At 42.2% G+C, this 72,089-nt stretch overlaps 2 protein-coding genes across 2 annotated transcripts; both read right to left on the reverse strand.

The window, feature by feature from the left end:
* Window positions 1-4,340: 4,340 nt before the first annotated feature.
* On the reverse strand, window positions 4,341-31,671 carry LOC142501638 (transient receptor potential cation channel subfamily V member 6-like). Its single transcript, XM_075611780.1, has 16 exons — window positions 31,498-31,671; window positions 30,949-31,063; window positions 21,531-21,628; window positions 21,157-21,279; window positions 20,796-20,936; window positions 19,564-19,662; window positions 18,603-18,775; window positions 18,101-18,247; window positions 16,811-17,023; window positions 12,599-12,685; window positions 11,597-11,673; window positions 9,413-9,578; window positions 9,068-9,134; window positions 7,444-7,712; window positions 6,897-7,003; window positions 4,341-5,655 (listed from the first exon to the last, which is right to left on the reverse strand). Exons 2-16 carry the CDS (start codon window positions 31,035-31,037, stop codon window positions 5,445-5,447), a joined length of 2,067 nt encoding a protein of 688 aa, XP_075467895.1. The 5' UTR covers window positions 31,038-31,063; window positions 31,498-31,671; the 3' UTR covers window positions 4,341-5,444.
* A 4,304-nt stretch (window positions 31,672-35,975) lies between these two features.
* On the reverse strand, window positions 35,976-58,921 carry LOC142501639 (transient receptor potential cation channel subfamily V member 6-like). Its single transcript, XM_075611782.1, has 15 exons — window positions 58,267-58,921; window positions 50,836-50,933; window positions 50,544-50,666; window positions 50,205-50,345; window positions 49,857-49,955; window positions 49,530-49,702; window positions 49,021-49,167; window positions 46,237-46,449; window positions 46,060-46,146; window positions 45,899-45,975; window positions 42,106-42,271; window positions 41,934-42,000; window positions 40,371-40,639; window positions 39,431-39,537; window positions 35,976-38,046 (listed from the first exon to the last, which is right to left on the reverse strand). The coding sequence occupies exons 1-15, from the start codon at window positions 58,398-58,400 to the stop codon at window positions 37,737-37,739; spliced, it is 2,211 nt and encodes a 736-aa protein (XP_075467897.1). The 5' UTR covers window positions 58,401-58,921; the 3' UTR covers window positions 35,976-37,736.
* Between the last annotated feature and the right edge of the window lie 13,168 nt (window positions 58,922-72,089).

Genomic DNA, 72,089 nt, shown 5'->3' on the forward strand with positions numbered 1-72,089 from the left:
CACATTACCATCTGCAAGTACCCTTTATATTTGTTTTTGACTCCCCCATTAAAGTTGAAGAAAATAAAAGGACTCTGTGTGCTCTCAAAAGGGGATGAGTTAAACCACAGGACACACTCACATCCCACATGTCATCCTGGTTCCAGAAGACACAGTATATACAAATAGATATTTTTCATTTGGTCCCTGCATATAGTTGCTATTGGGTTATGGGGATTCATTTATCTGTGTATATCGATATTGACTGATGTGCTATTTTTCCAGTATCCCCCACCCAATGTGCCAGGTTATATCCTTGTTTGACTTATTTATACCCATCTCTGCATATTTTCATCCCAACTGGTGACTCTCATTTGCAGATTTTCTACCACATTAATGTATTCACAGTAGAGTGAGGGTTAAGACATATCCCACTATTTTCTATTTGAAGGAATAAGGTTTTATTTGATATAATTGTTCTCTCAATATCATGGATGTCTGCCTGCTTTGACTCTGTTCTGTGTTCTCTCCGGTGCATCATACCGATTGCCGAGGGATTACCAAGGCAACGCAGATGCTCTGGTCTCCTTGCATTTCAGGATTGATGCCAATTGGACGAAACACGTTGGTGCGTTCCCTACCTACCCCATTGCGACGCTGATTATTTAATAAATACTTTTTTACTTCATTTGGAGTGCCCCATCTATTTTTTGCCCGCTGGAAGCTGTGCTCCTTCTTTCTCCTGTACACGTTTTGTGAACATTTACTCTGCACTCTGTCATCTTGTCTGCACACAAACTGTGCTGCTTGTTGTAATACCATGTTGCCCTTGGGGCTTATTTGTGTCTTGGCCCATTCCACAGGCCTGATATTGTACAGTGGGATTTATTTCATTGGGACTATATCTATTTTTATATCTCTTTTTTGCTCATGTGGGAGGTTTCATTTGATGGTCTCAAGAGAAGTACTACAGACCTCCTGGTCTGTGGGAATGGGTCAGAAGAAGGGTCTCACCCCGTGAAACATTGTCCTCTTGATTTTCTCTGCACTTGTTTCCTTTTCCTTCCCCCATTTCCTCCCCCTCCCTTCCCCCTTTTATTTGTGTAGCATCCCCTGTTGCGCATGGTGTTTCAGTTTGGACCTTTATTTGCACTCACCCATTGTGATTGTGTGTATATTGTGTATCTCTCAGTGCTTTTTGCTATAACTATATTAGCTAGTATTATATTCTCTGTGTACATATACTGATTATGGATGCTCAATGTGCATTTCTTAGTGTTCTCTGTCATGGCTTTATAACGTAGTAAAAATACTTTTTGGCATAACCAAGTGACATTTACTCATTCATTTCACCTATGAGTGCTGGGAACCCAGATGGAGTTTTCTGTAGATATTTTTGAGGGCTTAGGGTCCCTCTCTTGTTCCCGCTGCACCACTTTCGTCACATTGCATAGACTTGTTTCTCATTAGAGTGCTGCCTATATTTTATACACCTTACAGAACTGCTTCAACTCAGTTACATTTGAGGGCTTCCTTGCATGGACAGCTCAATTGTGGTCCTGCCACAACATTTCCATGGAGTTTAGGTTGGCTAGGCCATTCTAAAACACAGAATTTCTTCTTCTGCAGCTTTAAAAAAAAATAAAAATAAAAATATATATATATATATATATATTTTAGATCTGCTTGTATGTTTAGGATTATTGTCTTGATGGATGACGCACTTCGGTTCAGTTCACGGACGGATGGCCTGACCTGAGCAAGGTCCCACTCTGAGGACCGAAACGTTGGCTGCCCTGTGTTGTTAATACACTATTTATTCTTTAAACTGCAGTGTGCTGTTTCTTTGTTACCTGGATTTCCCTGGTCACCTCGTGTATGCTTCTTTATGGGACGAGCATCTGGCTTCATTTGAGAAACTGTGAGTGCAAACTATTTTTTCATTGATATATATATATATATAAAATATAGAACATTTTTGATTTACTTACCTGCGTGCTGTCCCTTGATGTCGTGTTGCAACCGGTATCGTATGGTATGTATATATATATATATACCATACGATACCGGTTGCAACACGACATCAAGGGACAGCACGCAGGTAAGTAAATCAAAAATGTTCTATATTTGATAGACACAAAAACCGACGTTTCGGTCCCCCAGTGGGACCTTTCTCAAGGTTGTGCATTCCAAGAGACACTCTTAATCTTAAAACACAGAAAGAGAGACGGTTGCATGAATACAAATGTATGCAGTTGTTCGGGACACTTAGCGGTGGCCTAAACAGAGATCGAAATTTTATGAGTCATTACTGACACAAGTGGACTCTCTTCCCATGAGCGCTAAAGGCCATGTCTGTACATACTGTGCTATATGTATGCACACACAGCTGTCTCTTACACATACTAATACTCTTTGTTTTTCCATCCCTATACACCAATAGGGACCACATAGTATCCACACACACTTTTAGTTGTGCTACAATCTCTCACATTTCCACACCTACCCACACCATTTATATCCACGCCCACTCCACACACACCTTTTGTAAAGCACTGTATATACTGTGGGCTCTCCATTCATTTATATTTACACAGATACACACACACACTCTTTCATCACTTGCTTTCAGGAACCTTTTGACACCTCTAGCCATAAAACACATCCACACCGGGGGAAGGACTAGCACAGATAACATTCCAAGAGACACTGTTTTTAAGTATACCTTTTGCTTGCTTCACTCATTGTAACATCGCCGGAAGAAGAAGATCAGTGTATCTCGAAAGCTCGCACAAATAAAAGCATTTTGTTAGCCACAGAACGGTATCATCTATTTATTTTTTGATTATTGAAGCTCGGCTAACACTGTACTGATACCTCTACATGTATATGTATATATATATTTTAGATCTGCTTGTATGTTTAGGATTATTGTCTTGGTGGATGACCCACTTCGGTTCAGCTCACGGAGGGATGGCCTGACATTCTCATCTAGAATGTTGTGATACGATGCAGAATTCTTGGTTGTGTCATTGATGGTAAGCTGTCCAGGTCCTGAGGCAGCAAAGCAGCCCCAAACCATCACACTCCCACCTACATCGTTGACGGTTGGGATGAGGTTCTTCTGTTCGAACGCAATGTTTGGTTTTCACCAAACATAATGTTTCTCATTGAGGCCAAAAAGTTCTACCTTTGACTCGTCTGTCCAAAGAACATTGTTCCAGGAGTCCTGTGGATCCTCTATATGCTCTTTTGCGATCTTCAGACAGGCAGCAATGTTCTTTTTAGAGAGCAGTGGTTTCGTCATGGCTATCCTTCCATGAACACCATTCTTGTTCAGTTTTATTTTGGTAGTTGAGTAATGAACTTTCACATTAGCCAAGGCGAGAGTGGCCTGCCGATCCTTGGATGATACTCTGGGATTCTTTGTGTCTTTCTGGATGATTTGCCAATTTGTTCTTGGTGAGAATTTGGTACGACGACCGCTCCTGGGTAGAGTGACTATGGTCTTGAACGTTCTCCCTTTGTAGACTAATTGTCTGACAGTGGATTGGTGGAGCCTCAAAACCTTAGAAAATGGTTTTGTAACCCTTTCTAGACTGATAAGCAAAATAACTGCTTTTCTGAGGTCCTTAGAGCTTTTTTTGATCGTGGCTTGGCGTGTTTCCACATATCTATATGATGAAGACCAAACTCACAAGGTTTTTGATCTTTACATAGGGTGAGCCCCTGAAGATCTACCTACTTATTTAAACAACTGATTCTAATTATCCCCTTTAATTTAGCTGATACAATCAGGGTTTCACTTACTTTTGCACATATCCTGACTCTTAATTACTCATGGTTTGTCTAATTCATACATCATTTTGTTTCAAAAGACATGGAATTGGTTAATATAAATCCTATTGGATATTTATGAAAAAACTGGTTTTGATTCCAGAAGGTTATCATGGAAACTATGGAATTTCCGTAATTATCATTGGGGTTCACATACTTTTTCCCATCACTGTATATATTGTGTATTGAGTATAGTGTGTGTTTTATCTTTAAGAGTGAGGGCCTCCGGGTTAAGGTTGCCCAGTGGCCATAAAGCGCCAGTTTATATATACACACATCTCATCTGGTTTTATTCAAGGGTCCAATTATTGTGTACTAAAGGAGGACAGACTCAGGCCCCGCCACAGCACATATAGACTGTGGGAATAGAGGGGTTACATAAGTAACTTGTTAATTAAAATTGTTACATTATATATGATACAGGTGGCAAGTTACCAAGAAATTTTCACAACAAAATTCTTTGACACAAACTAAAAAAAAGTCTCAAATATATGGTCACAATTTTTTATTTTTAACTCTTATTTTATTATATTTTTGAGTTGGGTTGTGGGGGTACAGAAAATAAAAATAGGGGGGAGTGGGTGATAGTGGAACAGAACGAAGAAGTAAGTTTAGTTAGTAGCATTCAATTACATCTTGTTTCAATATCGCTATACACATTTGTGTCCTTAAGGTGCCTTGCTGCGTCACTTTGGTGAGCATATTTATATAGTGTCCCTTTGGGTGATCATAACACAGCTGTCCGGTTCTTGGGCCCATCCCAGACCAGTTCCAATTATAGGGGTCAGGCAGAATTGGGCCTCAACCTTGTTTTTTTTCTAAGAGTTTTCTTGGTAAGTGAATGGGAGAGGAATTCCAACCTCTCCAACATTGAAACCATGGCTGCCAGGTCTGAATGAACGTACAGTGTGTGTGTATAATTCACTCGACTCCTTGGCTTTTCTATATGAAATTAGAACCAGATCTTATCCTGTATTTGAATTAATGTCGGGATTGTCGGTTTTATGCTATCTTACATCTAGTGGCTATGTGAGATAAGTTTATTTGCTGCTTTGTTTGTCCTTGGGCTTGCCTGTACCGTTTATTCTGTGCCCATACATGTGCTGAACCCCATAGCTGTTCAATCCTAGGGGACCCCCACCACATATGTTGTTCAGTGGTATAAACTTGGTGCTCACAGTCTATGATCTTCATGTTGGCAACTCCCAAAACAGATACAATGTTGGGCATAGACATATTAAGCTTTATTCATCCTTTATTAAATTATGACAACAAATGTTTTAATTATTTACATGTTTTAAGGCACATGTTCTGGTTAAACAAGTAGAGTCTGAGTATAGAAGCATACAGTATTGGTGTAGTATGACAACCATTTACTACCTACTATGAACAGTGAATATTCTATTGGCTAATTACAAATTCCTTTTGTGTACAGGAAAAAGGTAACATCTACAAAGGCTGAAAAATACTACTGACAGTTAATGTGCGTTTATGTGAAGAGCGATGTTCCACTGTGGGAAGGAAATAGCTATTGAGCAATTGATGGGGGTGGAATACTCTGTTAACACAAAGCAGAGTAATAAATGGAAAGAGGTTAAAATGCTGCATTGGAAGCAATTTGAAGGGTCTCAAAGATGATAGATCTCTTCCGCCTCTATTTCACTTTGCTTCTTTCTAAGCTCCCCTCCATTTGCATTCCCAGTGATGGCGTTTAGTGGTGGAGGAAGCTCCAGCATGGGATCCATCCCTTCTGTTAACTCCTCTGGATCCATGTCTGACTTCTCACTGGATTCATTTCCTTCCAAGGATGGATGAGAATTCCATCTTCTCACTTCCACACTGAGAAAACAGCAGAAGGGAATGCACATCTCACCAGTTCATATTTACCAGATATTGGTGGGTGGGCAGAAAATGTCTGTGCTAAGTGGAAGTGAAAGTCACATATATATTGTTATTTTTTAAATGCTACAAACAAAATAAAAAATGTTTCCACATTATCATATCAACGAAAGAGGTCCTGTCCTATTTGTATATAAAAACAAAAAGTAGCTGAAGCTGCCAGTACAGTTATAATTTATTTTCAAAGATGAGGACTGTCCTATAGTTCAGGTTTGAAACTCCAAACAAAATAAAACAAATGTTGGACTGACTGGGAATGAACTTCAGCCAGGGAGAAATATTTAGTGCAATATAATTGATTATATTGTAAGTGCTGGGTTTTTATGTTCTATGTCTTCATTGTGTATAGAGTCTATGATATATAAAGTATGCAGGGCCTGTATTTTGTCTGTTACATTTTTATACTGAGTCTTAAGAGTGTATCATATAGAGTATAATATAGGTTTTGTTGTGTATGTTACAGTATGTCGGTTAATGATGCTCAGGTGAGAATTTATTATACCCTTACCATTTAAAACCACAAATATTTCTCATTCAATATTTAAAGAAAAAAAAACATATTTGGGTTGTTCATTAATCTGTGAACAGGGCGAGACACTGATGATATTTAATGGGATTTACACATATGTATGGCCAATCTTTTCGCCAGCAGCATGCTCCTTACACAGAGGAGCATGGTGAATATATATATTTTTTGTTTTACATTTTCTGTTGGGCCAAATTAAATCAGCAGCATGCTTCGAGTGGGCACCACTATTGGGGTGTGATTAATGTATTTAGCCAATCCACCTGCAACTGCTTATTGAGCAGCTTGTGGGAGGTTAGTCCCTCCTTTTCAAGGTATATAATCTCCCAGTAAGGTCCCTGTAAATTCACTTTTCACTTTACTTGCATACATCTAAGTATCTTCACTGGTATAAATTGAGACCAAGTAAGTACCGACATCGCCTCTCATCCCAGAATATCTATATTAAAAAAAGTAGTTTCTAAAAATGTAATGTTACAATATCCATTAGAGAAGAATAATAATAATTGCCACCATCCACAGGTTTCCAGTTACTCTAAATACCAGCAACTCCTTGTATGTATTTGGTGTTTTAGTGTATGGGTGGGGTTACTGTTATCAACATGTTGTTGTGTTTAGTTAGAAATGTTTTTGTGCCCTTGTCTTCAAAACATACCCAAGATATCGTCCTTCCTCAAGATTAAGATCATGATCATTAAGACCTGAGGAAAACCAAAGGCACTTTGGAAGTTTGTCCTCCATCATTACTGTGGTACCAGTAACCTAAAAGCAGAGAGAATGCAGGGGCTTCAGAACATCTACAGTAACAGATCATTCAGTACTTACCAAAGAGATCCAAAGACAAAGCAGAAGCCACAAGAACAACAAGCCCTATCAAGCCAGCACTCATGTATTGTAACAGCATACACACGTACTTAAGGGACTCATTGAATCCAGATATCCAATAGAATATAGAAGTTTGCAGAATAAACTGCTGCCTTGGCCACTAATGCTTTGTGCAATCTTGGATAAGTCATTCTCCTCCCTGGGCCTCAGCTTTGGAATCTGTAACTGGGTGATCACTTTAACAAACACATTTCTGACTGATTATGAAACAGGTAAAAAAAAAAGACACACACCAAAGTAAGTATATACATTATCAGAAGGATTTAGCACATGCCACAAATGTTTAACACACTAAGGGTTTCTTCCCGGTGCCATACCTGTGCCCTCCATAACTCCTCTTTCTGCTTGGCCATGGCTGCTTGTGTGTCTCCCATCATAGCAATGAGCAGGTTAAACATGAGAAGAAATGCAATGACACAGAAGGAAGCATAAATGGGGCTGTACATGTCAGGAACATCAACCGTGTAGTTGGCAGGTCCATTGAGGACATTGAGGAATAGCTGGTAGGTGCTGATTAGGGATACAGGGTAGGAAGAGAAAGCACCCAGGGCTTTTGGATCCTTGGTCTGAAAAGCAACATAGAGGGCTGGGAGGAAGGAATAAAAGGAAAGGAAGGAGACGAGAGATGGATACAGTTAGTTATGCTGTATGTTTAGAAGTACTGCACTCATTCACACTTTATGTTGTAAGAAGGAAGCCTTATATGTATTTGAGGCACAGTTACCTGTTATGTATTTGTACTATGCTTCACCCTGGATGTACATGTACAGAACCGTGACGTTTTTGACAGGTATTTATTTATTTTTTCTCATTCTGTATTTGTGAATATGTTATTTATTTGATTGAAGTGATATCAGTGGGAGCCTGTGGTTGAGATAGTTCAGACAGTCCAGGAGTTGCATATATGGGGAAAAAGGAAAGAAAACAGTGCAAATTTAAGTGCAGACGTTGAGATTAAGTGATTGGCTGAATGATGAAATCTTGGCTCTAATGGTCTATCTACTCACAAGATGTTTGTGGTATATGCCCAGTTAGCAGATAGGGCTGCCACCCAAAGTGGATGATGTATATTGTGGGGTTCCTCCAGGCTCGTCTCGTCAGTGTGGCAATGATATATATGGAGGAGAAAAACAGCACTACATAGCGCGATCTGTCTTGTATTAAACTTTATAAAAAAATAGACATATAAAATGTGCACTTACAATGTGCTAAAATCGCATTTATCACATTAAAAGTGAATGAAGTGAGTGTTCCGCCGCTCTCACCGCCTCCTCTCTGGCTCCGGATCTCCTTCGTCTGCAACTTGGGATTCCAATCTCTGTGTGTCCTCCGGTGCGTGTGACGTCACTGCTCAGTGGACGGTGCAGCTACGGATCCCTCACTAGTCCAAAACACCACTCAACGCGTTTCGCCCAGCCCTTGAAAGCCATACACAGCCAGGCATTCAGCCAATCACTTAATCTCAACGTCTGCACTTAAATTTGCACTGTTTTGTTTCCTTTTTCCCCATATATGCTCCTCCTGGACTGTCTGAACTATATCATTCTACTTAGGACCCGGGAAACAGGTTCCACCAGAGGGTTCGAGCAGGGATATAATATTTGAGCACATATTGTATATTGCACTATTAACTCGCACTTACTGTCACTTATATATTTTAAGTTGTTAGCGCCTTTTATTCACTATTATCCACAATAGCCTGTGGTTGAGGTCAATCTATATATACTTCTTTGGGAGAGAAGCGTTTTTATCTGTACAGTACTTTTGAAATGTAGACACAAAAGCTAGAAATTGGTAGTGAATGTATTAAAGGCAGGTAACTGCGTTGCATTTTAGGAGAACCTTGTAATGTTGAGGTCAATGGGCTCTTGTGCTGTATTTAGTAGGGATACGTTCTAGTGCTGAGCTTAGCTGGTAGACTATATTGTGTTTGTCACTTACCCGTGCTGTATCCACATAAAACCACAGCCATGAGCCAACAGAACTTCAGGAGATTACCTGCTGCCATCTGTAATATAGAGAGCAAAAGGCAGCCTGAGAAAGATAAAGGACAATCGGGGACATCCTACAGTAGGTTAAGCTGGAAGGAGACATGGAGAGAGATTTAGAGTAAGAAGCTAACTGACACTGACTGTGAGATAGTGGAGGGCAGAGGGCAACTCACACTAAGCATCAAAGTCATCATTCCCATTCGTGACCACTGATACCTATCCCATATGGAGTGATGGTAAAATAAGCTCCCAGAAAAAAAGAGAAGACAGAACAAGCATTAAGATGATCTAATACCTTTTGAATCATTATGGTGAAGGGTCCGAGCATCTTGAATCCTCGTGCAAAATACATGACATAGCACCAGCCAAGCACTAGAGCCATAGACATGGGGATCACTTCTCCACCTGTGTTACTGACACGCAGAATAAGGGTCACAAGGACTAGGCAGGAGAAGCAGACACTGCAGGGACAGGAAAGGAGGTTCATGAGGAGGAACAGAAAGTGAGTGATAGTTGATAGTGACAGTGGAAGATGTCCACAGACTCACTCTTTTAAAATTCCTAATTTCTGATTATATTCTGTATTCTAGAATTTTAAAAAGAAACTTGGTACCAAATACAAAAAGTAAGTAACATATGTAAGGCAGGACATTTAAAAAGGTACATGGTTTTAATCTAAAATAAATCTAATAGTTTCTTTAAAGGTATCTGGTCAGATAACAGTGACCAGAGACACTGAGCACAGAGCTCTCAGAATGTCATAACATGTCTCTCACATTCATTTTTAATCTAACTGATTGGTATGTGTCGGTATGTTGACTTCAATCAAGAGAGAAATAATTGATAATCTAACTATTTGGTATGTCTGTATGCTGACTGCAATCAATAGAGAGAGAATTGATAATCTAACTATTTGGTATGTTCTGTATGCTGACTCCAATCAATAGAGAATTGATAGTTAATTAAATTATTTGGTATGTCTGAGTTGATTAAGCAAACTCCTCCCTTAAGTGTTAGTCAAATGCATGTGATTAGGGTACTTAAGTCAGTGTAACTTGGCTGTGTGCTATATGGCTGTTTAACATCAAAAGAGTCACATCTTAAGTATCATATCTAAAGTGTCTACAAGAGTTAATTTTGGAGTTGAAATTGGAGGTGAAGATTGGAGGAAGATTTGGACTCTGCATTACAACTTTGCCACTGTGAGGCATTCACTTTTAACATCTGTGATTATTTGTTCAGTTTTATCCTCCATTACCTGTGAAGTCTCTCCTCCTGCATCTTACTATGCCCTCCCTACTGCGTTTTCTGTTTACTGTTTCCTCGCTTCTTTGTGAATGTTTCTGTCTCTGTCTCTCTACAACTTCCCCACTCCAACTGCACCATTATTTCTACACCCTCTCCCAACAACTTCTATACCCCGCAACAAAAAACACCCATACAAATCCTCCATTCACACCCTATATCTACTCCTTCCCACTGCTGGGGATCTCCCCATAGCCTGAAGTCAGTTAATTTTGGAGTTGAAATTGGAGGTGAAGATTGGAGGAAGATTTGGACTCTGCATTACAACTTTGCCACTGTGAGGCATTCACTTTTAACATCTGTGATTATTTGTTCAGTTTTATCCTCCATTACCTGTGAAGTCTCTCCTCCTGCATCTTACTATGCCCTCCCTACTGCGTTTTCTGTTTACTGTTTCCTCGCTTCTTTGTGAATGTTTCTGTCTCTGTCTCTCTACAACTTCCCCACTCCAACTGCACCATTATTTCTACACCCTCTCCCAACAACTTCTATACCCCGCAACAAAAAACACCCATACAAATCCTCCATTCACACCCTATATCTACTCCTTCCCACTGCTGGGGATCTCCCCATAGCCTGAAGTCAGACACAGACACCTGATCTCACTCATGCGTCCCTGCCATCTCTTCCCATGCAAATGGTGTTAACCTTTTCAATTAATACTGACCAGCCTTAAATCTCACCCCACAAATCAAGTATCCCAATAGCCTGCACTCATGGCTATTGTCCCACACTCAGTCACTCCTACCACACATTGTGACCAAGCACTGCCATCTACAGCACTTACTCCCTCACCTACTGTCTCTGTAAGATTCCCATTAAACCTCTTAGATTGTAAGCTCTTCGGGCAGGGATTTCCTTTCCTATTGTCTGATTTTGCTGCACTTATTGTATAATTATAATTCCCTGTACTGTATTCTTTCTGAAGCGCTGAGTACACTTTTGGCGCCATATAAATAAAGACATACAATACAATTTGCTGTATTACTTGTATATGTCTGTAAACCAGGTTTTGAATGTGTTTTCTAGCAAAGAAAGAATTATGGTTCACTTTACAGGTATGTTCACTAAAATGCTATCGTTGTTGACAAGCCATTAAACTTGAATGAAAGTTAACATGAGATTCAGGAGACTAGATGTTATCTAGTGACAAAATATTGTTGTGGTGTCTCACCTGAGAGCATGGAATGGATCCTCACTGACTCTGTGGCTGAGAAAATACTTTAACCCAACACTCCGCATCTGTGAGATCTGAAAGACTGTCACTGTAAGAGCAATTCTAATGGTAACTGGACATCACTTTTATGTTCAAGTGCAGTGGAACGTGCAGAAGATCTGTGCTACGGTACTGTATGTGTTGCATGATCTGAGGGTGGGGAAGTAACACTGGCCCATTCCTCACAAATCTCATCAATTTATATCAAACATAAGCCCCAAACATGATGTCTGTTTTTCTTCTATATGTCCATTTTTGTTAATTGATACTTTTTTTTCACATATTGCAGAACCCAGTTTAAATCCCAGTTCCAGTTACTTGTGATGTCACCTTAAAGCCCTGTTCATCAATCACCAAAAACATATAGATTGTGCATTCATTCAGTAAGGGGTCACGGTCTGTGCAATGTTTTGTACAGTTCTGCTATTACATTGTCTGTAACTGGACAGCTCGAGGTGGGTTGGCACAATGAAGTAGTAACATTTTTAAGGTACGGTTTCCCTAAAATATGACCTAGAAAGTGATCTAAATGCCAGTTAAAGCAGATGAAGTCCACTAGAGTATTCACATGGCAACATCTGTTTGTTCCAAGCTTTTCCACCCCAGCAGGCAGAACAGGGCTATTGCCCATGCAGACTTTAGAGACTTCTCAGAGAAACTGGCTTCTCCTGATCTTCTCTGTTAAGGCTCTATGAAGTCCAAGGATGTCATAAAGTGGGAGGCACTTAGCGGAAATGTTAACTTCATTATTCTGCTTATTCTTCGGTAAAAAAAAAAAAAAGAATCCATGAGCAGTAAAATAATGGGGTAGGTGAAAATTGCATCAATGGCAGGAGCCAGGCACCCTACCCAGCACCCTCTCTCCATTTTCCTGGAGATTGCAAGAATATACTTTTCTCAAAAACTGTCAGCATCTCTCACATACAGTAAACATGGACACAGTGTGACGGATTTGCTTACCTCCAGCCATAAAAGTATGATGGCTCCAATCACTGATATAATCTCCCCAACCAGCCGAAGATGATCCTCACGAGTGAGATAAGATTCCTTAGGGTGCAAGAAGATTTAAGATTTCCTTACTGATTTTTATAGGAATTACACACATCTTCTTTGAGACTTCATAGTTTTCACACATAATACAGATTCCCTATTTTTGTGCAAAGGAATTCTACATTATAACAATCTTGGGGCGAACATGTTAAACTAAAAAAAAAAAAAGATTTTTTGTACTAAATGGGTGCGAAGAGAGGAAATTCGTGAATGCTTAATTTAGCATTAATGTGTCAAAAAATGTTGCCCAGCTTGTGTAAATGATTTGTGAAGTGATTTTAATGGAGTTATAGGATGTGTTTGGAAATAGTTATACAAAGAACATAATATATGGGGATTTACAATACTGATATACATTTAATCCTCAGGGGAATTAAATCAAAATAGTTCATTCAGAAAGGTTTATGCCACTCCAGAACGGCCACTTTTTTTTGGCATAAAGTAGTAGGAAGAATGGTACATATAGGAGTAATTCTTTAAACTGCAATATGTGCTGATTGGGAAACTATCGCAGTTTAATGAATAACTGCTCTAGATGTCAGGAACTCCTCTATAATTATTCCAGCTGATACTCCCCAAACTAAAAACTGGTGCACGGTTAAAATATATGACTGTTTAGAATACCTGTATTGCATCTTATTCTGATCCAAAATAAAAAACAAAGTTTAAAAATTGTCCTGATTCATAGAAATATCTATATTGTTCCCTTGTCTGTATGGGAATTCTAATTAAACATTTGAAAGGGTCTGTATTTTTTACCGACAAATACAACCTATTAAAAAAAAGTAACAACTCTATTCAACTTGTGTTATTTGTTGTGATGTGCAGACTTTTCAAGCGCCAAGTCGAACTTTAGCAAATACCATCTATTTCAAATCGGCGAAGAAGTTTGCTTCGATACAATTTTGTGATAAATTCGATTAACGCTAAAGCATCAATGGCCATTGCATTTTTTTATTACTTTCACAATTCGATCTAACTGGTAATTTCATTGTTTTAAGTTGCAGGGCTTCTATTATGCCACTTTAAATAATGGGGGGAAAAAAACGCCCTTTAACAATTGGGCCATGTCGGTAGAACTATTGGCTACAAAAGTTCGATCTAATTTTTCGCCTGTGAGTTACAACTTTTGAAAAGTTCGATCAAAACAGCAATAATGTGAATATCAGGAGGTTCGTGCAGCTCTAGTTATTTGTATCTAAACCTTATAGAAATTGTTCAGTACATCACAATTTCATTCAGTATATACAGTGTGTGTGTACACACACACACACACACACACACACACACACACACACACACACACACACACACACACACTGCCCAATTTAATTCTATCCCTATATTCCATAGGGACCACATAGTACCTATACACATTAACAGTAATGCAACACCCTCTTACATGTCTCCACCTACCCACACCTTTGGTATACACTCCCACTCCACACACATCTTTTTGTAAAGCGCTGTATACACTGTGGGTGCTTTATACATTTATATTTACACACACATACACATACACACACATACACATACACACACAAACACACACATACTCTTACATCACTAACATTCAGGGACCATTTAACACCTTAAGTCATAAATCACATACTGCACAGGGGAAGGGACAGGCTTCAGTCAGATACATTCCAGGATGCACTGTTTTTAAGTAAAAACCTTTCTTGCTTTATCCATTGTAACACCGCCGGAAGAAGAGATCAATGTATCTTGGAAGCTCGCACAACAGAACGGTATCGTCTATTCGTTTTTGATTATTAAGCTCGGCTAACACGGTACAGATACATATGCCGTGTTAGTCCAGTTCAGATCTTCCATCCCACTCATACAATACAGGGTATCATACACAGCCAGGCTATAAGATACCAACGCATATGCTCTGACACTGAAGACAGAAACCGCCATCTCACAACCCTGACCGAATCGTTCCGACAGAAAGGATACAAGCCAAAGACTATTGCCAGAACTATTACATCTGCACTAAAGCCCCACAGGAACACCTGCTACAATACAGTCAGAAAGAACCTACCACACGCATACACTAGTGGCCACATACAATTCTACCCTAGAGGGAATACGTAAAATAATCAAAGATCTGCATCCCATGCTGGCAGAGGATGTAACATTAAAAGACATCTTTTCCAAACCTCACATTCTGGCAACCACCAAACCTCAAACAGAAATTAGTCAACAGAAAACTTCACAACGAATTTAGACACTGATAATGGCAAAAAACTGTGCAACAACACGTTGCAAACTCTGCAAACATATATGTCAAGATCCCACAGCCAGTCACAACCATGGAACAGTCAATGTTAAAGGATCATACTGCTGCCCATCCAGGAATGTGGTTTATATGATTCAATGCAACAAATGTGACCAAGGATGCTACATTGGGGAAGCCAGACAAACCTTCATGGCAGAATAAATATGCACAGACACACTATACTCCACCATGAAGAAGGAAGATACTGCTCACCAGTGGGACATCATTTCTCACTACCAGATCATTCCATAAATTATTTAAAAATCAAAATCCTCAATGAATGGGTAACAGGGACTTATCCCTGTTGAAGAAAATGCCTCTAAATCCAGCAGAGAGCTGATTAAGTGCAGCCAGGCAACCAACCACACTCCAGCTGCCTAATCAGAGCTATGTGAAATGGTGTCATGTGAGACACAGGAAGAGGATTCCTTAGCTCACAAGTGAGCTGACCAAGGAAAGAAAGACTGCAGATATTCCTTAGCTCACAATTGGGGCTGACACAAGGAAGGACAGAGCAGAGATTCCCCTAGCCCACAACTGGGATGACCTGGGGAACAACAGATGTCTTGAGTTGCAGAGGGACTGCAGGCTGACAGCAAGACAAAGGGGACAAGACCTCTATACCTGGACACATGCATTGCCATAGCACACAAGGGTTTGGACCAAGGAGAGCAGAGATGCCTTCCTCTACAGCTACAAAAAATGGAGATGAGACTTTCTTATGGGACTGTTGTATATCTGTAAATATATATACCTTTGGGGATGGTAATTAGCTTAGCTACCCACCCAGTTAGAGAGGGCTGGACTAAATGTGTAGATATTCTCCAAAGCGGAGTAGGCCTTTCTTTTGTATATTTTCAATGTTTTGCTGTGTTAAAGGAACAGGCGCAATAAAGCCTCATTTTCGTTTCACTTTAAACGGTCTCCATTGCGTACCTCTGCACATGTCTCTTACAGAATGTTTAAATGCACCCAAGAACGGAAAACATTTGAACTCAGAATGATAAGACTCATTGACACCAAAACAAGAGGACTTAATGCGAATATGGGGTTTCTCACACACTATCACAAAAGCCAATGTTCTTATCCACACCTTCAACCACCCCCACAGCATTTCCTTCCACCTACATGCTGTTCCTTGTCACCATTTTATTACCCATCCAATGTCTTCAAACATCACATTCTCACCCTACCTTATCTACAGTACATCTCTGTTGGTTTTTTTCTGCTCTCCTAACACCTGTTTTAGCAATAGATTCCATTGTTTATCAGTATTGCTGACCTGACGAAGAGAGGAGAACTCTCGAAAGCTTGTCCTATGACATAAATTGTTAGTCCAAATAAAAAAAAGATATCACCTAATACTGAAGTACTCATTTATTCTGCAATATATATATATTTATATATATATATATATATATATATATATATATATATATATATATATATATATATATATATATATATATATATAATTTTAGGTTAAGTTTAAGGTTCACTGATTGAATCCACTACTCACCACTGAGTGCAGTCAAGAAGGGATTCTTCTCTCCTCTTTCTTTATATATTTTACCAGTGAGCTGGATAAAAGTCAAAGGATTAAGCTAAATTACATCAATTGTCATAGCTCGTTGTCCCACTATATAGTATTTTCCTCTTTAGTCTGTATATTAATCAGACACAATAATCAATACAGAATGTCACATTGTATAGGCATCCTATGGTCTGTACGAATACCAAACTGAACCGCTTAGCCTGTGGTGTTTGTGGAATTAGAGGAACCCCCAGTTGTTAAGTCACATTGATTCTTGGAACAGCACAGAGTTTCGTTGTCCCACCTGGAGTGTCTTCTGGACATACATAGTGATGTCTCTAGGGTTAGTTGAGTTGTCTTCTCGAGGTTTGAGAGGTCGGTTGGTACAGCAAAGAGACACACAGATCATATACAGCACATAGACAGCAGCCAGGAACCTGAAATATGGGCGTCCAAACCTCTGCCACTTCTTATTCACCAGCTCTTTAACTTGGGGAATGTTCAATATCTGGCGAGCCTTGGGGAAAGACACAGAGGGCAAGAGGGAGGAAAAATGATCACAGGAAGAAAAAGACATAGAATACATAAAAATGGGAGAGAAAAAATCTAGGTGAAGAGAGTACAAAATGAAAGTGAAAACAAAATGTAGTGGAGTTAGAATACTGGCAAAGACGAAATAGAACAACACAATTGGAATGCAGAAAGCAGGAATGCAGAGTACAGTAGAAGACAAATTAAATATTAGGAGTGGGGGAATTTGGATAAGTGCTGTAGTGATGAAGAGAAGCACGGAGACACAAAGTAGAAGACCAGAGGAAGAAAAATACAAGGAAAATAATAAAAGTAAAGAGATAAGAGGAAGCAAGGGATGAGTAACATAGGGTAAGATGGGAATCAAAGCTGAAGCAGAGGGAGAAAATGGTAGAAAGTGGAGAAGAAGATATTTCAGGATGTTTAGAGTACATCACAAAGCTGTATGAGTATCCTTGGTCTTGGTATTTCCACACACAACACATGTAAGCTCAAACATAGACCCAACTAACCATACATATTTATGGGAAAAAGGAGTGCTGGGTATGTGACAATGTATAAACAAAATTCAGAGAACCCCAATGCTACATCTAGCATGACAAATCATATAGTTAAATACTTTTCTGTTCTTCTCTCATAAGTGAGGGTCACTTAGTTCAATTCTTTGGCCAAAGCATTTGTAAGATTGCAGACCATGTCAAGTTGTGCCCTCTTTTTCTGCAAGCTTACAAATGCTTTGGTCAAAGAATTTAACTAAGTGACCCTCACTTATGAGAGAAGAACAGGTATGTATTAAACTATATGATATAGCATTGGGGTTCTCCGTCTTTTGTCTTTGTATCTCACCTGGAGAAATGTGCAGAATTTGTACTGAAGTTTATAAATAAGGCAAAATGTACCTTTTTTGCAGAAAAAAATTGAAACAAAACTTTGACAAACATTAAAAAGTCAATTTTGCTATTGTCACTTTCTCAAAAATGTCATAATAACATGAAATGTTCGAGAAATTTGCAAGAAAAATGCCACTAAGCACACGTAAAGACATTCACACATTTTTACTCACCTGACTTTTCCTTGAAGAGGCCACAAGCTCCAGCACAGACTGTTCTTCCTCCCAAGAGTCAATTTCTGACAAGTCGTACATCCAGCTGGTAACAGGACCAAAGGCACATTGAACTTTTTTCTTCTTCTGTACCAAGTGCTGGAACATCTGTCAGAGGGAGATATAGGAAGACTGAAAAACTTTCCTGTCACCAAGATCCACATGGAACATGTAAGGAAACATCTACAGTATGTGTGCAAGAACTCACACAAGGGACTACACCACCTATATGCACACATCTAAAACGGCGAACACATCAGGAGAAACATTTCAATGAACTCCCTAAACTATACACATCTGGAGGAGTATTCTCAAAGGAGATGCAATATAATCACATATCTTGAATGTGCTACTGCAGGATATGCAGTATACATACAGTATATCTGAAGTTCTGTCTCTCTTTTCAGGACATATATCGTTGTCTTAACATCACCATTGGAGGCCTCTCAGTAGAAGAACTCACAGTCACATTTCCCTCAGTGGCAGCCAGCTTAAATGGTGTGAGTCCCTGTTTATTGCGAATCTGGTCCAGACGGTCCCCTTCCACCCCACCATCGTGGGACAGCAGGAAGTCAAACATTTGGCAGGATAGGCTTTTATTGGGTTGGAGAACAAGGATGTGCAGCACTGTGTTACCTGGAGATGTGAGATAATAGGAGGACTCAGATACAGCAGAGAAGGTGATAGGTTACACATACAGTAAGTCCTATACTCACTGCAATGTCTACTGTACCTCCTATGTAACTCCTCATGAACATTTCAGATTTCTTAAATCTCACAGTACTGTAAACTATGCACTCGGGGACATTTGCTTTAAAAACTATATACACCCATGTAGACATACCTCTATTATACTTCTATTTACAGTAAATGTATATTTCCCTATGGCATCTATCTTTTCATTGTAAGGGCCTCTCATTAATACAGACCAAATGTGTATTAAACAGATATATGTGGTACAAGTGCCTGACAACTGCACATCATATTATTTGGCAGTCAAAAGCAAAGACAGCTCCTAAACCTTAAAATCAGAAGCAGATCAAAGCTCCCCCACCATCAAGATGTTAACCCATTATTTGTCAGAGAGCATAATAACACATTAATGACTGGCAGCAAGGGATTAATATCTACATATATATAGTAATACTAATCATACAAAAGATGCCACCAGAGAAATGATGATGGAGGACTGACCAGCTGAGATATCTCTCACTATCTGAGAGAAGCACATGATATCAGATTTAAGAGCATGGATTCATCCCATTCTCTGGGAGATTTATAAACGATTTAATTTGTTTCCCTATTTAGTTAATGAAATACTGAGCTTTCACATATCTCAGTACACAATAAACGTACATACCCCCTACCTCTCATCTTTTCTCACCCAGGAGTCGAGAGACCAGCATTCTCTTAGTCCTCCTTACCCCAACAGTCACGAGCCCGCAGGTCAGCTCCACGCTCTATAAGTAACTTGGCAATGTCAGCATTCCCCACACATGCAGCGAAGGTTAGGATGTGCTCCCCTGGAAAAGATAAAGGGAAATACAGAATCCCAGGTTGCAATCCCACAAGTGTCGCCAATGCTTCAGATTGAGCTATTGAGTTCAGACAATAGTTAATGGCTTGGGTTTGAGAAAAAAATATTGGAAACAATGTTTTCCTAGACTATAAGCACATAGTGCTCTATTTCTGAAGCCATACATGTGTTATTTTGCTATTGTGTGAGTTGCATGGAGCAAACATGTTTTAGAGTCTATGCATGTGGTTATTAAATTTATTACAGATTCGTAGTTTCTATGTTTATCCTCACACTGATGAGACCCAAAAGATTGAATCGTCTGTCTGTGAGTGGGTTTACTGACCATGCAATTCTTTAACCCAGGCGGTGCTGAAAAGCTGTGTAATGCGGCAGGCATAAGCTTATAGGGCTCCATGTTAAAATGGGTTTGAAGCAAAAGGTGATACACTGTGCTCATTGGCATGTCATTTCCCAGAATCCCTAGCTGCAATGGAAGCACTGCATTTTCTAGGAGATAGTGGTGAAAAGCAGGTGTGCAGACCTGAGACGTGTGATTGTGCTCACACGTGATATTTGCATTTGCTGTATGCTGTGCAGTATAGGGTATTTGTCCCTTTTTTACCCGCCATAACTTATTTAATGTATGTTTAGAGGTACGCACATAATAAATTAATTTAACCTTGATTCTCACAGTAAAATTCCTGTATTATTTAATATAAATAATTAGGTGAAGGGAACTTGTACATTATACACAAAGTTTTACTGGCCCCGTTGGCATTGAATACATTTAAGGTTCTGAGAAAAACCTCCCTGTAGCAAAAAATAGCCTGAGATATCGGAGTTACTGTAAAGTTCCAGTAGAGATAACAAGCCCTATGAATATTTTGAAGTGTGTGTTATGATTAATCTCACAGACCTGATTTACAATGTGTCACACCCCCTATGAATCATATACAGTATATATTGCCCAACACTTTGCTTCTCAGCAAATCGTGAAGGTCGTAAGCAAATTGCATATAAAAGTACTCAGTCTACATCCAAATAAACTAAAGAACCAGTCACCACTAAAGGCCAACAAACTGTCAAACTGACAGTAAATAAGTAATACGCTGTTTAGAAAACCCTGGGTGCACTCACCAAAGTAAAAGAGGTTCTGGGGGCTTAGTGTAAAAAAGGTCCCATTGGCACGAGGTGAAGAGACATCAGATCCTCTTCGTAGCAGCACCTGGACCAGATCAATGTTCTGATTGACAGCTGCAATATGGAGAGCTGTCTGTCCTGTAAAGGAGAGAGATAATAGAGGAGAGATAGAGAGCAGCAGGGTAAAGAAAGAGAGAAAGAAAGTACAACAAGGAGAGAGAGAAGATGCATGCAAGAGAGAATGAGAAATAAGGACAGAGACAGACGGGTAAATTAATAGATTGATTGATAGAAAACAGAGAAAGAGAGTTTGTAAGATAAGAGAGAATGGAGGAGAGTCACATAGAGACTGACTCACCCTGATAGAGGTCAGAGGTCATGGGCTGATTAATGAGGTCAGGTGCTTCCTCTAGCAGTACCTGTGCTGCCTCCAGGTTATCATGCTGTGCGGCCACATGCAGTGCCGTCTCTCCCACGGCTCCTAATAATAGAGTATTGCAAACATATTATGTAAAATGTAACAACACAATAACTAGTACTCATAGAGCCCAGTGGTAACCCTCCCCCCTACTCCCCCCATGCCTCGTCTCCCTCTTTCACAACAGGATGCACATCTGCCGCATTGCTCCTCTTTATAACTATCTCTATTGTGCACTTCTTGCTGTGCAATACACTGCAGGTACATTCAGTTCTTACTCTAGTGGTTAATGGTGTATTGCCTGTAGTACTCGCCTCTCTGGAAGGGGTCACATTTGTCATCCGTTAGAAGTTTCTTTAAGCGTAGAACATCATTTTCTTTGGCAGCGAGAAGCAGTGGCAGTTCCTGAACTCTAAAATAAGAAGCCCCTTAGTGTTTACCCGCCATGAAGATGTAAACAACCTGCCTCAGCGTACAATAACACACTGATAACTGCTCTGCTAGGAAAGGGGTTAATGTCTTGACAAACTATTATTCATATAAATGATGCCACCAGAGAATGGGATACAATTGATGGATTGCTGATCAGCTGAGTGATCTCTCACTATCTGAGAGGGAGAACTGCATGATATTAGATGCATATGAACCAATTTGTTTTGTGATTTAAAGTTTGCTTTATGTCAAAAGCAATTCAGGTGATTTTTTGGTATTTAAGAATTTCTGAGAAATCAGAGTTACAAAGAAATCTCACACTCTCACAGACTTCCATCACTACAAATTTATGCTATCCTGTTTCAATTCTGTCCTCTCTCAGGTGAAACATACCTACTTTTCTTCACTAATCAACATGCACAAGTCTAACCCACGCCGACTCTTCTCTGTCTTTGACTCCCTACTCAGACCACTCTCAGCTTCCTCTTCTTCTTCCTCCATCTCACCTCAGGACTTTGCAGACTATTTTAAGGAAAAGGTGGAATCCATACGTCAGAACATCCCCCCTGTTTCCTCCCGCCACCCTACACCGCTTCCTAACTCTCCTCTGCCTTCTTTGACTCTGTCATCTGTGACAGCGGAAAAAATGTGTCACTGTTGATCTCCTCTTCTCCCTCTACCACTTGCCCTCTTGACCCAATTCCCTCCCATCTCCTAAAACCTCTTGCTCCCTACGGTCACACAGATTTTAAAGCTGCAGTTCAGTCAATATCCTGCATGTGTGTTTTTTTTAATAAATCAGTTCTGTAGTAAGAAAAAATACTTTTAGCATTTTCGGTTTTTAAAAAAACAACTTTGAAAGACCAATTTTCTTGTATTCTATTTTAACAAGCATTTGCTAAGGCACTGCCCCTTCATGTCCTGTCACAATCCCTGGCACTCCCCTTTGTCAGCCCTCCCCTCCCTCTCGCTAAACGTGCACTAGCATCTGGTCACATGATCTTCCTCATAGTACATTCGAGGAAGCTGGAGAAAAGGGATCAGCCATGCATAGCAGCTCGGATAGGTGATTTCAAACTTATTACAGTGTTTATTCCATTCATTGCACGTGTATATAATGTAAAATTGTAATAATTCCATTTATAGCAAATGTGTATATGTGAATATTATTTATATGTATGTACACTTCCACTGCATATATATATATATATATATATATATATATATATATATACATACACAGTGTTCGACAAACCTATACATTTGGTCACCCCGGGCGAGTAAATATTGGCCCAAGCAGCACACGTTTGGTACTAGGTGGCGAGTAGATTTTTTTGTGTGGCGAGTAGATTTTTTGGTGATTTGTCAACCACTATATATATATATATATATATATATGTATAAAGTTATGCGAGTAAAAAAGTGACAAAAACCCTCCATAGCAAGACATATAGCAAATGGATATATTACTGTATGTATAAAGAAGCAAAGGTGATCTCTGAACTGTCTCTTGTAAGACACCATAAGGCCGAGTCCATAGAAGGACAGGCCGCGCTAAGCAGTGCTGACGCTCCGCGCTGAGCCCCTGCATCCTCCATGAGGATGTCTTTAGAGGGGGCTCACGCGAGCATCAGCAGGCATGCTGAGGAGGCAGCATTTTCGTCCGACGGGATTTCTGTTCCAGACCGCGCTGAGCAAGTCACGTGGGCGGCCAACAACCAATCACAGGTAAGTGAAGCAGAAAAATGGATACATGTAAGTAAAACTTTTGTGATTCTTTTTCTGTGTGCCTTGTGCTTTTATTTGTGCTGTGGCTTGTGTGCTTGTGTGCTGTGACTTGTGTGCAGTGACTTGTTTTCTGTGATGGATCCAGCACTTATTGAGGATTTGATCAACGAGGACTCCCTTAGAGATCCATTGTGGAACCAACGTTCCAGAACTTATCATGACAGAAATGTCCACGATAAGCTCTGGAAAGAGATAGCGCAGCTACTGAACACATCACGTAAGTATTTCTCCCCCCTTTTATGCGTATACATGTGTATTTGCCTTCCCCCCCAAAAGCATACCCATACGCCTGTATACATGTATTTTCCCCCCAGGTATGCGTATACATGTGTATTTGTCTTTCCCGCCAAAAGCATACCCATACGCCTGTATACATGTATACATGTATTTTCCCCCAAGGTATGTGTATACATGTGTATTTGCCTTCCCCCCCAAAAGCATACCCATACGCCTGTATACATGTATTTTCCCCCCAGGTATGCGTATACATGTGTATTTGTCTTTCCCGCCAAAAGCATACCCATACGCCTGTATACATGTATTTTCCCCCAAGGTATGCGTATATATGTGTATTTGTATTCACCCCCCAAAAGCATACCCATACGCCTGTATACATGTATTTTCCCCCAAGGTATGCGTATACATGTGTATTTGTATTCACCCCCCAAAAGCAAACCCATACGCCTGTATACATGTATTTTCCCCCCAGGTATGCGTATACATGTGTATTTGACTTTCCCGCCAAAAGCATACCCATACACCTGTATACATGTATTTTCCCCCCAGGTATGCGTATACATGTGTATTTGACTTTCCCGCCAAAAGCATACCCATACGCCTGTATACATGTGTCATCAATCGATAGTATCCATAGAATAAAAAATGCATGTTTAACAATTGTATTTTATATCAAAATTGATGCCATTTTTTTTTTTAGCATCACTTGCAAAGGCGAAGTGGAAGAACCTTCGGTATGGCTACTGGCGGGAGCTGAAGAAGTGCAACCCACCACGTTCAGGGGACCCTGGACCAAGCATCGGTGAAGAACCGTCGACGTGGCCATATTTCGAATTGATGAGCTTTCTAAAGGAGCAAATGCTGCCAGCCAAAACATCTTCAAATTTGGAAGAACCCGGAAGCCAGGAAGAGACCTTCGTGGAGTTGTCCTTCGTTGACGATGACCCGAGCTCAGAGCCTGTTGCTTCAGTTTCAATGCTGGAACCTGCACCTAAAAAGCAGCGTTCCAACACAGACTTGAAGCGCAAAATGGTCCAAATAGAAGAAAATAAATACGGTTTGATGCTAGCCATGATGACTACTAACGAAGAACTGGAGTTCTTTAAAAGCTTGGTTCCATATGTCATGCCTCTGGACAAATTGTCAAAGCTTCGGCTGCGGCAAAAAATTCAAGAACTTGTTTTCGAAGCGGTGGCCGAATTTGAGGCGAATAACTAGAAATGTATTTTCAAACTATAACGTTTTCAGTTAAAATTAAAGTTTATAAAAAAGTTATGTTACCAATGTATTTAAATAAATATTTATACTTGTTCATTTAACTTTTTTTGTCTGTGTTTATTATCCATGTAGGGATTTAGATTAAACAATTGTTAATAAATTTATAAAAAAATAAAAAAGGTTATGATCACCACATATTTACTGACTGTCTCACACGCTCCCTCTCACAGACTCACAGACAGTGGGCGTACGCACAGACAGTGGGCCTACGCACAGACTCACAGACAGTGGGCCTACGCACAGACTCACAGACAGTGGGCCTACGCACAGACTCACAGACAGTGGGCCAAACACACGCACAGACTCACTGACAGTGGGCCAAACACACGCACTGGAACACTGACTCAATGACCCAATGCATTTTGCATGTCGAATGTGTTTATTGATAATTTTTTGGAATACAAAGAACAACAATTAATAACCATATCCAAATAATAAACTTTATTAACGTGACATGTGTTATTACTTATCTGAACAATTTTTTACATATTTTGCCATGGCACAGCTCCCTCCGCATTAAAATAATCTCTGAATGTATCACAAATGCATTTTGCAATTTTTCCTGGCGCACTGTTAGCTTTATTTCTGCGGAATGAAGTAGGAAGTACTGCTGTACTATCATTCATTACACCATCATTTGTTCCTTCCAAATCGATAACCACATTATGTAGTATAGCTACACATTTCACTATACGTTTTGCATTGGGCATCGAAGTTTCTATCGCTTTCAATAGTATGCGCCATTTCGCTGAAATTATACCAAATGCGCACTCTCCTCACCGTCTTGCCCTCGACAGTCTGTAATTAAAGATTTCACCCTCTTTTGTTAATCTTTTCCTACAATTAAGGCTTCATTAAGTATTTCAGCAATGGGTAGGCCTCATCTGCTAGTCGGACATGTGGTAATTTATCTCTGGAACTGGATGGCAAAGCTTTCGCGTCAGGAAGTACCAATTTTTTTTGTTCTATTAACTTATATAGTGATGATGCTCTAAATACTCCGCCATCACTTTGTTTGCCATACGCTCCCACATCAATTGCTAGAAACCAACATTTTGCATCAGCAACTGCTTGTAATACAATCGAGTGAAAATGTTTGTAGTTAAAAAACATTGAACCTGATTTTGTAGAGTTTGATTCTTATATGTTTGCCATCTACACAGCCCACACAATTTCTAATTGTCCTCCCACTGTCCTCCCGACGCCGGCTCGCGCATGCTCCGGGGCGCCATGCGCTGCCCCCCACACCCGGGACCGACCGGGCTGAGCGCCCGGATTGGAGAGAGGCGCCTTCTGGACCGGTGGGAGCTCGGAGAATGGACGGAGGGGACTGGTGTCCCCCGGTGGGGGGGCGAGGCTGCGGCATCCTCACTGCAGTTGTTGGTGCCCGAGGACATGTGTCTCACAGTGTGTCTGTGTGTGTGTCTGTCACTGTGTGTGTCACTGTGTGTGTGTCTATCACTGTGTGTGTATGTGTCTATCACTGTGTGTGTGTGTGTCTATCACTGTGCGTGTGTGTGTCTATCACTGTGCGTGTGTGTGTCTGTCACTGCGTGTGTGTGTCTGTCACTGTGTGCGTGTGTGTGTCTGTCACTGTGTGCGTGTGTGTGTCTGTCACTGTGTGCGTGTGTGTGTCTGTCACTGTGCGTGTGTGTGTCTGTCACTGTGTGCGTGTGTGTGTGTCACTGTGTGTGTGTGTGTCTCACTGTGTGCGTGTCTCACTGTGTGCGTGTGTCTCACTGTGTGCGTGTGTGTCTCACTGTGTGCGTGTGTGTCTCACTGTGTGCGTGTGTGTCTCACTGTGTGCGTGTGTGTCTCACTGTGTGCGTGTGTGTCTCACTGTGTGCGTGTGTGTCTCACTGTGTGCGTGTGTCTCACTGTGTCTCACTGTGTGTGTGTGTGTGCGTGTGTGTGCGTGTGTGTGCGTGTGTCTCACTGTGTGTATGTGCGTGTGTCTCACTGTGTGTGTGTGCGTGTGTCTCACTGTGTGTGTCTCGCTGTGTGTGTGTGTCTCACTGTGTGCTGCGCAGGGGGGGGGGAAACAGCTGCTTGGGGGGTGGGGAACAGCGACCGGAGCGGCGCAGCGGGGGGGGACACGGCCGGAGATATGTAGGGGGACACACACGCCCGGTGCTGCGCGGGGGGGGGGAGAACTGTAGCTGCGCAGGGGGGGGAGGCGGAGAGGGACGTGGAGAGAGGAGGGAGCAGGAGGTTTTGGTCCCGGCCAGCGCCGGGTCTCTCAGCTAGTATATATATATACACACACACACATACACACACGCACACATACACACGCACACACATACATATACATACACACACACACACGCCGGGTATATCAGCTATATAATATATATATTATTATTTTTTATTTTGTACAAATCACACAAAAATCTACTTGCCCCCTTTCCCGCCTTGTATGAAAAAAAGAATTGAATCAATTCCTAGTAAGAACAATAACAAAAACATTTATGAGAACGGTTTATTTATTGTATTACTTTTATACTTCACTACAATCAGTCTTTGTTGTGTGTGTGTGTATATAATTCACTAATTTAGAAAAAAAATAGATGTAAATTAGAGGGAGAGGGGGACACAGAGGGGAGGTGGGGACCACAGAGAGGGAGGGGGGGACCACAGAGAGGGAGGGGGGGACCACAGAGAGGGAGGGGGGGACTACAGAGAAGGAGGGGGGACCACAGAGAGGGAGGGGGACACAGAGAGGGAAGGGGGACCACAGAGAGGGAAGGGGGACCACAGAGAGGGAGGGGGGGACACAGAGAGGGAGGGGGGGACAGAGAGGGAGGGGGGGACAGAGAGGGAGGGGGGGACACTGAGTGTGGGTGGCTGTGACGGTTTGGGAGTGACGGGGTGGGGGGGGGTGGGAGTGACTGGGTGGGGGGGGGGTGATAGTGACTGGGTGGGGGGGGTGGGAGTGACGGGGGGGTGGGGGGAGGGGTGGGAGTGAGGGGGGTGGGGGAGGGGTGGGAGTGACTGGGGAGGGGTGGGAGTGATGGGGGGTGGGGGGGTGGTGGGAGTGACGGGGGGGGGGGGTGGGGTGGTAGTGTTTGTGTGACCTCCGCTGTCCCGCTCCCACCCCCCAAACACACCATTTTGTTAGCCCCCTTTGCCAGCGCAACTCACCCGAGCCCCCCCTCCCCTCCCCTCCAAAATAGCCCCCCTTGCCAGCGCAACTCACCCGAGCCCCCCCTCCCCTCCAAAATAGCCCCCCTTGCCAGCGCAACTCACCCGAGCCCCCCCTCCCTCCAAAATAGCCCCCCTTGCCAGCGCAACTCACTCGAGCCCCCCCTCACCTCAAATAGCCCCTCTTGCCAGCGCAACTCACTTGAGCCCCCCCTCCCCTCCAAAATAGCCCCCCTTGCCGGCGCAACTCACCCGAGCCCCCCCTCCCCTCCAAATAGCCCCCCTTGCCAGCGCAACTCACCCGAGCCCCCCCTCCCCTCCAAAATAGCCCCCCTTGCCGGCGCAACTCACCCGAGCCCCCCCTCCCCTCCAAAATAGCCCCCTTGCCAGCGCAACTCACCCGAGCCCCCCCTCCCCTCCAAAATAGCCCCCCTTGCCAGCGCAACTCACCCGAGCCCCCCACCCCTCCAAAATAGCCCCCCTTGCCAGCGCAACTCACTCGAGCCCCCCCTCACCTCCAAAATAGCCCCTCTTGCCATCACCCGAGCCCCCTTCCCCTCCAAAATAGCCCCCCTTGCCAGCGCAACTCACCCGAGCCCCTCCTCCCCTCCAAAATAGCCCCCCTTGCCAGCGCAACTCACCCGAGCCCCCCCTCCCCTCCAAAATAGCCCCCCTTGCCAGCGCAACTCACCCGAGCCCCCCTCACCTCCAAAATAGCCCCCCTTGCCAGCGCAACTCACTCGAGCCCCCCCTCCCCTCCAAAATAGCCCCCCTTGCCAGCGCAACTCACCCGAGCCCCCCCTCCCCTCCAAAATAGCCCCCCTTGCCAGCACAACTCACCCGAGCCCCCCCTCCCCTCCAAAATAGCCCCCCTTGCCAGCGCAACTCACCCGAGCCCCCCCTCGCCTCCAAACACCTCAGTGAGATCAGGACACTGGTTGCCTTCCTGCTTCTCCTGCTGCACCACGTGACGGGATCGGGAGCGAGCATGAGTCACTGGGAGGCTCATGAATATTCATGATCTTCCACTGACTGCCGGAGGCAAATTATAAACAAATGCCAGCTTTTAATACGTCACAAAAATTTCGCCGATCAATACATGGAGAATGGATTGACTGACAGCTATACAGTTCTTTAGTTAAGTAGAGATTGCACACATTAAACTATTAAAGTAAAAAAAAAAAAAAAGACTGAACTGCAGCTTTAACTCCTCCCTCTACTCGGGCACCTTTCCCTCCTCCTTCAAACATGCAACAGTCATACCATTATTCAAAAACAGCAAGCTTTACCCTACTTGTCTTTCTAACTATCGACCTGTCTCCTTTCCTGCCTTTTGCCTCTAAACTCCTTGAATGTCTTGTATTCTCTCCCTTGCTCCATTTTCTCACCACCTATTCTCTCCTAGACCCTCTACAATCTGGCTTCCGCACTGCTCACTCCACTGAAACAGCCTCACTAAAATAACTAAAGACCTCCATGCTGCCAAAGACAGAGATCATTACACTCTGCTCATACTACTTAATCTCTCCAGCATTTGATACCATGGACCACCCTCTCCTCCTTCACATTTTCCATACTCTTGGTATTCGTAACAAAGCTCTATCCTGGATCTCCTCTTACCTCTCCTATCGTACTTCTGCTGCACCTACTCCTCTATCAATCTCTGTTTGGGGGTACCCCAGGGCTCTGTCCTGGGACCTCTCCTCTTTTCTCTGTACACACTCTCTCTATGTGAGCTAATCACATCTCATGGGTTCAAATATCACTTCTATGCTGACGACACACAAATTTACTTCTCAACCCCTGACCTTACACCTGCTGTACAGACAAAAGTTTCTAAATGTCTCTGTGCGATATCATCCTAGATGGCCCTCCGCCGCCTTAAGCTCAACATGTCAAAAACAGAGCTCCTCATATTTCATCCCAAACCTGGTCCCACTACCTCCTTCCACATTATTGTTGGAAGTTCTGTCATACACCAAGTAGCGCAAGCACGCTGCCTAGGGGTCACACAACTCCTCTCTCACATTCTCCTCTGACATTCAAAATGTATCTAAAACCTGAGACTTTTTCCTGTGCAATATTACAAAGATACGCCCTTTCCTCTGTTGCTCCACTGCTAAAACTCTGACACAGGCCCTCATTCTCTCCAGTCTCGATCACTGGAACCTCCTGCTGTCCGACTTTCCTGCGTCTCACCTGTCTCCCCTACAATCTATCCTAAACATTGCTGCCAGAATCACTCTACTCTTTCCTAAATCTGTCTCAGCGTCTCCCATGCTGAAATCACTCTCCTGGCTTCCTATCCACCTTTAAGACCCCCTTAAAACACACCTGCTTAACAAAGCATATGAGTAGCTCCATGGCTAATACTATACACCTGATACATAAAGCTTGGCCCCTTGCAGACACACTTACCAGAATGCCCTCCTACGGTCTCTGTACGTTCTTCCTACCTACCAATTAGATTGTAAGCTCTTCAGAGCAGGGACTCCTTCTCCTAAATGTTATATTTATGTCTGAAGCACTTATTCCCATGTTCTGTTATTTGTATTATTTGTTAGTTATATGATTGTCACATGTATATCTAATGTGAAGCGCTATGTATATTAATGGTGCTATATAAAGACAAACATACAGTACATACAAGGATTAAGATTCGTATTAAATAAAGCAAGAGTTTGACAGTAGAGCTATCTGTTCAATACAACCCCTCAGGGTGAGGTAAGGAGACCACAGACAAAAGTGACTAAACAGAAAGAAATAATGGAACGAATGTGACAACTTACAGTAGGTATGGAAAAAATTATTAACACGATGCTCTTGCAGGGAATGGGTAAAACAACATGGTACCTTTTCTGTTGTAACATGTCCGTCTCTTCCTCCAAGCACTGAGAGCCAGTGATCCGTAAGCTGATCCTCTGCACAATTTGGGATAACATCTCAGCTCCTCACCCATATCAAACCTCTAGAGATTGCAGGTAGACATCTATGTAATTTGTGTCTTAACCATCTTCTGCTTTCGGTCAAAGAGAAAACCAAAGGCAGAGCAATGACTACCATATATGTATCCTCCCTCTCCTCACATGTTCTTCTCACAGACTCTGTGTCTGCTCCTCCTAATGAAGGCAGTCAGGTCTCACTCTGAATGAGTCTTTTCAGTATTGGCCTTGTGGTAGTATTAAAAAAAAACAGGAACAAAAGTTATTCTTTGCAGAAATATTACATTAAAATGTCCATTTTTGGTAAAGTACTCCAAATACCTTCTCCCATGTGTTAGTATCTCTCACTCTGTGACTCTGTATGTCTCTCTACTTGATGCATCTGCACATTCATACCTTCCTGCTTGCCTTTTCTATCACTGTCACTCTCTCACTCTCTCTGTGTCCTCTTCTTACTCACCTCCTGTCTCTGTCCCTTTCTATGTTTCAATCTCTGTATATTTGGCATTGCGTTTCTCTCCTGCTATGCGTCTGACTCTGTATGTCATTTTCTGACTGTTTAATATCTGTCTCTCTCAGATTCTCTATCCCTCTCCTTTTCTGGAGCAGTCAATTCTCCTTCTATCTCCTGTGGCTTGTGTTTCTCCCTCCCTCCCCTCTCCTCACCATACCTGTTTATCTTCAGTTTGTCTTCTTAACCCCTCCTCTGCTGGAGTAGCTTTCAATGCAGTAAAAGTAAAAAAAATGATGTTTTGTTGTTGTTGATTTTTGTTGCAAATTGATGCTCATATCTGAGGAAATCTGCCATAAACTCCCTGTAGATCTATTTATTATGAGTTGGGAAATAAATATTTTAATTTTGTTTATAAAAGTCCTTTATGTGCAGCATTACTCATAGACATGTTAAGTAAAATAAGAGGAAAGCACTGGGGATAGGTGAATGTTATGATTTGCTGTTTTTTCCACCCAGAATTTTTGGAAAATTATAAAATGTTTGAATATTTGAATATTTGTTTCAATACATTTGTGAATTCTCTCCAATGTTTTATATTCTCTTCATTTCGAACATTCGCCCATTTTCAGAAAAAGAGTTGTATTGTTTTGCAAATTTTTGAATATTCTTCAATTTACTAAATATTTTCCCTTTTTTGTAGCAAATAAAAAAAAAACATTTGTAGTGAGTTTTTCTTCCATGCGCGAATATTAAAAAAAAAATGTGAAAAAATTACATATTCGCAGAGAATAAAACTTGGCCAAATAATTTGCCCACCTTTTTCTTGTTCATATCAGTACCTTTTTAAGACAAAGTCTGTGACTGATACTCCACATAAATGGGTTGTCACCAAATACAGTGTTACTGCTGTTATAATCGCTTTCCTGGAGAATTGGGCTGAATATGCCGACACATAACCTTCAAGGGGCAGCGTACACTTATCTGATTGTACCCTAGCAAACCTGTTTTACAAGTAATTCAGACTCACTGCCTCTGTGTGACAGTAGGTTCAGAGAGTGCACTTCGGTAGTTCTGCCACTCCCCTATGCTTTTGTGTAATGCAGAATCTTAAACTTTTTTTTTTCTAGATTATTCCAAGCAGCCACCACAGAGTATCACTGCTACTCCGCCGCCTCAGGAAGCATTGCACATTTCTGCTAAATGAAAGCAGCACTCCTGATAAAGAGACGAGAAACAGCACGTCGACTTTAGTCAATTCTTACAATGTTTATTTGTGCCGGGTGTTTGAAGTATGGGTCCCAGTTGTTGACCTTTCTCAGCAATCCCCCAGAAGCCTTTATGTGTTTAACTTTATATAATGTTAGTAAATGGGTAGTCCATAAAATATTGCAGGTGGTGTTGCAGTACCTGGATGACCTTTTGTTCATCTGGCCTAGGGGTTCAGAGTTTGTCAATGGCGTGCAAGTTTTGGCATTGCGATTGAGCAGACTGAGGGCTCATCAACGGTCCTGAGTTTTTGGGGGATCAAAATCGATTTGATCACATGGAATACAGGCTCCCGGTAGACAAACACAGGACTTTGAGTTCCTTAGAGGAGTTCATGTCTCTTAGAAAGAGTTTGTTGCAGTATTTTCATTCCATGATGGGTCACTTTTTTTGCGGCCAGGATAATGCCAGTGGGGATAGTATCAGTGCCAGCACCCACTCCTTCCACATAGGGTCCATGACCGAGGTGGCATAGGTGATACAAAGGATCGGGCATTGAGATTCGAACTGGCACCCGAGCTATGGTAGGCCGACGCTAATGTAACGGTTTGGTGTGCTAATTTTTGCCCCTGCTGTTTAGGTCACGCTGCCCTGGACATATGGATTATCAGGGATTTAATCATTCATTGGGCGGAAAAATAGACGACCATGCATCCATACAGGAGAAGTATTAGCTTACATAAGGAACAGTTGGAAGTCTTCTGGGGGGGATGGTGAGGTTTGCATTGGGACCAGCTGTTACCTGATTTGCTGGTCTTGTTTAGGGATAGGAGACCCCCCTCCTCCTCCGGTTTTGATGCTCAATGTCAGGGGCAACAATGTGGGGCTGTAAGATCTCTGGAGTCAATCGGGCAATGAGAAGGGATTTAGCCCAGATCCAGGTGTGCTGGAGGACAGCGCAAGGCAATTGGTCAGATATTGTATACAGGAATGTTGGAAAGGGGCTGGTTTACCCCAGGCGGTGGAGTGAATGTGCAAAAAAGATCAGTATGGCAGAGGTGAGGTTTATATTGCAATCAGGGCTGGGTGGTTAGTCATCCAGAGTGTGACTCTGTAAATAGCGGGTTGTTAAGACTGGATTGGGGTACATTTAATAGGAATAGGGTCAGACTTGTTTAATACAATTCAGGAGGTGCTTGAAAGTGTCTTAGGTCTGGTGGTTCATGGTAGTTTAAGGGGGGGTGGGGGTTTAAATAGCTCCATAGGTGGTGGCTGTTTGGGGGGGGGGGGGGGGTAAGTGTGCTTTAACCTTACCAGATGGAGCTCTATGATTAGCAGTACAACATCCGTGCCTTTACCTAGATTAGGTATGGGCAAAACTGCCAATCCATTTCCCCGAATTCCGTGGAACATATTGACAAAATCCATATGCAGTTTGCATACTTGAAAATCCGAGCAGATTCAATCATATCTGTAATTGAATACAATCCGGGCAGATTTAAAAAAAAAAAAAAATCCAATAGGGAGACATGCCCGTGCTGAAAAAGAAGCACGCCTGAGGTATCTGGCTTCGAGATATACTTTGCATAGCCATTAGCATATTTAAATGAATCCCATCTCACACTTTCTGAAAGTATTTCAATACCAACTATATAGAGTTCATAATAAGCTTAAGGTACCAACCTACAGTAATGACTAGAATGGTGTCAGGCCCAACAGGACTGGAACCCACAGCCACTTCTTTTCTAGGCCACAGCTCTAGTAATGGGAGCTAAACCAGCTGATGATTAACATCACTGTCACAGCTGTGCTTCACTTGGTTTTTAAATCTGTATTACAATATGAAGAGGGGGAAGGAAAAAAAAAAAGGTAATCCTAAATACTCCAAGTGGATAAAATACCCCTTAGAGATGTATAATAACCTGGACCAAGTAACTTTTAAAGACATACAATTACATTTGAATGAGAGAGAGGACCTCCAACATAGATACATTAATTTAATACAATGTATCCATGATGGATTAAGCTAAGTGGAGTTAAAAAGTTATACATTTAAGTGACTAAAAGAAAATGTAATTATAAAAAGCACAAGATCTGAGAGTTACCAAACCACAAAGTGTATTGGTCCCTGATAAAATAGACATAGTAGCGAGACTAGTACTTAGTGGTAATTTAAGCAAACTGACCAGCATTGAACAAAGTCTGTATGTTTATATTTGCAGAACAAACAAAAAAATCCTGATTTAGAGACCCCTCTGCTGTACTGTAGGAGTGTTCTTCATGTGAAGAAATTGCACTTCACTCTGACACAGGCTCCCATCAAAAGCTCGTTTTAACCCAGATAAACATGTGACATACCTTATAAGTTCCATCAACCCTTTCTACTTTTAGTTGAACCCTGGTCGTTAGAACTGTAGAGTAAGCACAGGCACAGCTACATTTTAATGAAAAAAGTGGAATTCTTTATGTTGTAGATGTAACCATGTGAACAGTTTAATAAGACATCTGCAAATTTGTATACCAAATCTATGAAGAACAATTGTTTGGTTCCCTATTCCAGGGTTGCGCAAACTGGGGGGGCGCGATCAAGTGGGGGTGAAAGCAGGCAGAAGAGTTTACGCACCACTGCCCTATTCAATACTTCAGTATAGGAGAATAATTCAGCTCCATTCAAAATGAGTGAAACAAAAAAATGTTACTCAGCAGAAGCTCAGTTTCACAGCGTGTTGAGTGAAATGCTTTCAATTCTTAATCGGTCATCTCCAAAGTGGGATTAAATACAGTATACACTAATCATCCTGCTATCCGAGTTGCGTGTACGCTCCTCAAACCATGATCTGCTCTAACCTCACTTTGCAAAGTTTAGTGCTCCTTTGCTGACATGTTATTCCACAGAAGTAAATCAATTCTAACTCCACTTTAAAGAAAGTCTTGACACCGACATTGCTGGGTTTGCAATGTGGTATGACTCCTCTTCCTTAATGTTACTCTTATGTCTGAAGCACTTATTCCCATGACCTGTTATTTATATTATTTGTTATTCATATGATTACAGCATGTATTACTACTGTGAAGCGCGATGTATATTTATGGCGCTATATAAATAAAGACATACAATACAATGACTCTCAGAAGGCCAATTCACAAATATTTACCATGATTTGTATGTAATTACCAGAGCAGTAACTTTTTGTGCATATAGAAGGCATATTCCCTTTGGATGTTATGGGCAGGTTAAAATAAATCTTATGCACCAGTTTTCAAACGCCAACCCTGTGTTGGTGAATAGTTTTGGGAGATATATATAGAATTAATGGCAGCAGTGACAAAATCTATATCTATAGCTAGTTTTATTGACAAAGTAAAATAACTGTACTTTTCTAGACATTGGACAGCAGCTACCACACATAGCATTGTTTCAATTACAAAGTAAAGCCCCAAATAGCCCTTACATTGGCTAGGCATGAGGGTCCTAAATATGGCACCTTAGATTATAAGAACAACTTTAAGAGGACAAAAGGAACAATTTCCTGACAACACAGTACATATTGAGGGGTTCTCAGAAGGGCAATTTATTGAGGCAGTATAATACATTATAATTCACAGATTAATCCCTATACTAGAGAAAGTACAATGTTGCAGGCTCTTCCAGCATTGATTAACTCTTCAATCAGTAGAACAGTTGTGGGGCAAGTCCTGTGATTCTAAGGTGCATTAGCATGAATCAGAGTTAGTGCATGGTTTTAAAAGTACACAGTTTAAACTGAGTGCAATATAAAAAATGGCTTATTACATGGGGAAGCAAAAAGGAATACATTAGAACACTTCCCTGCTACAAATCAAAAAGTGTCTCAGCAAGCTACACCTGCTCTGTTATCTCCCTTGCTACTAAATTGCAAATCACCACCAACCAATCAATGCTACAAAAAGTAGCAAGCTGTTCCAAATACAGTAAACAAGGAGAACAGAATCATGGTGCATTCCAGATACAATGTGGACATCGTTCTAAAACAGGGGTCATAAATTCCATCCATTGTTAAAATAGCAGTAGAAACACACTGTACCATGGAACAGAAAAAAGGGCCAAAGCGAGAACTCCCACAAAGAAAATCAAAAGGATATTCCCCTAGCCATAGCCAGAGGACCCTGCTTAACATAACATTTTGGCCCACAAACCCAGAGAGAGAAGATCTAAATGTTCCATTTAGGAAAAGGTTACAATGTACAGATGTAGAGGCCATATATTGTACCCAGTAACTCATGTAGCGAAAAATCCATAACTATATTTTGAAGCTGTCCCATTCAAAGATCCATAGAATTTGCAAATCTTACATACTGTAGAACCTACTTATGGGTACAATAATGGCTACTACATAATTGTGTAGGACTCAAAACATTCCACAATGAGGAAGCCAGGAGCTGCAGAGTATAATGCATATAATGGCAGGATATTGAATTTCTGTGGATTGTTCCATTGCAGTTTAATTCCTGAAGGAAGGGCCACCTTAAACGTTGAAATAAGTAAAAGTGCTAACAGGTAACTATGATTGTCTTTGTAGATTGTTTCAGTAATGTTCCATTGGGCATAAGCCCAACTAAAGAATGCACATCCAACTTCTTCCCGTCCCAATGTATGTTGTATGGCATACATGTCTTGGATAGGTTTCTTCACAACTTCTGGGAGTACGGTTGAGTCAATCACTTCTAATATCAATATCACAAAACTCTAAAATGGAGTAGAATATGCTACAAAAAAGTATTCTTAACTGATAACTGTAGCATGGAGGCAACATAAAAATATTTGCAGGAATGAGCAACATCACAAACCCACAAATATCGCCTTATAAATGTTCAGTCTCAACCTGGCTCAGGAGGAACCTACATGTTCCCTCAAACTGAAGATCCCAAATGGATTATGAATGCAAAACTCAACTGGCAGATGTCAGGAACAACAATTTTTCAAGAGACACCCAAGAGGCTCATAATTGGTAAAATGACTGAGGAGAGTTCTCAATTGGCAGCAGATTTGGCCCATCTCTTCACACCTCATAGACCTTTTCATTAATGTCTAAGGCATAGTTAACTTTGCCTGTGAGCTGATTAATTTGGGTTTTCCTCAGGATCTTCCAGCCTCGGCTCGACCGTCTATGGGACATTTTGCGACACAGCATAGGGCTTTTTGGCAATTGTGGCTCCTTACTGTGGCGGTGACATGGCTCCTTTTCTCCATCAAACCCATACTTCAGAGACTGCTTCTCCCCATTGTGATCGCAATCTTCATCAGAGTTCTGAAACACATCCACATAGCGTTGAATCGTCTGCTTGTGTAGGTTCTTGCGCTCCTCCACTCTGCCAAGAGAAGAAATAAATATAATCGTTAGATGGTGTATTTCCAAACTCAAGAAGCGGTGTAGAAAGAAAGCGAAGCACAGCCAATGCAGCAAAAAAATAAATTAAAAATAATGAATCACACAAGGGCAACTCCCATAAAAATGCGATTTGAATTAAACTCACAAGGACAATTGTGACCAAACACCTACGCATTTTGCGCACCCTGCACTTTATCAAGTTGACAACTTGATAAAGAGCAGGGCGCACAAAATGTATAGGTGTTCTTCTTTTGTCCATTGTCCATGTGAGCTTAATTCAAATAAATCACATTTTTATGGGAGTTATCCTTGCGTGATTAATTTTTTTTTGTGCTGCATTTGCTGTGCTTCCTTTTCTTTCTACACCGCTTCTTGATCATCTCAAAAATGGATTGCATGTCTCACAGTATTGCCAGGACTTCAAAGGAGTCTTCAAATAAGGCAACAGGCTGTTTCCTTTATTATTGTTACCTCCTCTTACATTGTTCTCCTATACACTGGCTGGGGGGAGTTTATATATTTGCCACAGGCTGTGGTGGGTACCACTAGGCACCTTATCCTCCCAGACTTAGCATTACTACTCTCATTGAACTGGAGACAAGACCAACAGAAGGCATTCCAGACATTAAGAGAGTTAATAACTAATTGAAAATGGATTTTTCTGTAGACCAAACAGTCACCAAGCACCATTCACTTGGGACTGTATTTCCAAACTCTTCTGCATTATCTCGCTTTATTGGGTCACTCACATTTTCTGAATGTCAGAATTCTACTTTTTTGAATCCTGCATTTTTTTGTCATCCGGCAGTCTCTCTAAGGCTGCGGTCCCAGTACACCCTGTACACACGGCGCGGCGTGCACTGTGCGTGTAAGCACCGCCCCTCAATGGGGCTGGGCCCACTACGCACCGTCACGCAGAAGGTGCATCCGCGCCGCGCGGCAGGGTTTTTCACAACTCAATAAAATTGAGTTTACTCCCAGCGACGGAGGTGTGGCCACGCCCCCACCGGCGGTTCACCCAATGAGGGCGAACCAGCCGCGTGATGTAATGGCCACGCCCCTGCAAATCCGACCACGCCCCCTCCCGTCGCAAGCTCCCCTCTTCCTGTCTGACCGCAGATCGCGGTTAGCGCTTTGACACGCGCCGCCCCCCCCCGCCGGGCGCGCGTGTCACAGACATTACTGGGACCGCAGCCTAATCTGTGTGCACATTACCGTAAGGTGCTACAAATCCCTACAATGTTTCATACTAGAGAGAATTAGGGGGCTAGTTGAAGTCACATCAGGTTAACAGAATGACATTACCACCACTAGGAGAGATTCTGCTCAAAGCACCATAAACAAATGACAGTCTATCCACTTACCGGAGGAACCAGCAGTCCTCCAATCCATAGTCCTTCCCACAGATCCCTAAGCGGGGCCAGAGGCTTTGTGGCATCTTCCTCTCGAGCATTATAGTGGTGGCCACAACCTGTTGAAGAGGCAATATTATAAATTAGGATCAATAGACGATAAATCTTCTTAGACACAAATGTGTTATATGTACACTGTCTGGGACTAGACACGCTCCTTTACTCCTTACACAACCTACAGATGCAGTGGCCATTATTTGAACATATCACACGTTGTATACCTCGGAAAACCCATGTCATGGGGCGTCATTACCGCGTGTTGACTCATGTTTTATCAAGTGCAGAAAATGGCATTTTAGTGTTCTGGTTTTTAAACATCTGCAAATTGACAGAGTACTGTACTGTACACATTACAATTCATTCATTTCTGCCATGGAAACGCGAAGTATTGCACCCAAAGAAATCGGGATCCATGAAATTCAAACAAATCAACCGTGTGATTGGCCGCGTGGAGTACAGCAGCGCACACGAAAACGGCTCCGTGATATGTTCGAATAATGGCCACTGCATCTGTAGAACTCTACTTTATATGTTGCGGAAACAAAACTGTATTAAATGTACAGTATGTTATAGTCTAGAATCACTAGTAGGATTTTAAGACTATGGGATACTTGACACACTATGGCAATGAAAACCAATGAAGAGTCTCCATCATTGCATTGGAATATGCTGTTGAATAGTACATGTGGTATTAAAAATTAGATGCCTGATTGCACATCCATCTTCTGATGTAAAGATACATTTCTTTAAAGCTTTGGTAGAAATGGATTTAGCAAATACGCACAAACGATAATATGCAAAATATATCCCCTGGAAATAGGCCTAGAGAGCAACAGGAAAACCAAAACACAAACGCTCCATTTTGAAAAGCTTACTGTAAAAGCCTTCTCACCTGAGCTCTCCACAGCTCATCCCTCTCATGTGCGACTCTCCAGTGAGTTTCCCCCATCATGGCAATCAGAAGATTGAGCATCAGCAGTGCTGCGATAACTGCAAAAGCAGAGTACATAATGCTGTACATGAACGGCAAGTCCACATCATAATTTGCCGGCCCATCAATGATGGTGAGGAAGAGTTCAAATGTGCTGAATAGGGACATCGGGTATGACCTGAAATGTCCCAGCCTTGCTGGATCTGCAGTCTGAAATATCATGTAGAAGGCTGGGGAGTGAAGGAGAAACAAACAAACAAAAAAAAAGTGGTTGATTAAAAAGGTACAGTATAGAGGAGCACATCAGCATTGCAGATGCGATATGTAGTTTGCCAATACTTCTTATTGTAAATGTACCATGAATCCAGTGAGGGGAAAAAAAAAAACCAAAACAAAAACAAACACCTTATTCTACTCCTATTGCAAGACATCTTTCTTATGCTTTGGTTTCTGGAAGTTGCTTCACTCGTGTTCGTATGCTTGCATGCCTTTATTTATATAGCACCATCTATGTACATAGGACTTCATAGCAGTAAGGCTGTGCTTATAGTGCCGGCACAAAACAAATGCATTGCCGCCCTTGAGTGCGCTTATAGTAAGCGCGATGAGACGGAGCGACATCTTGGTCGCGATCGCTGGAAGTCATCTCAATTTGATTTTTCCAGCGACCGTAGCCGGCACTATAAGCGTAGCCAAATACCCGTGACATAATATTACACAATGGGAATAATTGCTTTAGACGCAAGTCAGAAAAAAGGAGTCCCTGCCCTGAAGAGCTTACAATCTAAGTGGTAAGTAGGGAGACAGTACAGGGAGAGTAGAAGGGTATTCTGGTAAGTGCATCTGCATGGAGTCAATTATATATGAGGTGTATACCATCAGCCACGGAGCAACCCTTATATTTCATTAAAGGAGGAGGTGTGTTTTAAGATGGGTCTTTAAAGGTGGACAGAGAGGGTGCCAGTCGGATATTGAGGAGAAGGGTATTTCAGAGATGCGGGAAAAGATTTTAGGTGAGAGAGGGATTTAGGTACAAAGCAGTAGAGAGAATACATCCTTGAGCAGAACGCAAGAGTCAGGCAGATGTATAGTGAGAAATTAGGGCAGAGATGTAAGGAATGGCAGAAGAGTTTAGCTTCAAAAGAGGAGAATTGTGTTTAATATTGGATTTGATAGGAAGCCATAAGAGGAATTTCAGCAGGAGATGCAGAAGCAGATTTAGGAGTGAGTAAAAAGATTCTAGGAGCAGCATTTAGGAAAGATTGTAGAGGAGACAGGAAAGCCAGAGAGTAGAATGTTATAATAGTTGAAATGTGAGAGAAGGAGGCCTGCGATATCCTATTATATTTAGGATTTTATTTATTGTAAACGAATACATTGTGTTCTTGTGTCAACACTGTCAAATAATGAGCATTACACAAGCAGCTTTTGTTTTGGACCAAGCTGGAGCTCCAATGACAGTTAAAGAAACAACCTATAACTATATTGCATTGGACAGACCATGGAAGATGATGGGAGACTTACCTGCACCAAAACCAAGAATGACTACAGCCATAAGCCAACAAAAGCGCAGGAGATCACCAAATATCATCTGAAACAGAATGGAAAACATGTCGAGAGTTGGGCAAGAACCAAAAAAATCCAAGGAACGAGATAACAGAACAGTAATTTGCAGGTCAGAAAGATGATCCTGTACCTTCTGGATCATGATGGTGAAGGGTCCAAGCATCTGAAAACCCCTTGTGAAATACATGACATAGCACCAGCCAAGGACAAGCGCCAGAGACATGGGGACAACTTCTCCATCACTGCTGGTCATTCTCAGAACCAGAGTGGCCAGAACCATGCAGGCAAAAGCAATACTGCAGAGAGAATCAGAGGGGCGACAGTTACACAACATAAATCAGGCACATTGCAAATGCTTTACAGTGGTAAATTCTAAACAAAATACCCTTCACATGACTAACCTCATACACTGGCTGGGAATTACCAAGCGTCGATGCCGAGGATTGCACCACAATCCAGTCATGAACAGCATTTAACGCTGAATTGGGTGCGATATCCCGTGTGAAGATTGAGATAAGGTGTGTGGCTCAGGCTATATGAAGACGGACTATCATCACCACCATTTTGGCGCAGCAGCCATTTTGAGTGTTTGCTTGTATGAATGTGTATCTGTTTATTTGTGTTTAAAGGTTATGCTGCAGGGCATCGCTCCTGGCTGTGACTAATCCTTGCATAATTCCTAACTAGCCATGGAATTGAAATAATTGTATTTGTAAGAGTTTTTCCAGCAAATTCATTTTTGCTGAGCTCTGCTTCTCTTATCTTGCAGCTACACCCAAAGTGCTGAGCGGTTACTCCTTATGTCAGGAGGTTAAGAGGCCCACATTACGATGAAATATATAGGATAAAAGTATAGCATGCAAAGCATATTTATGCATGAATAAGGATTTTGGTATAAGTCATCATATTGTTTTTTTTTTATCTCTAAGCCAGCACCCTTAAGGGTTGTATTACTCATTTTGAAATGTATAAAAGTGTGATGCCAAGCAATATGTTTTCAGAGGAATGAGTTCATTTTGAATTCTCTCTCTCTCTCTCTCTCTCTCATTTGTACCTTGGTGCAGATAAACTCAAATTGATACTTTGAACCCTTGACTTATTGATATTATTTCTACGCTTTCACACCCGCATCAGTGCTTTGTGAATTCCAGTATTTGGGTTCATGTTAATTGTAGTAGATATAATAATAATAATAATATATATTGTATGTCTATTTATATAGCGCCAAAAGTGTACTCAGCGCGTCACAAAGATTACTGTACAGGGAATTATAATACAATAAGTGCGCACGTCCGTCGCAATTTCTGGTTGTTTGGTGGGAGTTTTCCAACTGAAAACTCCACCGGCGGCAAAGTGCAGCGTTGTCGCTGCGATATTTTGCCACCACAACTAAAATTTCATGCTACTGTCACGTGACGTGATCTGGTTCAGCCAATAAAGGCTAACAAGCTCCATGACGTGCGAGTTATGCCCCCCGCCACGCCCCCAAATGCTGCGACCCAACTCCTGCAGTTTGAGTAGAAATCGTTGGGCTGCAGGAGCGCACCGCAGAGGCGCGAACGCAAGCACGCAGACATCGCGGTCTGTCTGAGTGAGCCCTAAGCGGTTTGATGGGGAACTTACAGAGACAGCAGGTGAGGGAATAAGTGCTGTAGATGGCAGAGCTTTGTTACAATGGGTGGTAGGAGTGACTGTGGGACAGTAACCATGAGTACAGGCTGTTGGGTTGCTTGATTTGTGGGGCAAGTTTTAAGGTTAGTCAGTATTAAAATAAAAGGATTAACACAATTTACAGGGGAAGAGATGGCAGGGTGGCGTGGGTGAAATCAGATGTGATAAAGTTTTCGCAGATATTTGAGATTGTAGTAATTCACCAAACCTTTTTAGCTAGGCCCCGAGAGGGGGTTTTGCTGAGGAGAGGTGGGAGTCCTGTTTAATAGAGCATGCATCAATTTATTTTCCAAAAAAAAAAAACCTTTCATACAAGTGGATAGATACCTGGGAAACTGGCCAATTTGCATATTCAAATTGGCTTTTTCCCAAGGTATCTCTCCACATATTGTATACAAGTGTGTTTTCGAAGGCAAAGTTAAAAGTTAGTGTTAAAATTGACAATTCAGTGGAACTGTGATTTATGGAACAGTTTTGGTCATTTTCAAGCAAGGTGAAATTTCCAGACAGAAAGACAGAATTTTTAAAAAAAAATTAACACGTGCTCATCTCCATTAAAAACTATCCACTCAATGCAGCCAACAGCTACACCAAGGGAGTACAAACTAACGAGGGGCTGTATTATTAAAGTTAACATTGCTTCTAAAAGGCAACAAGGAAAAAAGTAGCCATGGAGATGGAGTATGTTAAATGAAACGTTTCCTGTGTAGAGCGAGTTTTCCTCACGGTCCTGAACCAAACAAAATGTGGCATTATTCAGCCTTGAAAAAAAAATTGTGACTTGTCAGAATAAGCCAGCGATTCATTAAGCATTAAATTAAATGTGCGTTGCAGTTTCACTTACAGTAATATGCAAAATGCACTAGAAATTACTAGAGAGTTCAGGGCCGCCAACAAGGGAGGGGGGGGGCAAAAGGTACTGGTGTCCCGGGCCCCGTGAGTCAGGGGGGCCCGGCCGGCTTGGCCTCCTGTGCCAGTTAATTAAATTTAAGTTAAAAAAAAAAAAAAAAAAAGCAGGGAAACCACCCGCTCCCAACGTGAGATGGAGGGGAAGCCCCAACCTAGTTTCCCCTGCGCACGCCTCCTGCCCCAGCCCGCTAGTCTCATGGCCCCCCCCAGCCGCCAACCTCTTGTGCGCCCCCAAGTCGACATACCGCGGCAGGCATCTGCCGCGGGTATATCGGGGCAGAGTGGGGGGGGGAGGGGAGGGAAGCGTCTGGCGGCAAGGAAGCAGGAAGCAGAAACCAACCCGGTCAATGTAAGTCACCCACCCCACCCTGTCACCGTCTCCCACCCACACAGTCACTAATGAGGTTGAACAAAAAAAAAAAAAAACACGACATGCATCCATCAAGTTCAACGATGCTAAATTTAGACAACAAATACTTTATCCTATACCATGCTTACAGTATATTGATCCAGCAGAAGGCAAACAAAACCCCCCCAGAGACAGATCATCCAATGATATCTCATAAGTGGAAAAATAAATTCCTTCCTGACTCCAAGAATTGGCAATCAGATTACTCCCTAGATCAACATCCTTCCCATGTTTACTTATTTGGTATATTCCTGTATTCCTTTTCTTTCTAAAAAGATGTCAAACCTTTTTTTGAACAAATCTATTGTATCTGCCATCACAGTCTCCATGGGTAATGCATTCCACATTTTAACTACCCTTACTGTAAAAAAACATTTCCTTTGTTGCTGGTGAAATCTCCTTTCCTCCAAATTTAAGGGATGACCCCATGTCCTTTGTACTGCCTTTGAGATGAATAATATTTTTTTTGAAAGCTCCTTGCACTGTCCCCGAATATATTTGTATATAGTTATATCCCTTCTTAGACGCCTCTTTTCTAATATAAATAAATCTAATTTAGCTAGCCTCTCCTCATAAACCAGATTATCCAACCCCTTTATTAATTTGGTGGCTCTTCTCTGCACTCTCTCGTTCCATAATGTATTTTCTAAAGAGTGGTGCTTAGGTTGCTTAATGCAAAAACTATAAAATATGGCACACCACGTTTTTTTTTTTCCTTCACCATCTGGCCATATTTTGATGAAAGATTACGATTTTGGCAGAATTCTGAGCTCTGTGAGGCTTGGCAAAACATTTTGTATGCAATCAAATTTGTGTTGGGGGGGGCGGGAGGTAGGGTGTAGCAACTGCATTTTGTTCAGGAAATCTCTATTTTCCTTTTCTATGCAATAAGGATAAGTATTGAGATGAGCTTATAAAAGGTTAACATTCTCACATGATGATATGGAAGGGACCTCCAAGTACTGTCTGCCCAAAATATCTGGTGGCTCCAACTCTAAGAAGGTCAGGAATCTAATTAAAAAAAAAAAAAGGAGTCAAAACAATGACAGAGTTGGCTACAAATACACAGGCATGTCAGACAGACAAATATCTCACCAATAAGAGTAATATGGCGATTGCACCAATAACACTAATTAGCTCCCCAACCAAACGCAGATCATCTTGAAACGACACATACGCCTCCTAGAGGGACAGAGAGAAACAGGATACATGTGCAAAATGTCCTCTCAGACACGCTCCTTGCTCTCCTCCCCCTATTCTTCTGCCACTTACATTGAGGGGCTTTTGAACAAAGATGGTGATGTCACGGGAGTCATTATATAGAACAGGAACATGTTTGAGAGGTCGGTAGGTACAGCACATGGTCACGCAGATCATATACAGAACATAGAGAGACGCCAATAACCAGAAGTATGGGCGTCCACAACTCCTCCACTTCAGACTGACCAGCTCCTTCACAGGGGTGAGATCTAGGATTCGACGAGCCTGGAAGGACAGACATGGGGAATAGGGATCAGGTTTAACTCCATAATAAATACAATAGAGAAATGAAGGATACATTGTTAGCTCCTGTCATTTGCAGTTTATCAATTCACGCTTAAATCAAAACGCTTGTACAAACCATGAACAGAAACGGTCTAGATCTTTAAGTCCTTTCAATGTACTGTAACAGCTTAAAAAAAGGGCATACGGATCTTATTTTGCAAGTACAGTAAGAGCTGTTCAAATTACCGCGGCTAGAAAAGAAATGCAATTTATTAGTGAAATTTACATTTCGCCAAATTGCCACCAAATGACTCGTTACACGACTTCAGATCAAAAATGTAACATTCCCTAATAAATGACAAGCCAATTTGGAAAGTAGTGCAATATTTTTGCATTTGTTTTCCCTTAATGTATTGCCAATTATTTCCCTAGCAGTGCTCCTAGCGGTAGTAAAAGCTTTATAGAGATTTATGTATGTATGTATGTATGTATGTATGTATGCATGTATATAGCGCCAAAAGCGTACTCTGATTCACAAAGCATACAGGACAGGGAATTATAAAAATACAATACATGCAGAAAAATCAGACAATAGTAAAGGAAATCCCTGTCCCGAAGAGTTTACAATCTGTGGTATGATGGGAGACTTACAGAGATAGCAGGTGAGGGAATACGTGCTTTAGATGGCGGTGCTTAGCCACAATGTCGGTAGGAGCGACTATGGGTGTGGGACAATAGCCATGAGTGCAGGTTATTGGGATGCTTGATTTGTGTGGCGAGTTTTAAGGTTATTTATTATTAAAACAGAAGGTTAACACCATTAGCAGGGGAAGAGGTGGCAGGGAGGCATGGGTGAGAGCAGGTGTGTACATGGCTGGGTCTAGGATTAGGAGAGATATCCCCAGCAGCAGAAAGGAGTAGATAAAGAGAGGGTGTGAAGAAAGGATTTGTGAGGGTGCTTTTTATAGATGGGTAAAGAAGTTGTTGGGAGAGTGGTGCATAAAGAATGGTGCAGTGTATGGGCACAGGCATAGGTGGAGGGCAGGAGAGATGAAGAAATGTGGATAGGAGGGGTGTGGGGAAGTTGGAGAGAACAGATACGTTTCTTCTCTTTTCTCTGTACACACTCTCTCTAGGTGACCTAATAACATCTTTTGGGTTCAAATATCACCTCTATGCTGACGACACACAAATATACTTTTCAACACCCGACCTTACACCTGCTGTACAAACCAAAGTTTCTGAATGTCTCTCTGCTATATCATCCTGGATGGCCGTCCGCCGCCTTAAACTCAACATGGCAAAAACAGTCCTCATACGTCCTCCCAAACCTGGCCCTACTACCTCCTTCCACATTACTGTTGGAACTACGATAATTTACCCAGTAGCCCAAGCATGCTGCCAAGGGGTCACACTCTACTCCTCTCTCACATTCGCCCCTCACATTCAAAACTTGTCGCTTTTTCCTCCGCAATATAACAAAGATACGCCCTTTCCTCTGTTGCTCGACTGCTAAATGCTGACTCAGGCCCTAATTCTCTCCCGTCTTGATTACTGTAACCTCCTGCTGTCCGGCCTTCCTGCCTCTCACCTGTCTCCCCTACAATCTATTCTAAATGCTGCTGCCAGAATCACTCTACTCTTTCCTAGATCTGTTTCAGCATCTCCCCTCATGAAATCCCTCTCCTGGCTTCCGATCAAATCCCGCATCTCACACTCCATTCTTATCCTCACTTTTAAAGCTTTACACTCTTCTGCCCCTCCTTACATCTCAGCCCTAATTTCTCGTTATGCACCATCCAGACTCTTGCGTTCTTCTCAAGGATGTCTTCTTTCTACCCCCTTTGTATCTAAAGCTCTCTCCCGCCTTAAACCTTTTTCACTGACTGCCCCACACCTCTGGAATGCCCTTCCCCTCAATACCCGACTAGCACCCTCTCTATCCACCTTTAAGACCCACCTTAAGACACTTGCTTAAAGAAGCATATGATTAGCACTGTGGATATTCTGAACACATGATACATAAAGCTTGGTCCCCTGCAGACGCACTTACCAGAACTCCCTCCTACTGTCTCTGTACGTTCTCCCTACCTACCAATTAGACTGTAAGCTCCTTGGGGCAGGGACTCCTCTTCCTTAATGTTACTTTTATGTCTGAAGCACTTATTCCCATGATCTGTTATTTATATTATCTGTTATTTATTTGATTACCACATGTATTACTACTGTGAAGCGCTATGTACATTAATGACGCTATATAAATAAAGACATACAATACAAAACAATACAATAGGAGTGAGGAAACTGTAAACAGAAAAAGTAATAGGGGGGACATTGTGAGATGCGAGAGGAGAGGCTTCCCAGGTATTGGAGGATTGGAAGAATACAAATTATCAGAACATTTAAAAAAAGTCAAGTTCTCTCAGTTGCAGAGTTATTGTTGTAGAGCAGAGTCCAGATCTTCTTGTATTTATGCATATTGTGTTATATGGGTAGGTTCGCGCTCACCTAATTCGGATTTGCCAAACAGAAAAAAAACCATGCTCCAGTTAATAAATCTGTGGTTAATACCTCTCTCTTTTTGGAGGATACCACCAACTCTAGTACAGACTGATCCTCTCCCCAGGAATCAATTTCAGACAGGTCATACAAACTGGAACGAATAGGACCAAATGCCCATTGGATCGTTTTCCGCTTCTGTACCAGATGCTGGAACATCTGTCAAATAGGGTCAGAGAGACAAGGAACTTATCATCATCAATGATATTTTGAAGGAGAGGAGATTACATTTGTCAGCTGTATGTATGCTCTTGCGCAGTTGGTGTATTTTGCATTTATTAGATGCTAATATTCTAAAGAAGATTCCCTAATAAGATAAAACATGTACAGTATGGGTATTAGCTCAGTATAATGCTAAGGCATGAAAGTATTGTAGTAAAATGGTAATGAATGGGATTCTGAACAGGGACTTGTGTAGATATCATGGTTTGGGCACAAATAGATTAACATTCTTAAAATTCAGATTCTAGTATCAGGCACAGAAATAATTGTGTGTTGGTAATAAAGACATGAAAACTTACAACAGTGTTACCCTCAAAAGCTGCCAGCTTGAAGGCAGTGAGCCCCTTGTGGTTAGGAATCATTTGAAGGTTCAAACCACTCTTGTCTTGGTCATAAGACAAAATAAGGTCAAACATCTGACAGGAGAATATCTTGTTAGGTTGAAGGGCAAGGATGTGAAGCACTGTGTTACCTGTAAGTGAGACAATTGTCAGAATTCCAGAGGTCTCCCCCCAGGGTAAGAATACTGCACTTGAAAAAATTCCCGCCAACTAACCCTTGTGAAATCTATTTAGAACACTGGTAATCATGTACTATCCTTTCCCACTTCTTACCCCATGACTCACCATAGGAGTCTTGGGCTCGGATGTCAGCACCACTCTCAATAAGGAGACGTACAATGCTTTCGTGTCCCACACAAGCTGCGAAGGTCAGAATGTGTTCTCCTGCAAAGAGGTAGAAAAGATCTTGATTGGTGCAGCCAAGTGCATTTCCTTTCCAGAACACACATAGACTTGCATATTCAGAACTTAAGGCAACACTCCGATAGACTGATAAAATGGCTAAACTACACAGTTTCCTGGTTCATCGGTGGTTGCTGGTCAGTAGACTTTGCCATCAAAACCAACAACCAGCAATGGACCAGAAACAGACACACACACACACACGTTAAATATTAAGCTGTGTGCACTAACCAAAGTAGAAGAGGTTGTTGGGGCTAAGGGCAAAGAAACTTCCAGTGGCACGAGGTGAAGAAACATCCGCTTTTCTCTGTATCAGCATTTTCATCAGATTCATGTTCTGATTGACAGCAGCAATGTGCAGAGCTGTCTGTCCTGTTAGATAAAGGGGAGTTAAGAAGGTATGAAGGGAAGGGCATAGAAGAGAGAGAGGTAGAGTAAGTGATAAAAAGGAGGAGAGGGAAGTTGAATAGGAGATGCAGTGTAATGGGTGGAGGCGCAGAAAAATATTTAAGGGGAAATGCAAAAAGACAACGGAAGCAAGCTTACAAGTTAAATCATTGTGCGTCTCACCTTCATAAAGGTCAGAGGTCATGGGTTGATTAAGGAGGTCAGGAGCTTCATCTAGCAGTATCTGTGCTGCCTCCAGGTTATCATGCAAAGCAGCCACATGCAGTGCAGTCTCTCCCACAGTTCCTAGTAACACAGAAAACAATGATAGATTAATAATGAAATGCCCACAAACATACGCAGAATGACACACATAGGTTGGTAGATGTTGTACAGTCAAGCACTCATTATGTTACCAGTTGGCACCATTACCCTGATTGGAACAGATGCACGAGTCACTTTGAGGACATCCTACCTCTTATATATAGGTCAGTGGATGGACAGTCCAGCAGCTTCTTTATGGATCCCACATCATTCTCTTTGGCAGCAAGCAGTAGGGGGCATTCCCAGATCCTATGGGATAAAGGAAGAAAAACATCAAACTAGGAAGGTGCAAAGCCACCAATCCCAATGAGCAGCACACATTAACATTCAATGCCAAATAGTCACAGTAACCCTAACCCCACTGCCATCAGGGTGATAATACCGCCATCCTGTATAGCACCAGCACGTGGCTCACATTGAACCAAGCGAGCAGCTTGCTCAAGACTATCCGATTAAATAATCCAGACAAATGTAAACGGCAAAACACAGGAGGACTTCCTGCTGTGAATGTACAGACTAAGATTACATTGTACATCTCATTGGAGCTAGAAGATCTTTCTTCATTTGCTAGTAACCCTTCATACTCATTAGCAGCAATGAACAAAAACTGTTTATTTGTTACCACAACTTTAGGAAACAGCAGAGGGATAGGACCTAAATGTACAAAACACACTGTGGCCTGTAATTAGATGACAATAGATTGAGCACAGATTACAGGGTTAGGAAGAAAAAGGCCGATTTATAAATGCATACTGTAATATTATATTAATTATCATGGGCCTTCCAACTAGTCATCTCTACTGGAACTTGGCACATAGGAGGAATCAGAAGATATTTGGCTAATAAATATCCGAAAAGGTGTAGGGCTCTAGAGCCAGAGGTTCCCAAATCCCGTCCTCAAGGATCACTAACAGTGCAGGTCTTAAGCCTATCATCTCATTAGCACAGGTAGCCCAATCATTGTGACTGAACCACCTGTGCTCAAGCAGGGTATACATAAAACCTGCACTATTGATGGTCGTAGAGAACTAGATTTGGTAACCTCTAGATGCCAGCATGAGCTGATGGAAAGATTTTTTGGCAACAGTAATGTCTTTGAAGTGGGAGAACGTAGCCTAGATCAGGCACAATATTTTCCCCCTGTGTCCCCTAGTTTCTGCACCCCTGGCCTAGATCACAGTACTGACTCCTTGCAGCCTTCTATCACCAAGCAAGAATCTACTATGTAGTGAGATCAGGGCCAACAGAGATCTTATAGCCCGTGACAAATTAAAGGAGATGGCCGCTTGTTAATTGAGAAGGAGAGGGGAGGAAAGAGGGAAGAGGGAGGAGAGCGGGAGAAAGTACTTGTGGCTTTGAGGAAAACAAATAAATAGCACATGCACTCTGTATTTCTACGTCGATTTTACTTTTTTTAAAGTCTATTCATAGATTTGGTGGCAACCATTTTTAAAATCCATAACAAAATCTTTCTTTGGGAACACCAAGACCTCACAAGAAACAGCTACAGAAAAACTGCCAGATCATTAACATGCTATAGAAATATTATAATTTAATCCAATATTTTCTGACATTGATCACTAGGGGAATTTGGTATCAGGGGAAATAGAGGATAGATGATCTATAAACAGAAATGTATTGTAGAGCGCCCAACAAGAATCGGCATCAGTTCTGAAAGGGAGACTTTGTTGGCTGTATATGGGATGTAGCCTGGGTATGTTACCTTCTGATGGTTCGGGTCCGGTCATCCAACACTGCAGTTAAAGTGTAATATTTGATTAAAAAAAAAAAAAATGGGAGAATATTTCATAATGCCTAAAACATGTGCAGAATTTTATGATGACTGAAGCCGCTTCCCATGTCTGCTTATGACAGTATTCTTTGGCCTAATACAACCAATTATTTAATAGTATGCAAACATGAAGGGGTCATAACTAAAGTGCATATGTATCAAAGCAAAAGTAAAGCAATTCTGGGGCAAAAACAGTACGAGTCAAAGAAAAAAGTCCTGTTAAATTCAATAGGCATTTTTTCTTTGATAAATACTGTATTTGGCAGGATTTTTGCCCCGCAATTGCCTTTATACCCCACTAGACCCATAGGAGTGTGCATGCGAGAATCCAAGAATACAATATAAAGACATTTGCAGTTTAAAAAAAAAAAAAAAAAAAACAGCAAATATAAAACACACCACACATTACATTTACAATGAATAATTGTAATTTAAAGTTATAATAGGTACATGTAGGTGCTTTTATCCCAATTAAAAGAAAGTAGATACCTTGTAATTAAGGCTTTGGAAATCCATAACATTTTACTAGTGTTTGAATTCAAAATTGCTTAGAAGATATACAGTACATCAGAAACATCATACAGCGCCCTCTGGCAGCAGGTTTTTGAACTGCATCACAGGCAACAATTTAGAAACAGGCAGCTGAGCGATTAGCCCAAAGTGTCAGTGGTTCAAGTCAGAACCTGTGTACGTGTGCAGTCCAATTCGACCAACATACTGAAAATGTGAAAGCACTTAGACATGTGACAACTGTTAAACATAGAACGTATTTTCAACATATCACAGAACGTGCCGTACAATTTTCTTGCATTTGTCTAGTTGGGGTCACACAAACTAGAAGAATTCTTCACAAAATTCAAAGCCTTTGTGGACGAGAGAGGAATTATAAACTGGTCATTTGGTAACCACAAGACATAGGGTACATACTTTCTTTTGACAGTTCTGAACAAACTAAATGGGCGTTTTGTATACCGATAACAGACATTATTGCCCCTACTGATAACATCTCGTTATAATGCAGAATAGCGCAACATATTCCACCGTAACGCGCCAGCAACAACCATTGCTACAGTACTTCGGTAAGATATGCAACCTAACACTGGCTCAAACGCCTGGGAAGTTAGGACCGAGCAGGACACGGCTATAAAATACTGATGCAGTTACCATGAACATGCCAAGGACTGCATGCCAGGCAGTGTGGTAACCAATAAACTAAAAAAGTAAAATGTGTGGTGCTCTAAACAAAAGCCTATATCCAAAAAATCACATGACTTGATTGAAGCATCCTGGCATAATACCCCCCAATGGAGGAAATAGGATATACCCCAGACAGTATAGATAACAGCTCCAGATATAACTCCAATGTGTAACCGACTAGTGGACTAGGATCCCCACAAGTACTGCAGTAAGGGACCTCACATTAATGTGATCCAACATATAGCATCGGAATGGAGAATGTCCAGATAAAGAAATAATAACTCACTCAGAGTAGGCTTGTCATCCTTGTCATCACTGTAGGTGTGTCTTCCTTCACTGATGGGGGGTGTGCATCCATTTTTTTCAATGGTCCTAGATATGTGCAGATAAGAAAAAGCAGGCACCAGCAACACAGGATCATCAAGAATTGAGGAAATCAATTGAGAGCTGGTTCCCATAAAAAAAGTTATTTAATGGATTCTACAAAGAAAATATAGCAGCATTATGGGGTACAGATCCCCCCCACCAACGCGTTTCGAGCGCAAGCTCTTTTTCATCTTGAAAAAGTTCAAGTTGAATAAGAGCTTGCGCTCGAAACGCGTTGGTGGGGGGGGATCTGTACCCCATAATGCTGCTATATTTTCTTTGTAGAATCCATTAAATAACTTTTTTATGGGAACCAGCTCTCAATTGATTTCCTCAATTCTTGATGATCCTGTGTTGCTGGTGCCTGCTTTTTCTTATCTGCACATATCTGGTAACCAATAAACCCACAGGGATTCAGTACTATAAACCTGGACCGGACCTTAATGCTCCCTACCCGGCATACCCAAAGAGGCAAGATCACTTCAACACCAAAATGGACGGCTATCCCTTTTCTTTAACGTAGCGGCTAATAGTCATTTTTGTAATGGATTTAATTACATGTAAAAATGGAGTGCTAAGTAGGAATAAAAAGTTAGAATAGAATGTCTCTGATTTTGTTAGTGATCTTATATAGATTCGTCTCTCCCCCCCCCTCCTCATACAATATAGAGTGCGCGCCACCATGCACGTCAATTATAAATTGGCTGTGTTAGCCAGGCATTTCTATACTAGAGACCCGAGAGCGTGGCCAAGAGCGGTGGGGTGGCAGACCAGTGAAATTACAATAAAATTGTATTTTTGTGATGCTGCCACACAGCAAACCAATCACAGCACGGCCTAACGCTGTGACAGTCGCGCGTCACTGCTTGCATCCTACAAACTAAACGCGCACGCCATGTGCACCCAACAGCAAGAACTATAAAAACAAGCCCCACTGTAAAAAGGTTGCAACTAAGTTACCATACTTTTTTGGACCAACATGAGAATTTGTTTCAAATCTAGATATACAAGCTTTCATGCCTGTGGTTACATGACAGTCTTGCACAGTTTGTAAAAATTAGTGTACACCTTCATAAAAGCATTCAAAATGTAACGTTTATCTACAATTTTCCATGCCCAATACAGCTACTAAAATGGTTCTACCCATCTCTATCGCAGAGTCCCGTCTCTCACAGTCACACGTAATTACTTCTGTGCGGAAGTCATTTCACGCTTTCCCTTTTTCTTGAAGTTCTCGGCTTATCTTTACAGCCATCTCAATAACCGGAGGCAATCAGCTGGTAACCCAGTCTCTGCCAGATCTTTACCCTTTCTCTGCCAGAAACCTGCAAAACATTTGTCAGATCGTTACCCTCTCTCGATCAGAAACCTGTAGAGCTTCACTCATCCTGTTTGACCCTCAATTAGATTAGGAGATAAACTACCCTCACCATTTACCACCCATACATACAGTCCTTTAACCCCCAGTATACCCCAGCGCAGGTCATGTATACCCTTAGGAATGTAGTCTATAGACACTCAGCTACAACCTCATTTCGGAGACTCCAGATCATCGGAAATAAGGTACATTCGGACGGTGACCGCACATGGACCCTGTTCTTTGTACAAAGCAATGACCGTCAGCCTGAACCAAATAGCAGGGAGAATGATCAGTGCCTTCTTGTGTGTATACAACACTTTTTGACAGGGCTTTATTTGTTGCATTATTATTTAACATACATGGTCTTAATAAAAAAATATTTCTGGCAGGTTTCAGGCTTGTGTAATTGCACCAGATATAGATATATAGATATAGATACTTAAAACCAACAAGAAAATCACACCAATAAAGCCACGTTACAATTCGCCTGCCCCTGTGTTACTGGATACATATTCCCCAGCATAGATTGAACAGACCAAGTTCTGCAGCGCAGAAATTTACTGGGCCAAGAACACTAGAAATGTTTGAAACCGTCCCGAACATACTTGCTACATTTTAAGCATATGTTTCCCCCAAATTCAATTCAAATCCATTTCCCTTGTTTCCCCAAGTCTCAAAGGGCTAATAACATCACCAAATTAGTAAAATTTCAGCATAATCTCTCCAGACAGCCAACATAACGGGTGTTTGTCCTATTTATAGGTCTCAGCATTTAGCAATTTTAGAGAATCACTAAATTTGCATAAACAAAATCCAATGCACATTAACGAAGCATTTTATGTTAAACCTTTTTTATTTCCCCCCTAGGTGGGAGGCAGCGGGGGATCTCTGGAGCTGAACCATGTTAAATTTCAGCTCTGTGGACCCCTCCTCACAGAGATACATACCGCAATGTGATGCTGGTATCTTATACATAATAAATGGGGAATGAAGCCCAAAGCCGGTGCTCTAACTCAGGAAGAACGGGAATGCGACAATGTGCTAGGTTATACCTAATGAAACCTTGAATCGTTCAGTCCCGGATCGTGCATGTAAACCACATATATTACAATGAGAACAGCAGGCAACCGAAGAGTAGTGGACCATAAAAAACAGGTAAGGGGTGAAGGAAAAGACCGGGTCGCGATACTCGCAACGAAGGAGACGCGGGGTGCACGGCAAACCGACGCCTCACTATTTTTTTAGAGTGATGTGTTTTTGTTCTAACCCTTAAATCGTTTAACTGTATTTTGTTTAGCTGCTTATTCCTCAGGTCGCTGTGCACGTCAGTGCTTTTTTCTTTTGGTATCTTATACAGGTTTAAATGTCTCATGTCACAATTGGGAGGCTTCCTATTGGCCCCCGGGATGCAAGACCTTTAAACAGCCATATTGCTCGCCCAGCTGGGCCTGAAACTCAGTTTTTTTTTTTTAGAGATATGTATTAGGGAGCAGGGGGTTACCAGAGCAGAAATGAATACAGTTCAGCTCCAGAGACCACCTAGGATAGGAGTAAGGCCCCCAGTTGGAAATGCCGCTTTAACTTCATGCTTGGCGAATGACTTGCGTGCTAGGACTGCACAGGTAGTTCATATGAAAGAGAGGGTTTCACTTCCGATCCTCTACTTGGGAAACTCCAGAAACAAGGATTGCATGAAATGAATAAAGCCAGAGGATGAATTGAGATTACATATAGCTAGCGGTATGCTTGGATAAAAAAGCATTACCTGTCAGGTTTATTTATTTATAAAATGTTTTACCAGGAAGTAATACATTGAGAGTTACCTCTCCTTTTCAAGTATGTCCTGGGCACAGAGTCAAGATGACAAATAACACATGGTTACAAATACAGTTACATAAAGGAACAGGGTATACATTATATACAAGACATTGGATGCACAGAGATAATATATATTATAGGCGTATGTAACAGTTACAGACCAGATTAAAATGTGAGACAGCTTTAGTTTTGAAAGAATTTAGACTGATGGTGGCTGTGAGAGTCTCCGGTAGATTGTTCCAGTTTTGGGGTGCACGGTCAGAGAAGGAGGAGCGGCCGGATACTTTGCAATAGCATTATGAAGAAATATTACATTATTTGCATGGCGCCAACATCGACAGCGCAGTACAATATGGGAGGAAGGACAAACATTTGGCAAAATAGTTATATATGTTAAGACAGACAACAGGAAGGTGGTCCCTATCCCAAGGAGCTTACAATATTTAAATGCACCATACAGCATGTATAGCACTTTATATGTAGACTGGTCGCTCTAGAATAATTTACGTCAGCAGTAACAGACCGCAAAGTTTCCAGAGGTGGGAGATTCCTCTGCCGCTTACTCTCTAAAGGAAATGTGGTACATCTTATGAAAAGCAGCTGGCTCCGCACACATAGAAAAGCACATGCTGCTTAGTTTCTTGTCATCATTTAACCTGACAGCTCGGCTTTACCACTAACCTCATATGCAGAATATGAATACATGCTGTGTGCCGATTCTGGGACGTGAGCAGGTTTGGAGGCCAGCCACGTATTTGCAGTGGAAGGGTTATGAAACGTTGTTAGACATGACTGCAGCAGAAGGAAGGGGTTACACCAGGGGTGGGCAACATAAGTCCTCAAGGGCCACCAACAGGTCAGGTTTTCAGGATATCCCTGCTTCAGCACAGGTGGCTCAGTCTGAGTGCACCATCTCTGCTGAAGCAGGGATATCCTGAAAACCAGACCTGTCGGTGGCCCTTGAGGACTGGAGACTCACACAGCGTTCTTACGCTTCAGAAAGCATGCGCTTTAATCCCAGCCCCTGTGACAGTAAATGAGTCACTCACCTCTTCTGCTGTAACATGTGGATCTCATCCAGTTCCAGACCTTGCGGTGCATGACTTTGTATCTGGCTCTTTATCCCGTTCCAGACATTATTGGCAATGCCGCTGTTCTTATTACAGTAGAATAATCCCATCATTACACCAATGTCAAAAACAAAAAAGGGAAGTTCCTATGCTGGTTTCTGAACGACGTTATGTAATGAGTCACGAATGAAAACAAAGTGGAAAATAAACCTCAAAGCATCCCCTAAAAATCTAGACATTCATTAAAAACTGGGTCAAACCAGGAGGAAAGGGATCTTTCTAGAAAAAAGACGATCACAATCTTTTCAAATGGGATTCACTAAAACTTCGTAATGTCTCAATTGGAATTAATGGAATCACAAAAATACTGGTTTCTTAAAAAACAAAAACACACACAACAAGGGTTTAAAGTAGAAAACAAACAGGGTAAAACTGAGATAAAAAGTTCAAACCTGCCCCTTTTTAAAAAGAAATGAATGTCTGATTCTCTCCCTTTGCACTGAAGCAGTTCCCCTAAAAAGATGGTTGGATCTTTCTCAAATATCTCAATTTTAGCCAGAGATGAACAAACCAGCTCCTACGCTTGCTGCGTATATTTGTATCCTAAATATAACCCCCAATAAAGGCTGTGTGAAGTAGTGTAATTATCCAAGAGACTGGGAGGTCCTTGGTACCTGTGTGTGTGTGCACACACCTCTACACGCCTCCCACACTTAAAGAGATGCCAGATTTGTTTAGGTGGAGTAAAGAGTGAATAGCCAGATGAGGTGGGGTTTGTTGTGTTAATAGACAGTTGGGGTGGGTGAGGGAAATAGAGTAAGGAAAGAAAAGGAAGCAGAGGTGGCTGTAAGTAATTGTGAGCCCTAACTATGAATATAACAAGTCCCCATACTAATGCCTACCTCTTAACCCATTCACTGCTAGAAGGTCTGCAGCACATTACTCAGCATTGCACTAATTGCGATATTCTCTGCTTTTTGGCAGGGAAACCTTTCAACATAAACTCATTATACTCTTAATAAATGCAGCACTTTCTATATGTTACTTTTATGTCTGAAGCACATACTCCCATGATCTGTAATTTGTATTATTTGTTATTTATATGATTGTCACGTGTATTACTGCTGTGAAGCGCTATGTACATTAATGGCACTATATAAATAAAGACACAAACATACATATGTCCTCAGACATGAGAGGATTTGTATTCGCTAACCAGAAGCCTAAAGAAAAAAATACTAAGTTTTGTAAGCCTGAAACCCATAAAAACAGCAATCAGCTATTACAGCAGAAATGAGTGAGCAAGGGAGATCATTAATCTATAGAATAGGACAGTTTGTGTATAGGTTATACTGTATTATCAAAACTATAGCACTGCATTAAGGGTTAATCAGTTAATTGCCGGAAGACCAGAATAATATAGCCTGCACTGCTCCTATGTTATTAAATGGATGAATAAATCATGTTAATGTAATTGAACATATTTAATGACTGATAGATATATGTAAAAGCTAATAATGGAGGTAGAGACTAAATAGTCCTGCCTTATATTTAGCTTTAAAAAAGTATTACTCTACATTCCTCAGGAGAAAAGTTCTCTTCATTTGGCCATGAAGGGATCGCTTATTGTTCACCTAGACCAACGGACCACAGTTTTCATATTTGCCCTGAGAGGAGTTTTAAGAAACACACAAACATACGGTACACAATTACACAAACCTCACATTTATCAACACACACACAGTACTTAGACAAATGACACAGGTGCACCCCCCCCCCCCCCATATACAGATAAGTTACAAATGATACACTTGTTAATATTATTGGACCACATCAAATTCTTTATATAAGTTTCCAGATCTCCCCATTCTGCCCTGAAGATATAACAATACAGGATTCATTAATTTACTGTACATACAACTTGGACATGTTCCAGATGCTGGAACTTTTTAGTCAAGAATGTTGAAGAAACCTTTAGATTTTCGGGGTAAAATCAATATCAGTAAATTCGCACATCTCCATTCCTAGCCCCAATTAGCAGCACATATATGAAACCTGCAATAAAGAGAACAAGACTTTTTCCATGTAGCTGGTCACAAAGTATAAAGAGTCTATAGAATTACACCATAGAAAGTCAGAGACAAAAACACTGATATATGTTCTACAGTATGCTTGCTTTCCCTGCATCAGATGGAGAAAATGGATAATTAAATGTCTTAGATTATTTATTATATTCATTTATTTAAAAATCCTGATATCCTAATAATGGGATAAAGCCACTGGGGGAGATAGAGTTGCTGATTACCTATACAAATAAACACCCGTCAGTGTTGCATAACGAGTGAAGTAACATATAATATGCCTATAGGTTGTAAGTAAAATCAGCAACATGAGTGAGGAACTAGCAGTGCCACATACTGTAGATGGAATTAGTAGCTAAATAAGTGGTAAAGTCCCTCCTGATAGATGCACCATATGTACAAAAGTACAGTAAATTGCAAGGTTGCACTATTCGCTGTGTGAGGCAGTCCAATGGTAGGAGTAAATATATGCAATTACACAACACATAGACTGACCAAGTGTAAGGAATCGGGGAACACGTCCCCTGCAGCATGTTCCCTCCTTACCTCCTGCTGCACAGCATCCTGTCGCAAAAGATCAGAGAGCGCGTCCCTCGTGGCGTGCTTCCTCCTTGCCCCCTGCTGTACAGCCTCCCACACACCTTACTGAGCGCGCGCGCCCACAGAAGGCTTTCAAGGTTCCCACGGAGCTTAGCTCTGCCCCTCCGCTTGAACCGTGCAGCGCGTGACGTGTGTGCACCGCCCCCCAGCTGCGTATCTCCCTCACCTGTCTCCTGCTTCTCACAGCCTATCCCTGCCCCCGCAGAGGCCGCTTCTCCACTCTACCCCTTCTCTCATTGGACTCCTGTTGCTATAAATGCTCGGCTCTGTCACTTCCTCTTTGGCTGAGCATAGTAATTGGTAGCCTTGTGTTCCCACATCTCTATTCCTGGCTCGTTCCTGTCTGTGTACTAACCTTATTGCTGCTTGCCTTCCTGTGTACCGACCTGGCTAGACTTTGGACCATTCTCTGGATTACCGACCCCGGCTTGCCTCTGACCTTCTGCTCTTCTCCATCCCTGACCTTGGCAAATAGACTATCTACTTCTCTACTGGCTCCAACCCTAGACCACGGCACTTCGGACTCTGACCACTCTCCTGGCACCTACCTACAACCTCGACAAGTATCAAGGCTAACCCACTCTCTCCAACCCAGACCCGGCAATCTTGACTATCCACCTTCCAGGCATGCCTCCGCTGCTGTGGGTGCGCAGTTCTATACTATCCCACCTCAGTACCGGAGTTCTGCCTTGTTCGTGGTGAGCGCAAGAGTTACAGTATGCTCAGCCCAATGAACGTGGACCCCACTGAGGTGGGCCAAGCAAGCCCTCTAGACCGTCTCTATCGGTTAGAGGCGCAGGTCAGCTATCTAAACCAGGATTTTGTAAACTTTTCTCTGCAGCAGCAGCAAAATAAACCTACGAGAACGGCAGCGACTTTCTCACCCTCTTCGGGAACTAACCATGTCTGCTGAGCCGTGTATCCCTACTCCTAACCGCTATGCTGGTGACCCCCACGAATGCAGAGGTTTTCTTAACCAATGTGGAATTCAATTCGAATGAACCCCTTCTCGTTTTCCCTCTGCAAAGTCGAAAGTAGCTAATATCATCGCCCTGCTGACCGGTGACGCCTTGGCCTGGGCATCCCCCATTTGGGAACAAAGACCAGAGATTACCCAGGACTACTCTCGCTTTATAAAAGAATTTAAGCAGGTCTTTGACACTCCGGGTCGCAAGATCATGGCAGCATCCTCTATCTTTCATATCTCTCAAGGTCTCCAGCCAGTCGCTAAGTACGCTCTTGAGTTCCGGACCATCGCAGCAAAGAAAGCCTGGAATGATGAGGCATTGTCTGGAACCTTGTGGCAGGGGTTAGCAGAACCCCTCAAGAATCAACTGGCTGCTCAGGAAAGACCTACTAATTTAGAGGATCTCATTGCGGTATGTATCCGTGTCGACCAGCATCTCCAGGAGAGAAAGTTCGAACGCTCTTACTCTCGGCCTCTTCGGGCCAGACCCTCTATCCACAATCTTGTTCCTATAGATCCTTCACTTTCAGACGATCCTGAACCTATGCAACTGGGAAGCCACCAACTATCTTTCACTGAGAAACAACACCGGCGGGACAGCGGCCTCTGTCACTATTGCGGTCACTCTGGTCATCAACTATCTCGCTGCCCACTCAAACCGGGATACGCCAAATCTCAATGAGGTATAAGGGGATCACATTATCACTATCTCTCCTTCCCCTTTTTCCCAGGAAACTTTGCCGAGCCAGATCATGCTCCCCATTTTCCTGAAGGGTGACAAGTTCCAGGTCTCTACATCCGCCTTCATTGACTCCGGTTCAGGAGGTAATTTTATTGACCAAGACTTTGCTTTAAGAAACAGGATCCCGCTTCTCCATAAATCTTTGCCTGTTGGGTTGGAAGCCATCGACGGACGTCCCCTCCAGCCAGCCTTCATCTCTCTGAAGACTTGCGAACTCTCTCTCTTCACTAAAGACGGCCATAAGGAGGAGATCGTTCTGGACGTAATTCATACACCATCCGTTGAGGTAATCTTGGGCCTCCACTGGCTTCAACGACACAACCCACAGTTGGATTGGACCAACAAAGGACCCATACAGTGCAGCCCTCAATGTACCAAGTCTTGCATCAGACCGAGACAACAAATCTGCGGTTTAGAGGTCCCTAAAGAAGACAAAACTACTCTTCCTGAAGTTTATGCTCAGTTCAAAGATGTCTTTGACAAGGTACACTGCGAGGTTCTTCCCCCACATCGGCCTTTTGATTGCCCGATTGATCTTTTGCCAGGCTCTGTTTTTTTTTCAAAGCCAGATCTTACCCTCTTTCTCTTCCTGAGACCAAAGTTATGTCTGAATATATTCAAGAAAACCTGAAGAGGGGATTTATTTGGAATTCTTAGTCCCCAGCTGGGGCTGGCTTTTTCTTTGTTGAAAAGAAAGACGGGTCTCTCCGCCCTCATATAGACTACAGGGGGCTTAATAAGATCACTTTGAAGAACCGTTACCCCCTACCGCTCATCTCTGAGCTTTTTGATCGCTTCCAAGGGTCCACTATCTTTTCCAAATTGGACCTTCGAGGAGCATATAATCTTGTCCGTATATGCCAAGAGGATGAATGGAAGATGGCCTTCAACACTTGTGATGGGCATTACGAATATTTAGTCATGCCCTTCGGCCTTTTTAATGCTCTGACAGTATTATAAGAATTCGTAAATGAGATTTTTCAAGATCTTCTCAATTTTTTTGTCATAGTCTATCTTGACGACATTCTCATCTTCTCTAAATCTCTCTCAGACCACATCCATCACATTATGCTGGTCTTGTCTCGCATTCGGGAGAATCTCCTATACGCCAAACTAGAGAAATGTCTATTTCACCAGAATTCCATTTCTTTCCTGGGCTACAGTATATTATTTCGGACACCGGATTCTCTATGAACCCTGCCAAACTCAAGGCAGTGCTAGAATGGCCATAGCCGACCTCCTTGAAAGCAATTCAGCGATTCTTAGGATTTGCTAATTATTATCACAAATTCATCAACAAAAATGTCTTCTACTGTAGCTCCTATCACGGCCTTGACAAAGAAAGGAGCAAACACCTCTTCCTGGCCACCTGCGGCACTTCAAGCCTTCAAATCTCTCAAAGAAGCTTTTGGCTTTGCACCTATACTGTGTCACCCAGATCCCAAACTACCTTTTACTCTGGAGGTAGATGCATCTGACGTTGGCGCAGGCGCTATTCTTTCTCAAAGCAATCCTCTCAGGCCAAGCTTCACCCCTGTGGTTTCTTTTCTAAGAAGTCTTCCTCGGCAAACGGAATTATGACGTTGGCAACATGGAGCTCCTTGCTTTCAAACTAGCACTACAAGAATGGAGGCACCTCTTGGAAGGTACTGAAAATCCCATTTCATTTCTCACAGATCATAAAAACTTGCTGTACATAGAAAACACCTGTCATCTTGGAGCTCGTCAGGCCCGTTGGTCTCTCTTCTTCTCTAGATTCAATTATCTTAATTCTTATATTCCCGGGTCTAAAAACCTGAAAGTTGATGCACTGTCCCGCCAGTTCGTGGTCGAGGACAAGTCTGAAGATATATCAGAGACTATCCTCCCTTCCAAATACGTTATTTCTGCCAATTATTTTGACGTCCTGGATGACATTTTGGCTACACAAACATGCATTCCCGATGGTCTTGAGGTGCCGGATGGTTGTCTATATACTGCTCCTCAATTTCGTAAGAAGATTCTAGACTGGGGTCATTCATCTAAGTCTGCCGGTCATCCTGGTACCAGAATAACTTCTTACCTCATCAGACAAACCTTCTGATGGCCTACCATGTTAAAGGACATTGAGGAGTTCGTCAAGTTCTGTTCTATCTGCGCTCAGGGTAAAACTGCACGCAACAAACCACCGGGTCTCCTACACCCACTGCCAATGCCAGAACGTCCCTGCAGTCATCTCTCTATGGATTTTATTGTCAAGCTTCCTATTTCTAAAGGAATGAATACTATTTTGGTTGTCGTCTACAGATTTTCAAAACAATCTCACCTCATCCCTCTCAAAGGCCTACCCAATTCCACTACCTTAGCAGATATCTTTGTCAAAGAGATTTTTCATATTCACGGGGTTCCACTGACCATAGTATCCGACTGTAGGCCTCAATTCGTCTCTAAATTTTGACGTGCATTCACCCAAAGAATTGACATTGCTCTTCCTTTTTCTTCAGGGTATCATCCCAAGACCAATGGACAGACCGAAAGAACTAAACAAACTTTGGAACAATATTTACGGTGCCTCATTTCTGACACCCAAGATGATTGGATGTACCTTCTCCCATGGGCAGAGTTTGCTCACAATTCTTTAAGGAACGAATCTACACAAAAATCAATTATGGATTTCACCCGGCACGGCTTCTCATTTCCTCTTCTCCCTCCGGGGTCCCAGCAATGGACAACAGAATAAATTATTTACAAGAATCATGGAAGAGAATTCAGAGGACTCCTGTGGAAGCAACTCGCAGACAAAAGGTTCAAGCGGACCGTCATCGACGCAAGGTGCCGAACTTCAAACCAGGAGACAGGGTTTGGCCCTCTTCCAAAAATATCAGGCTGAAGACACCGACCCTCAAACTGGCCCCCAGGTTCCTGGGCCCATTTTCCAAACTGCCTCCTTCTATGAAAATACCTTCAGTCTTTCATGATTCTCTCCTTAAGCCTGTGTTTCAAAGTTCTCTATTTCCTAACACTTCTTCTACTCCTAAGCCGGTGATTGTACAAGGACAAGAGGAGTACAAGATACAGTACATCATCGACTCTAGAAGATCAAGGGGATCAGTCCCGTACTTGGTCCACTAGAAAGGGTTTGGACCCGAAGAAAGGTTCTGGATACCCCATCACCAAGTACATGCTCCCAGTTTGCTGAGGCGCTTCCACGCCAGGTACCTCGACAAGCCATATTGGAGTCGTCCTTAGGCCGCTCCTCAAGGGGGGGTTCTGTAAGGAATCTGAGAACATGTCCCCTGTGGCGTGTTCCCTCCTTACCTCCTGCTGCACAGCATCCCATCGCAAGAGATCAGAGAGCGTGTCCCCTGCGGCGTGCTTCCTCCTTTCCCCCTGCTGTACAGCCTCCCGCGCACCTTACAGAGCGCGCGTGCCCACGGAGGGCTTTCAAGGTTCCCACGGAGCTTGGCTCCACCCCTCTGCTTGTGCCGCATGGCTGCCCCGCGTGGCTGCCCCGTGTGACGCGCACATGTGACGCGCGTGCACCACTCCCCAGCTGCGCTTCAACTCTAATATCTCCCTCACCTGTCTCCTGCTTCTCACAGCCTATCCCTGCCTCCATAGAGGCCACTCCTCCGCTCCACCGCCTTCTCTCATTGGACTCCTGTTGCTATAAATGCTCAGTTCTGTCACTTCCTCTTTGGCTGAGCATAGTTATTGGTAGCCTTCTGTTCCCACATTTCTATTCCTGCCTCGTTCCTGTCTGTGTACTAACTGCTTTCTGCTTGCCTCCCTGTGTACCGACCTGGCTAGACTTTGGACCATTATCTCGAGTACCGACCCCGGCTTGCCTCTGAACGTCCGCTCTTCTCCATCCTTGACCTCGGCAAACGGACTATCTACTTCTCTACTGGCTCCAACCCTAGACCACGGCACTTCGGACTCTGACCACTCTCCTGGCACCTACATATGACCTCGGCAAGTATCAAGGCTAACCCACTCTCTCCAACCCAGACCCGGCGATCTTGACTATCCACCCTCCAGGCGTGCCTCCGCTGCAGTGGGTGCACAGTTCTATACTTTCCCACCTCAGTACCAGGGTTCTGCCTTGTTCATGGTGAGCGCAAGCGTTACACCAAAATAGTAGTTAGTATTAATTTGGCCAGGGAGTCAGTTTGCTAACCAATGCATGTGATACAAAATAGCAGGATGTTACTGAGGCTGAACTAGTCCTGGCTAAATATATCTCCCAAGTAAACTCAAAAGTAGCAAATACACCAACGTATTACATTAAAACAGTCCCATAATGGTGTATGGAGATGTAGATTACGTTTCCCTCTAACTACGGAAACCAGGGAAAAATATCTCCCCCAGTGGATTTATCCCATTATTAGGTGATCCCATGTATGGTTATCACTGTCATTCAACCTATCACCATTACTCAACTGATATGGGTCACTCATGCCACATTATCTCTGATGATGATATTTATCAACTGCTACTGTATGTATCCTACTAACTGCTTCTTTATCTGGCATTACTTGAACCAGTTGAATTTTAGAAGCTGCAGTGGCAACACCGCCTTTACGCTCGATATATTTTTAATCTCTGTTCATATTTATACAGTGATATATGTTTTATGTAACCTGCTTCCCTTAATAAAAGTTATATTTGATTTATTTTGGAGGTGTGCAACCAAGTGGATTCATTTTGAGCGTCTCTGTTTTGTTTTGTGTATTCAGGGCCGCAGCCACCGGGCCCGGGACACCTGTCCCGGCTGTCCACCCCTGTTGGCAGTCCTGTCTGTATTGCTTGTTGCACAGCTAGGTCTGTCTCTTTCTGTAGGAAATGTTTTGGTTTCGTGTTAATTTGCTTCTATCAGTTCCATTTATTGTGTCCTTTTGGATCAGCATAATAGGACAGAACAGGATCCTAATGACTCAATGGATCTAGAGGCTTTAGACAAAAAGAAATGTAACTGTTACATTCCTGAGCTCTGTGTGTGTGATGAGGATTCTGGGTTGACAGCACTTTGTCGTGGTTCAGATTCACTTCAATAAGTGGATAGGGAGATTTGTGGTCTTTCTCTAAGAAATACACAACGTTTGGAAACTCAAAACCCAGACCCCAAGTATTATATAGTTGTATATTTAATTGTGCAAATTGGAGAGCTACTGAGAAAGGGACCTCAAATATACTGTATTATAGTAAATAATGAATGCACATCCAATATGGGACATTATTTAGTTGATTTCTAACTGTTCCTTCTTATAAGTATGTATCATTTAGTTCAATCTTTTGGCCAAGGTAACCCTTGTTTTTTTTTTTCAACTTTGTTTTTATTGGTTTTTAGTGCATACAATCAATGGGATACATTACGTTGATAATTATTCCACGTATACACTTCACTTGCAAGGACATACTACATATGACGGACGTACGTGGGGGAAACCTACAGGACAAGACCTTAACAGACAGACAACAATTACGGGGAAGTATGGGGGGGGAGGGAGGGAAAGGCGTAGACGAGTCTCTTACTACTTGATGAACCGACGTCCTGCGCCGGCACTGTTAGCACCCTACTCTTGCTCTCACCGAGAACCCTGCACCAGATCCGCTTCCGTTGTTCTACTTCATTTCCGTTGGGGTATTACTACTGCCCTGGGGGAACCCTGCCGTCCGAACGTCCCGTGTAGCCCCCCGTCCACACGTCCACAAGGTAACCCTTGTTTTAAGGTTTCGTGTCTAAGAGAGGTAAAAACCATAATCAGCATGTCCCTTGACAGCAGCCATCTGATCACCAAACATATTAGGAGGGGCGAATAAATCGCCAAAGTTCAAATCTACAACAAAAAGGCATTTATTCTATTTATTACTATGTATGTATGCAACTATGTAACTACTATTCACAAAAAATATTTTTTTTGTTTCATTATGTGAAATTTCACAGTCCAAAAGAAAACCAGAAAACTTTGTCAAAACACAAAAAAAACTGGGGGGTTTTTAGCGTAAAGAAAAGAAATGGCAGATTTCCATGCTTTTGTGTGGAGTATTAATAGAAACAGTGCAGATGAATATTCACGGGTCGAACTTTAACACATTTTCCTTTCTTTAGGAGTTGTGTAACTCACATGTAGTTCTCATTTCTCCCACTAGAGGTAGCACAATACATTAACGATAATTGTTTTACAGTAGACTACATTGTATTTATTTCCTAGTATTAGCATAATGACTATTATAATGTATGTACCGTGTATGAACATGTATACTGTGCATTATTACAGTATACAAACTGTAGGTAATAGCTTCACAGCAGCTTAAATAGTGAATATGAGACGTTTAGTTAGATGGGAAAGAAAGGACATTTGGGGGTACAATATTTCACAAACTTTATTTATTTTATTTTTCTGAATCAAGTATAATTTTATTTTCTATCGGGTTCTATTATATTCTATGCAGATCTATCTGTGAGAGAGTTTTATACTACATCAGACCTGGAAAAGAATAAAAGAATAAATTGATTAAAATGATAATCCCTGTATGTGAAATTTAAAAATCCCGTTATAAGGCGGGAAATCTTACATTTTAGATGCCTTCTTGTTATATATATTCAAACAACATCCAGACCCCGATAATGGTTTTCTTTGTCTCTTACTGGCAAACGTTGAAATCTGGGAAATTATATGTGGTTTACAAACGTGGCCAAACATTACCTGAGCGTATAGGGTTAGCTCTGTAATACCAGCAATGACCACTTGAGGATTTAGCACTCTGGTATACAGCCAGTTAGTAGAGATGAGCGAATTTTTCACTGTGGTTAAAATCTGCTGCAAAAAATGCGTTTCTTGGCAAGTTTAACTTTACGCAAATTCATCTGAGTACCAAAAATGTCGCCTCTAAATATATTTTCGTTTATAGTCGGTTCTGCAAAGAATTAAAGTAAGCAAAGGGGGAAATGCTCCTAATTATGCATAAATTAGACAGAGCAAAAGCAAAAATGTGCTTGAAAGTGAAGTGAATGTAACAAAATATACATGAAAAAACACATTTGCAGCAAAAAACAGCAAAATAAAAACTGCATATTTTCAATAAAACTTACGGATCTGCAAAGAAATATAACTATTCTTCTGGTTAAAGTCAGTAAAAAAGCAAACTGTAGTTTATTTATAACAACATGTATGTAGCACCCTTATCTAGGGCGCTGCAAATTAGTAAAACAATGGGGTTACATATGGAACATTTCATGTGATGGGCATAGAGTAATTATTAAGATGTCTTTGTGGTGGATAGGGGTGGGAACATTATGGTCAGGTTATGGGTTAGGTGCATTAAGAGCTTGCTTGGTTGATGGGTTTGGGTTGGGCCAGGTATCTGGATTTAGTCTTGTCTCTGGCATGCTGATTGGTCTGACAGTGGGGACAATGGAGTCGATTGGATCGGTGAGGTGGGTGACTTTGGAGGGTTTTGGAGAGACATTAGGAAGGTTTAGAAAGGGGTGAGGCTAGGGGAGATCATGGGGTTTGAAGATGTTGGGGAGATGGAGGGGATGGGATAGAAGGTTAATGGGGATCATGGAATGTGATTGAGAAGAGATGAGCTTGAGATGGCTTCTGAAGATAGTTAGGGAGGAGCAGATTGGATGTGGTGGGGGAGCTTGTTCCAGTGGAGGGGGCGAGTAAGGCAAATGATCGGAATCGAGAGGAGGTACACAGGGCTGGGGGGAGTGAGGGTTGTAACAGTCAGGGTGCGAAGAAGATGGAAAGGGGTGTAGCTTGAGATGAGTGCTGCAAGGTAAGGGGGGAGTCAGTGGAGTTGGGAGAGGAGGGGGTAGCATAGGCAGAGCAGGGGAGATTGCGTGAGAAGTGTACGGGCTGCAGCATTTTGGATTTGTTGAAGGGTATGAAGGAGTCGAGGGGGAGACTGAGGAGAAGGGACTTACAGTAGTCGAGATGAGTGACGATGAGGGAGTGGATGAGAATTTAGCTTTAGCCAGGCTGTTAGGTGATCCTGTTGTTCCATAACAGCAGCAGGCAGCCAGGCAAATGTAAGAGAACTATACATATAAAAGGCGGTTGTTGATCTTACCAGTTGAAGGGCGGGTTGATGGCAGTGCCGTCGGTGCCATTGCACTAAGCTCTGTGGTTAAAGAAGCCCTGCGCTCTTCCCCACAACAATAAAGCTGATTGCTGGGGGAGAGCGTGGGGCCTCTGTAACTGTCTCTAAGGCTGCGACCCAGGTGAGAAGACACGCGCGTACTCATGCTCGGTGCATTTAAATACATGTTACCTGAAGCACGCGGCCAAAGTGCTGCTTTGTGCACGTGTGCTTGGACCAGAGATGTGCTTGGGGAGACATCAGAATTTGTTTTTTGAGTGCAATGGCGGGTCACATGACTAAAACCAATGAGAGCACAGCAGTCACAACAACCAATCAGATGGAACTGAGGATGTGACGTCATGCCTCACTCCAGTCTGACACGCCCCCCTCCCGTCGAGCATGCAGTGACCAGGACAGCCAATTGCTCCTGATCGGGTAGACGCTGACGTCACGCCTCGTGAGCGTGAGCATGCTTCCCCACACCCTGGCCGCAGCCTTACCTGTCCGGCGGCATCTCCTACTGCAGGATCCCGTTATCATGGCACCACAATATGTAAAATGGCATTGCATTGCCATGATGTGACGTCACATGGCGCCTTGCTGCCATAACAACGTGACACTACATGGTGCCATGATGTCACGTGATGCCACGTCGTCTGTGGAGATGCCGCGCCGGACCAGGTAAGAGCCCCTGCCAATGCTCTTGCACCGAGCCCTGCTGGAAATCAAAACTTGGTAAGGTGCCAAAAATTCGGGGCCATTATTGAATGAAAAATGCCAGGAATTTTGACCAATCAGGGAGCAGGGATTTCAATAATGCCCAGAATTGAACTGCTTTAGCCTGTAATTAAGTAATATTCCCAGAAGAACAGGGCATTACTGGCCAATACTGCCCTGGATGGAAGAGTTGAAGGCCTGAGGCTAAGCCGAGGTAACCCAGCCAGGGCATTATTGTCCAGTAATATCCTGTTCTGGGGGGATTATTAATATTATAGGCTAAATATAGGATTTTTTTTACATTATTCATAAAAATGATAGACATTTTTGCAGTTATACGGATTTTTATCAACAATATTATACATTTTCTTGTGCTTTTACTGTACTTGTTTATTACAATGAAATTGTAAATACACTAAAACCCCTCTACACACACACACACACACACACACACACACACACACACACACACACACACACACACACACACACACACACACACACACACACACACACACACACACACTGCAGCGCCCCTCTATGAACACAAATACACAATGCAGCTCCCCTCAACACACACATACAAACTCTGCAGCCCACCACCCCCTCTCTATACACACAA

The sequence above is a fragment of the Ascaphus truei genome, chromosome 8, assembly GCF_040206685.1.
Source record: "Ascaphus truei isolate aAscTru1 chromosome 8, aAscTru1.hap1, whole genome shotgun sequence".
NCBI classification, from domain to species: domain Eukaryota; kingdom Metazoa; phylum Chordata; class Amphibia; order Anura; family Ascaphidae; genus Ascaphus; species Ascaphus truei.

What these genes read in the sequence shown, in the direction of transcription:
- LOC142501638 (XM_075611780.1), bottom strand. Translation starts at nt 31,037, where the DNA reads ATGTTATCCCAAATTGTGCAGAGGATCAGCTTACGGATCACTGGCTCT. An exon ending in GACATGTTACAACAGAAAAG is followed by an intron (nt 21,629 to 30,948) that starts GTACCATGTTGT and finishes TTCTTATTTTAG; the next exon opens with AGTTCAGGAACTGCCACTGC. An exon ending in GCGGGCTCGTGACTGTTGGG is followed by an intron (nt 18,776 to 19,563) that starts GTAAGGAGGACT and finishes TCACATCTCCAG; the next exon opens with GTAACACAGTGCTGCACATC.
- LOC142501639 (XM_075611782.1), bottom strand. Translation starts at nt 58,400, where the DNA reads ATGATGGGATTATTCTACTGTAATAAGAACAGCGGCATTGCCAATAAT. An exon ending in CTTTTGAGGGTAACACTGTT is followed by an intron (nt 49,168 to 49,529) that starts GTAAGTTTTCAT and finishes CCTATTTGACAG; the next exon opens with ATGTTCCAGCATCTGGTACA. An exon ending in TCGCCATATTACTCTTATTG is followed by an intron (nt 45,976 to 46,059) that starts GTGAGATATTTG and finishes TTTTTTAATTAG; the next exon opens with ATTCCTGACCTTCTTAGAGT.